The sequence below is a fragment of the Humulus lupulus genome, chromosome 9 (genome assembly GCF_963169125.1).
Source record: "Humulus lupulus chromosome 9, drHumLupu1.1, whole genome shotgun sequence".
Classification (NCBI taxonomy): Eukaryota; Viridiplantae; Streptophyta; class Magnoliopsida; order Rosales; family Cannabaceae; genus Humulus; species Humulus lupulus.
In genome coordinates this window covers 175,888,385-175,942,943 of record NC_084801.1, presented here as the reverse complement: position 1 = coordinate 175,942,943, position 54,559 = coordinate 175,888,385, and the positions used below count along the sequence as shown (strand labels likewise).

The 54,559-nt window shown below is 33.6% G+C and overlaps 3 protein-coding genes and 1 long non-coding RNA gene across 5 annotated transcripts; 2 read left to right on the top strand and 2 right to left on the bottom strand.

Moving 5' to 3' along the window:
- The first annotated feature begins 6,557 nt into the window (after positions 1 to 6,557).
- LOC133801246 (uncharacterized) lies at positions 6,558 to 9,244 on the top strand. Its single transcript, XR_009876792.1, has 3 exons — positions 6,558 to 6,741; positions 8,557 to 8,639; positions 8,715 to 9,244. It is a non-coding gene; the product is annotated as an uncharacterized LOC133801246 (long non-coding RNA).
- A 7,092-nt stretch (positions 9,245 to 16,336) lies between these two features.
- Positions 16,337 to 18,830, top strand: LOC133801244 (uncharacterized). Its single transcript, XM_062239418.1, has 2 exons — positions 16,337 to 17,336; positions 18,363 to 18,830. The coding sequence occupies exons 1-2, from the start codon at positions 16,870 to 16,872 to the stop codon at positions 18,601 to 18,603; spliced, it is 708 nt and encodes a 235-aa protein (XP_062095402.1). The 5' UTR covers positions 16,337 to 16,869; the 3' UTR covers positions 18,604 to 18,830.
- Positions 18,831 to 19,916: 1,086 nt separating this feature from the next.
- LOC133801242 (serine/threonine-protein kinase BSK6-like) lies at positions 19,917 to 23,733 on the bottom strand. Of its 2 annotated transcripts, XM_062239415.1 has the most exons (10): positions 23,326 to 23,723; positions 23,019 to 23,242; positions 22,770 to 22,905; positions 22,141 to 22,274; positions 21,939 to 22,044; positions 21,569 to 21,654; positions 21,257 to 21,445; positions 20,898 to 21,062; positions 20,487 to 20,600; positions 19,917 to 20,360 (listed from the first exon to the last, which is right to left on the bottom strand). In XM_062239415.1, the coding sequence occupies exons 1-10, from the start codon at positions 23,405 to 23,407 to the stop codon at positions 20,118 to 20,120; spliced, it is 1,479 nt and encodes a 492-aa protein (XP_062095399.1). In that variant the 5' UTR covers positions 23,408 to 23,723; the 3' UTR covers positions 19,917 to 20,117. The 2 variants fall into 2 exon arrangements, with proteins under 2 accessions (XP_062095399.1, XP_062095401.1); XM_062239417.1 differs by lacking the exons at positions 19,917 to 20,360; positions 20,487 to 20,600 and adding an exon at positions 20,609 to 20,731 and having other exon boundaries at positions 23,326 to 23,733.
- Positions 23,734 to 36,528: 12,795 nt separating this feature from the next.
- On the bottom strand, positions 36,529 to 37,500 carry LOC133800347 (uncharacterized). The gene has a single exon (XM_062238304.1). It carries the CDS (start codon positions 37,498 to 37,500, stop codon positions 36,529 to 36,531), a length of 972 nt encoding a protein of 323 aa, XP_062094288.1.
- Between the last annotated feature and the right edge of the window lie 17,059 nt (positions 37,501 to 54,559).

Genomic DNA, 54,559 nt, shown 5'->3' with positions numbered 1-54,559 from the left:
TGGTTGGCCCATCCTAGAAAGGATGTAGGCGTGTTGAAGGACCATAAGGGTCTGGATGCTTGGACAGATGTCGTTGAGCCTTTTAGTCTCCTAGAAAGGATCAGTAGGCTGAGACGGGATGAGACTTAGTTGTTCTTCTTCGTGGGAATACTGGACATCCTAGAGAGGGGACAAGTTATGGTTGCTTCGAATCAAAGTTCAGAGATGCTAGAAAGACAACAACCACGTGCAATTGTTGAGAGGTGCTACAAAAGAGTTGGAACTCATTGACATGAGACAAGGTTTGATCGAGAGGTCAAGGTTTTATGCTTGGTTCACTAGTTCAGGTTTGCCTGAGTGACAGTGTAAGTCGCGGGAGCGCTGTTGTTGAAAAGGGAACTTGTACGCAAGAGTGGGTGAGCATAATGGTGGCCGTCAGATGCTTGTCAGTCACGACAGAAGTCGAGAGTGGATAGCTTTGGGGAACTAGATAAAGATGAACATGGAATGCTTCAGTTGCTACTTGTGTGCCAAATGGCATCACAGGGAGACCAAGGTGGCCGTGGCCGCGATCGTCAGAGGGCAGTCGTACTTGGAGGTGTCTACATGTTATCTTGTTTCGCCCAAGAAGGGAGGCGCCGAGACAATTGAGTGGGACGGGTTGGCTCAAAGAGATGTTATCTTGTGTGAGCAACACTAAGGCATTGTAAGATATGCTATGTTGTGGAATATATGCATCATAGGCCAGCAGGGCTGAGTAGACCGCGCACAGTGGTCAGAATAGTACTAGAGTTTCGAGAGCGCTGGAGGGTTGCGTCAAGGAAACTTAGTACTGCAGGAAGGCTTAAGGAGGCAGAGATGGTGCTTGAGTTTAAATGTGGGCCGGAGGGCCTTGCTATTGGGACTTAGTGACCATAGAAGCCGAGAGAAGCTGCCCGGAGGGGCGAGATGCTAGTATAGAGCAGATGGATAGCTATGTGGACAGTGCGTGCATAAGGGAATCGACAATGGTGCTACACGAAGTAGTTGACTCGAGAGTCACATCCTACGGGGGGCACTTCTAGATTTGTTGTGTGCATGAAAACTTGCGGCGGTCAGACGTTCTTGCGTGTGGGCAAGTTGTCGAGGACGCCAACAGTTGAAGTGGGGGAGAGACCTTCACGGTTCAAACATCCAAATAGCATACCAATGTTCCATTACGAAAGCATCGAGATGAGTTATCATGGAGATCGTTAGTTGTTCAGAATGTAAAGTCAAGGAGACTCAGAGACGAAGACAGAGCCAGTTACTTAGGGTGAAATTCGTCAGGACTCAGGTACTAAGGTAACATCAGTGCAACGCTTGCCTAAGGTGAAAGTCAACAGGACTTAGGTACTAAGGCAACGTAGAGATTTCGAGAAGCGAAGAGTCATAATGGCCGAGACATTAGTTCAACATCATCTTCAAAGGTGATAAATGGAACGAGGGACCGCATGAGAGAAAGCGGTTAGCTTGCGAGCTATACCTTGAGAGGTACACCTCGAGAAGAGAAGTTATTCCCAAGTTGAAGTGGGGGAGCCCACTAATTCATATGTTCGAAGGGTCAGGGTTCTTGTTCAGTTTTGGTGTGTGAATCTAGAGAGAAACACAACAACAGATGGGTTGTACAGTTCGAAGACATGCATGACTGATGCGAGTAGGTCCGATGACCAATTGAAACTGCAGATAGACAGTATGCATGAGCGTAGGCTGAGACCAAGATTGGGCAGGTTTTGCAGCATGTTATGGGACATGCTTAGTGTTTTATGGGGACACGTGTTTATGGGAACACAAGCCGAATGATTCAGAGAACATATGCCGAAGGGAGATAGCGGATTGGGACAACTTCAGACCTCAAGGGTGAGGTAGAGTGCAGTCAAGTTGGTCAAGATTCAACATGTCGTCTAGAGTTAGGCAAGGTTGATTTGGGGGCAGAACTTGAGGCACAATGCTGAGAGTCAGCATGAGCACGAGCCAGAAGGCAGTGTAGTGGTTTCGAATGATGTCAGATCATTGCCCACGTTGTAGAAGCTCAGAGGAGCAGTGATGCTTATGGTCAGAAGTGGCCATTTTGCATTAAGCCTTGGGTATGCAGTAAGGCCGGAGGGCCAAAAGTCTGGGAGACTACTTCGCGAAGTTTGTGTGCAAGGATGCACTAGATATTGCATAAGGCTATAGTTGGCATGAGTGCCACGTTGAAGAGAGACATGCCTTCAATGGAAGGATGTTTCGTAGGTGCCGTTGTGTTTAACGCCCAAAATGTGACAACCACTAAGCGGTGGTTGTAGTATAATCGGGCGGTCGATCCACAAGGAGGTAACCTAAAATCAAAAGATTAGTAGAAAATAACACAAAAAGTTAGTAACAAGAAATAAATAAAATTGTAAATGGAAAGAGGTTTGAGATTTTGGTATTGTATTTTTTTTTTGATGAAATGATAAAGTGAGATAAATGTATGATGTAATTAAGAGTTTGAGAAATGGAAATGTTTCAAGAATCATCCATATGCTTGCTTAGTTACTTAGTTACTTGATTTACAAAAATACACAAGTAAATAGTTCACATCCCAACATTTACTTGGAAAATCTAACATTAAAGTCCATATTCTTTTATAACAAAAGTCCATTTGAGTTATAAAGTTCTTTACTTTGAAAGCACAAAGTTAATCTTATGAAAAATCTAAAAATGACAAAATACCCAAGGGCAATAATGCAATAGAAGATTAGACATAAAATTATGTATCAATATTACTTTTACTAATTAGAAGCACATAGAAAGAGCATGACTAATCCTATATACTATTAGCATAAGTAAATAAAGATAACAAAATAAAGATAGAGATGAAAGAACATAAATAACCCAAATATATTACATTAAGAACATAGTAAATCAAAGTAGCAAAATAACATCACTTGCATATGGAATCATCCCTAACCTTCCTAGGAAGATTAGGCCATTATGCTCATGATTCTCACAAAATTCTAAGAAGAAAATATGAGAAGAAAGTGAGTGGAAATTTTGCTATAGTTTCACTACTCTAAAAATTACATACCAAATGTGAAGAAAGTGTCCCTATTTATAGATGGGAAAAAGGACTAAAAAGAAATTAAACAACAAAATAGGGTTTACAAAATAAATCTGAAATATTAATAATAAAATATGATTTTGAAAAATCAAATCTTATTATTAATATTACCCTAGCTATTTTTGTGTATAGTCAAAATGCTCTTTTTCTAAAATACCACAAAAACATGATCTATAAAGCTCAAAATAGCAATTTACAAAACCCAATACCCACAAAATATGGCTGGTGACACAAGAGGGTTTTGACCCATTTTCAACCAATGAGAGAGTGCCACGTAGGCAGCCTTGGCTGAGGAATTAGGCTGCTTCAAATGGGCCTGGGAGCTTGCTGAAGGAGCTTCATGATGTGTTGGGCTTTGATATGCATTTGGGCATTTGGGCTTTCAAATGGATTTGGGCATTTGGGCTTTCAAATGGCCACGTTAACGTGGAAGGAAATATGCATATATATATATATGCATATGGATGGGTCAGTGCATATGGAAAGGAGGAGCTGGGAAGGCTGCATGCGTGAAGATTCTGCTGGAGCATTCGGACAGGTGGCGCGTGGAGAAGCCGCCAGGTGGCTGGCAGGCGGACGCGTGGCGAGCCTTGAGCGCGCCAAGTGGCGCTAGGAGAGGAAAAAGGTTGAGCTTGGGCCAACGGGCCTGGGCTTCTTCAGATTGGGCTATTTTCTCTTAAGAAAAATGTCACTTTCTATTCTCCATTTTTATTAGTGTCCAAATGCAATTTATTTCCTGAAAATTAAACATAAATTAAATTAAAATTAATATTTTCAATTATAAAATATATTACAATAAATTCATGAAAATATTAATTAAAACTTAATTTATTTTACACTTTAAAACTAATTAATTTGCATTTTTGAGCACTAATCACGTTGGGAACGGTTGGTTTGCGAACCTCACCCTGAGGGGTGCACCTTAATTTCCTCCTTGTCAATAAGAGAGTAGGCATTGGAAGATTGGCGGGAAAGCAACAATCAAAAGATGTGTTGGCTTTGGGGTCAGTGTTGCAAGGGCTGCTTGGCTGACTGGAGGGACATCGTGATGGACTCGGAGGAGTTCATGTATGCAAGGAGTATTCGAGTGCAGCGACACTACTTCATGGGAGGATTCTGAATAGCGACGGTGGCATGGGGTCCGTGATCGAGTCCAAGCGTGGACGTGGGAGATCATCACCAAGTTAGTGGTTCTACAGTAGTAGAGGGACTAGTGCAGACTCAAGATTCGGAAGAAGCATGGAGTGAGCTTAGGAGTCGAGGCAGGAAGATTGGCCAGCGGTCTGTCGATGAGGGCATCGACAATTGAAGTGTGGGAGAGTGTAACATGCCAGCCTTGATGGCATGTTACAAGCTAGGATGGCGCTCGGTCAGATGCGCACGCGAGGGTGCAGGCTGGTGAGCATGCTGATGCCTAGTTTGTACGGCAGTGGCATTTTCGTAAATATCTTCAATATTGCCCGGAAATGGACGGGACTTGGTAAGTTCCATATTGAAGGGTCAATGAACGCAATGGTATGATTGGATTTGGGAGATTCGGAGAATTGGCGAGCTGGAAGCCAAATATGTCTCCCAAGCGAAAATCATATATGTTCCTGGTAGAAGGCTAAAAGCTCAGAAGGCTCTTTGTAGGGGGAGCACCTGGTGTCAGCTCTCCACCACCCCCTGGCGCAGGTGCGTCAAGTGAGCTACTACTAGCTGGGAGGACTAGTAGGGCGGGCATATGAGGACCACGAGGGGACTCATATGTCTCCATGAGTAGGAGTACTCATGGACATTACCGGGCCGCCCCGGTAGTGCATCGAAGTTTGCTGCCAGAGGTTTAAGGGTACGGTTCCCTTGGCTTGCCGGGATGCCGCTTGCATGGAACGTGGCCCAAACCTTCGAGAGATGTCGTGGTGCTCCATGGCCACGAATCTCGACACGAGATGGCACGTGAAGTCATTCGTGGGACTTGTTAGCATGCAAGCATTAGAGGGTGCACTATGCTTGAGTAGGACAGAGGTCCAGTGTATGCTACTAGTCTGGCAGCCAGTCGCGAGGGCCTGCCAACATGCATGATGGTATGGTGCCTTGAGGATTGGACCATGGACGTATGGGAGTCCTTGGTCTGTGACGTGAGCTAATCAGATAGTATCGAATGGGGCATGATGAGAGGTGTTGGCACGTCAGCTTGGTGTTGGCTCTTGGCCACACATGCTACCTTGACTTGCGAATGTCTGGGTGAGCATCGGTGTTGGGATTTGCCTTGCCATAGTGAGAACCTATGGACAGTGTGAGTGTCTTGACTAGATAGCCTTGATGCACGATTGCACTCATAGATGCTTGAGAGCATGACTCAGCGAGAGTTGTTCAAGAGACGGAAGTGTGCAGAGGCACACGGTCGCGCGAAAAATGCGCCCATTGTTATTCAAATGGCTGGAAGGCTGACCTTGGCTCAGAGGAGTCAAGGTGCCGCACGGGCATTTCCGCTGTCAAAATGTCAGCCCGTGACACTTAGCACTAAGCAGCCACAAGTAAAAGCTCGCTCTTATCAAGTGTAGAATTTTTTTTTAAAAAAAAAGGAGACTATTAAAATAGAATTAAACAACAATTCATTCTAGAGGATATTTTATAAGAAAATGACATTTAAAGGTTCAATGAAGCTTGGTTATAGTGTCAATCATAAAATTAAATGAAAAATAGAAGGATTTTTATTTTTTTGGACCCTGTGTTTTTTCCTATTACCTGTTTGGTTCTTGTATTTTGACAAATTACTTTTTGGACCCTATATTTTATAAAATTGTTAAAATAGAACCCTAAACCCGATTTTGTTCAATGTTTTTTCAACTAAAATCACAAATAATTTACCAAACTAACAATTCAGAATAAAAATAAAATCATTCTGCTTAAAAACTGTGTGGTTATATTCAATTTTTTCTTCATCAAAATTGAGTTTAGGGTTCTATTTTAACCATTTTACAAAACATATGGTCCAAAACATAATTTTTCAAAACATAGGGTCTAAATAGGTAATAGGACAAAACACAGGGTCCAAAAATATATAATCCCAAAATAGAATAGGTAGGGTTTTGGTAATATTTTAAAGGGCTTATATTTTTTTAGACTTTGTATTTTTTTTCACTATCTGTTTGGACTTTATGTTTTAACAAATTATTTTTTGGATTTTGTGTTTTGTAAAATGGTACAAATAGATCGTTAAATCTAATTTTTGTCAAAATTTTTTGAGCTAAAATCATAAATAATATACCAATTTAATAATTCAGAAAAAGGTAATATTATTCTGCATAAAAAATGTATTGACATATTTAATTTTTTATTAATTAAAATTAAGTTTAAAAATCTATTTAAATCATTTTATAAAACACATAATTCAAAAATTAATTTATCAAAATACCAATTCCAAATAAACAATAAGAGAAAATACATTAATTAAAAAGTTATAAATGTGGAAAATGTGAGATTTTGGAAAATTAAAAAAAAAAAAAAAAAGAGTAGTACTGCTCCTACAATGAGGTTTATAAAGGGAAAGAGGATGGGTTTCAGACACTCCTCCACCGTCTTCTAGGTTGTCTGCTTGGCTGTCGTCATCCACCATCGTCCACCGCTGCTTGGCTGTCGTCACCCAACCTCTCGATCCTAGCTTCTTCGTCTTCTAGGTTTGTTTGATTTTTTTTAATCTCTCTTTCTCTTAATTCAATCAGATAACACCACTGCCATTAATCCTTTCACATTTGATTTCAGAGCTTTTACTTCTCTTTTGTTTGTGAAATGCTTTGCTATCCCATGCTTTCCATAAATTTCGATGTACTACTCATGTAGGCACTACACGCTCTTTCTTTTTCGATTAGATTGGTATCTAACATAACATGACTCTACAGTAATTCCTTATTAGAAGATACCCCTTCTTTTAATGGTCCTTGGAAGGACCTCTTGTGATGTTAATTTCAAAGCTGGTTTTGCAAACGATTTAAGAGAGTAAAACAAGGTAGTTAACTCTACCCTTTGGGATGATCTTTAGCACGATAGTCTGCTCTACAGTAGACAAAATAAGTTTTATAGGTTCTGTTTTGTGAACTTCACTACTACTGGATACAATTGCAGCATTATTATGAATTTGAAGATGAAAAGAGCGCAAAAGAGAAGTTCAATATGTGTTTTTTTCTAGCACACCGTACTGTATTTCTCTATTTGTTATTTGGAGTCTAACTTGTTTGGTATTGTTCTTAGTTTAGTGGTTTGTAATTGGCATGTGGTAAAATGAATAAAAATATGCATGTGTTATATGCAATAAGCTTTGAATATGATGGTTATCAAGTTGATGCCAACCAAAGTTGAGTAATTCTTTCTTGTTCTGTACTTCTTACCAATATACAAACCATTTCCCTTGACTCTCTTCATAATCACCAATTAAGCAGCTCTTTGTCACTCTAACAACTCAACCTTCGACCTTGTACCCGTAACCATTTGCTTCTAAGGTACCTTACCTTGTCTTATGCAGGACCCTTTGTACAACATCATGCATTTTGAGCCTCGTAGTACCAAACTAATTCCCATCACCTTACATGCCTTGTTTTTACCCAACAAAACCTGCTCTCCATCAACCATTCTCAATGTCTCAAACCAGTACCTATTTGGCATCATGTGGAAGTAACAATTAGAGAGTCTAAAATCCAATACTTTTCAATTCATGTTGCAGCCACGCAATGAACATCAACACTTTCCTAACCATCCTCAGCCACAGCCGCATCACCATTTTCTGCCTCCATACTGTTGCTTACTAGCTATAATTTTTTCGAGGGCAGAACCTCCTAATATTACATTGATCACAGGTGTATAACTTTATCCCTTTCTTTTTGATGTTGTCATTACTATTTCCTTTCTCAGACTTGGACTAAGACCTCCCTTCTCTTCCATTTCCATGTCTCTTCTATTTCCTCGGATCTTCCTCCAAAATACAAACTCTTGACTTATTTTCCATTTCTCACTTTAACTATTGTTGGAGTAATCTGTATTGTACTAAGTGAATGAGAATAGTCTATAGTGAGCTGAGAAAATCTTCTTGTATTGAAGTGGGATATCTGTGTACTATAGTGTGATTTTCTCTTTGAGACTGCTGTTGAAATTGAGGGTGTAATACTTTGATATAGTGGACTGACTAGGACTAGGGACCTTAAGTCTCAGCCTGGGACGTAGGACCTGTTTTGGATCGAACCAAGTAACTTCTCTCTAGTTCTTTTGCTGTTCTGTGCTGTGTTCTGGTTCTTGCATTGTTATTTAATCATATTGGTGGTGAAACACGGCAAAGAATTTCCTCACAATGCACTCTCTCTTACAATAATTATTAAAAGAATTCATTTATCATTTAAAAAGAACTAAAAAAAATTAACATTTATGTTACACAATTCACACTAGTGTAAGTACATATATTTGGAAACTATTTATGTTTGATTACCTTACATCAAAATATTCAGATTTTGGTTATTCAATCTTGATGGAGCTCCCCACACCACAAAGACCTCTACTGCCCTCACCTCAGCCTTTGTCTTCTACTAAGGTACCTGTTTTTCCCCTTTCACATATTTATATAAATAAATAATATAAGCTTATTACATATAACCATTTTTTTCAGATGGATGAGGTGAAAAAATTTTATGAGGAACAAAAGAAAGATTTATTGGCAGTAAACTCAGGGTTTGTGGGCACTCTGTGCAATGTTATAGTCCTCCAAATGGTTGTGTTTAGTGTGATTTCTATGGTTGTTCATAAGGGATGGGCCATTTCGTTGGAACTCCGGATGATTTTGGTAGCCTTTGATGTTGTATTGGCTGTAGGGTGTCTTCTGGTGATTGGTTCTAGCTTACGTGAAGTTTATACAACTTTGAATGCATATGCTGATATGCTTAAAAGGGTGAGTCCTTACATTAGTATTAGTAATAGTGATGAATGGCTACTTAAGTATCAAATTCCATTTCACATGTGTGTTATTATTTCATACTTCTTCCTCCGTTTCTTCTACTTGCTGGTACTGCTTTTTTTTAATTAGTTCAATTTAGTATTGGAACTTCAGACTTTGAACCTTAATTGGTTCTCTTTGATTTTGTAGACATTTACATCCTTTTATGTTAGAGGAGTAAAAGACATAGTAACTTTTTTTTTTTTTTTTTAAATTGTGTATTGTATATTTATTTATATAAAGAAGTGTGGGGGTGTTGATTAAAATAAACGCAGAGAAGAGATGGCCATAAATAATAAAATGTCATGCTAATTTCATTTCATATATATTCATGTTGTCAAATAAAAGGAATTGGTTGAGAAATTTGAGCTAAGTTTAATTAGTTCGGGACCGGGTTACATGATTTGAATTCGCGGGTTTTTCTTAATTAAAGGAGAAGGTTTAAATGCATGTCTCGGATCGACTCAACTTCAAGAATGAGAGACGATTTGAAGTTGCTCGATCAATTATTTTGGGAAACATGACGGTATTCATTGTAGTCGCATTAAATAAAATTTAAATAATTTAGAGTGTTGAAGTAGAGTTCTATACGATAATACATAAAAGTGTACTTGTAATTGTGGCCTATATATAATTATCCATACATTATATTAAAATAAAATTTTCTAATTTTAATTTTTATGTTGCTATGTATCAAATTTTATTTTTAAATGTCAACTTTCTTTTTCTTGTTCTTTTTCATAAGTACAAAACTTTCATTTTATAATATCATCTTTTACTATTATAATATCAGTGCCACCTTGCATATAAGTTTTAAAATAAAATTAAACAAATATAAGAACTAATAAGTATTAAGTGATTATACTAAATTAGTGATGTAGTACTAGTAGTAATGTATAATTCTCTTTTAAAGAAATCAAAGCAGTGCGAACACAAAATTAAAAGAACCTAATATCAAAATTAAAGAGGATCGCTTCAACAAAATAAATCTAATATTTTTTATATTTATAGTTGTGATCTCCTTAACAATCAAAAGACCTAGAGGAGTCAAGTTGCTTATAATAAAACTATATCTATAGGATTTTGGTGTCTAAGAGTTTAGCCACAGGTATTAATTATGAACTATTTTCCAAAAAATAATAATAACAAAAACTACATTAACTAAAAAAAAAATTAGTAAAAAGCTTTTTTGAGCTTGGAGAATTTGGCTATCAAATTGAGCACCATCTCGTACATATGGTTACACTCACAAGCGAAGCTAAAAAAATGTTACATCACATAATAATGTTAATATTATAAAAATTAGAGGTCATGTATATTGTTAATTAATAAGTTTTGTCAAAATAAATAGTTAGATATAAAAATTCAAACTTTCTAGATTTTAGTTTAAAGTGAGAAAGAGAAGTGAATAATAAAAAACAAAAATAAAAGAGAGGAAATATATATGTGTTTTTGTAAAGATTGAGAAATTACAACACTCAAAAGATAAAAAAATTAAAATAATTTATTATTATGTGTTTTTCATTCTCTTAATTTTTTTTCAATTTCTTATTAGTAAGTGATTCTAGAGTTCACGAGAGAGAGAGTTATTTTTTATTATTTGAAAATTACATACACGAGTCGAATACTTCCCAATAATTAATTTTACATGCTAACACATACCTGATATATATCCAAGCATAATATATATACTTGGATATATGTATTGTATTTTGAGATAATAATAAACATATCAGTGTATTACAAATTGAATGGTTATATGTTAATTACCCCTATTTGTAAGTTGAAGAAAAAAATAATACAAAAAAAAATCCAATAATTATCATTTTGTGAATATCATGGAGAAATTCAAGAGTTTATACATGCTTAGAACTTGTCTTTTGTTTCAATACTTGTTTGGACTTTGTGTTTTGAAAAATTCATTTTTGGATTCTGTGTTTTGTAAAATGATTCAAATAGACTCCTAAACCCAATATTGATGAAAACAATATTAAATATAACAACACAGTTGTTATGCAAAATGATTTTGTTTTTGTTAATCCTTATTGGCATTTTTATAGAAATATCTTTTTCTTAAAAGATAAAATTGGTTGAATTAGTTGTTTCCCTTTATTATAATTTTCGGAATTGTTTGGTTTCCTTTATTGATATTTTCGGAAAACCACTTTCCTTTTGTATGAATTTTGGACAATAATGTGCTTCCTTATTTAGCCTATATTGTCTCATTTTGTTTATAAAGGAAACAAAGTTTATTGCAAATATTCGGTACTTACCCAAAGTTGTTTTTGGATTATTTGCTGATATATTTTCGTGCAGCTCAAGGATTGCAATCAGGAAACTGGTTCTTAATGTCATTAATTATTGTTTCCTTTTTGAGCTTGTTTTGATCCGACACAGGTCTGAGCTGTCCCCACCGATATCGCATCTGTCGGATCAGGATCTTCTAAATAAGGCAACTCTTTGACAATCAAGAATATCTTCTGTGATTCTTGTCTTTATTAGAAGAATTCTTTCTCTGCCTTTGTGAGCACGAAAAAGACTCTATAAATAGGGCTCTAAAGGCAGTGAGAAAAGTGAACTCTTTGGTGCATTATTTGTGAGCATTATTGTAATATTTGTGAGAGTTCCTCTTTGTATTCAAGATCATAAGTATTCATGTGATCTTGTAGAATTATGTGTGTTTAGTTTTTAGTGGTGAGTTTATACCATGTTCATGAGTGAATACACATTGTAATTCGAACACAACGTTTATAGTCTTCGGGAGAAGATTTTTACAAGCCTTGCGTCGGGAGGATGCAAGCACTCGCTAGCCATTGAAGGGAGTTCAAGTGGTTGAGCGTTTCAATCAAGATCAGATTAGTGAAGAGAAGTACAACAAGTTGCGGCAAATCTCAAGAGGGAGTCTTGTTTTGTTTAAGTCAATGTTTTTGTACTTGTGATTCTTTATTAATTGGTTTTATTCTCTGGGCGTGGCCCCAAGGAGTAGGTTATCCGAAAGGGTTTCTGAACCTTGTAAAAATTCGCTGTGTTCTTTATTGTTTTGCACTGTCTTTTTATTGTGTTCAGTTTCTGTCGTGACAAGTTTGGTTTCTGTCCCGACAGAACTGTAATCTGTGTAAACAGTTAATTACCATTCCGCACTTTAATTAATTTACTTGGCTTAATTAATTTGGTAATTACTAAAAACGGAATTTCAGTTTTTATTTTAAATTATTAGTTTGATGAATTATTTATAATTTTAGCTCATAAAATTTTGACCAAAATCGAGTTTAGGGTTCTATTTGAATCATTTTACAAAATACAATATCCAAAAAATTATTTGTCAAAGTACAAGGTCCAAACAAGTAATTGAACAAAATATAAGTTCCAAAAAGATATAAACCCGAAATTCAAAGACAACTAGAGAACAAAAAGAAAGATAGAATATTATGAAAAGCAAAGTGAAAATTGAGAAAATGAACATGGAAAATAATTCAGTTGAGGTGTAGCAGCTACAGCTAGTCCATTGACAGAGGCCAAGGATATAAAAATATATGTATTTTTCTGTATGAATTCTAACACATCAGAGATGAGAATAAACGATCAAAAGTGCTTTGGTTCCACAACTTTGACGTGTGAAAGTGATTAAAAACGGCTTCTATACCTTTTTTGGAGTTGTTGGATGGCATTTCCTTATTATTTTTTAGTTTTTAATTTCTTAAGAAAAAACATAAATAGTATTTGAGTTGAGATATGACCCTACAGAAGAAAATACTTTAAAGCAGTAAAGAAAAGCAAAACAAGAATAAGATTCCATTTCCAATTGGAAACAATATCTCTGTATATGTGTGTGTACCTGTAACAGTTATATGTTGATCCCCTTGAGAACCGCAGTTGGAATGTGCTTTATTCAGTCACATATTTGATATGAGATTTTTTTTATACAACAACAAAAAAAAAAGCACTTTAATACATATATATATATATATATATAAATAGCTTTTAATTAAGAGCAAGAGCCAAAGAGACTTGTTAGGAGGAAAAAAGAAAGAAATGAAAATGGGTTACTCTATCATTGGTTTAAAAATTTGTAATAATAATAAGAGAAGAAAAAAAAATTTGTGTTTTGAGATATTTTTAGGATGAAGATTGGGTGAGATTTACATGGCCCACAATGATCACATGAACATATGATATATATGTATCCCAATCTCGAAATAATGTAATTATCTTTATTTCCAAGAAAATGTGTTTGTTTTATATATATATGTCCAGACCAATTTACATGATTAAGGCCTCTCCAATAGAAATAATATTTATTATTATTATTTTTAGGTAATTTCTTCATACATTATTTTATTTGAAAAAACATGAGATTTTTTTTTTTTTTTTTTTAACTTTTGTTTACTATTTTTTGAAACTATTTCATATTTTGGCTATGGCAATCAAATTGGGTTATTTTGCCTTGAAAGTAGCTATTTGGCTTTGATAAATTTATCTCAATTATCTTTCAAATGCTTCCATAATCTTCCATGACATTTACTAATAGGTTACTAGGAAATTGTTCATGAATTACTTGTGTGAGTATAATAATATTGTTTTTATTGGGTAAATTGTGAGATAATTTACAAGAATTAATATACCACTATTGAGCATGTGAATACACCACTTTTGAGCTTTGACTTTATATTGAGACACATACATAGCAACTTACAAAACAAAAAGGGTTGCCCCAACAATTGGGTTTGTTTCCCACTTGGTACGTAAAGCATAATATAAGTTCATAATAAATAAAAAAATCATGATCCACTAAAACATCGTTTCTTTTTCACAACTTAAAAAATTATTTAATAGTAATGTAACAACAAAATTTTACATATTTCTAAGACTTTTGTATGTGTAAAGAATAAAAACACTATTTCAATCTTTATATAATCATTATGGGAGTTTAATTAATAAGAAATTCCAAGATTTTGTTTTTTCTTAATTTTATACTTTTTTTTTTATAAAGGATATTTTCATTCACATTATTTAATTTGTATTATTATGATATGATTATGGCACGATAATATTTGAGAATTTCACAAAAATACATAAGATTTTAAAAAAAATAACAAAATTTGGAAAAAATTACAAAAATATGAAAGAGCATAATCGTAAATATTGAGTTAAATTTATATTATTGACATAAACATACTCCATTTAAATAAGGGTAAATACTATTTTGGTCTCTGTGTTTTACGAAAATTACTGATCGGATCTTGTATTTTGTTAAATAACAATTTAGACCCTGTGTTTTGTAAAATGGAACAAAATAGTACATTAAACCAAATTTTGGTCAAACTTTTTTTAGTAAGACAAAAATGTCCCTGGTTTTATAAATTAGTGAATTTAATAATCTCAAATAAAACATTATTGAATTAAAAATTAATAAAAAACTGATATAAAATTTAAAATTTTAAAAACATTATATCAATTTTTTTATTAATTTTTAATTCAATAATGTTTTATTTGAGATTATTAAATTCACTCATTTATAAAACTAGGGCCATTTTGATCATATTAAAAAAATTGATCAAAATCTGGTTCAAGGTACTATTTTGCTGCATTTTGCAAAACACAAAATCTAAATTATCATTTAATAAAATACAAAATCTGATTAGTAATTTTTGTAAAATATAGGGTCGAAAATAATATTTACCATTTATTTAAACATATTACATATCACACTTTAACCTCCTATTCAGAAATTATTTAACAATAAAATGTCACTTAAATTTATTTATTTTGTATCATTTTCAAATTATATTATTTTTGCCACATAGAAGAAAATCAGCCATACTTTTTACTAATTCAGTCTATTGTTATAGCCAAAATTATAATTATAGTGCAATGAACAACTAAGTTATGTATATCATCATTATATAGGAACTAAAATTATTTATTTTATCCTAGTGTAATATTAAGATATAAGTGCACTCATTAGGTAGGTTTAAACCAAATATGTAGGCATGTAAATGGGGCAGGTTTGCCCCACCCCGCTTCGCCCCGCAAACATTTTGCCCCGCCCTGTCCCGCCTCGATTAGTTTCTTGGGGCTAGGCTGGGCCCCATTTGCCCCATTTAACTTTTTTTTAAAAGAAACATTAAATTATAATTTTAGAATTTTCCCTAAACCTAAATATTTTTTTTATTGTAATCTTTATTTTTTACACTACGTATCAACTATAGCCTCATATATTATATTTTGTTTTCTTTATTTTACAATTTACAAAAATAAATACAAGAATAAATATGAATTATATAAAACATATTTTTTAATATTTATAATTCTTTCTAATCTATTTGTCTATTTAGAATTAAATATATTCTAAATCACATATAAAATGTCAATTTTATGTATTATGCATGTATATAAATAACATTAGAGAATTGGATTAGAGTATTAAAAAAAAAAAAAGTTTTCAGAGCGGGGCAAGGCCTCGCCCCGCCCCGCCCCACCTCACTGCCCCATTTTACCATGCCTACAAATATGAGAATGAATCACTCTTGAGTTTTGATCATAAATTGAGAATCTGAGATACATAGTAATGTTTTACCAAATATATATATATCATTATTTCAATGCTTTTTTAATATATATACATAAATCTTTATATAATCATTATGTAGACTTAATTTAGAAACTCAGATTTGGAGTTTTTTTTTCATACCTTTCGGTAACTTAATTTATTTATTTTCCCAAAATTATAATAAAAACATTAATACTTTTGTGTGGAACACGCAAAGGCACATTACAATATTACATAAGCTATCAGTGGTCCCTACTTTCAGTCAACTGTCCCTTGACTCAACACAATTTCATAATTTCGAAAACATAAATTAAATAAATAAATAAATAAAATATTGTAATACCTGAATTCAAGGACTATCCCCCTAAAATAAAAATAAATTCAAGGACTATACAGACAAAACTAGAGTGAGAAGCAGAAGATAATAGCTCTTCTGTTACTGATTATAGTATCGGTTAACTGAAAGAACCAAAAGACAAAAACAATTATTATTATCCAAAGTTATAATTTATTTTGACCTAATTACCCCTAACGTTTAAGGATACGTCTCTGCCTTATTTTTTAACAATCACAAGGACTAATTAGACATTTCTCATAAAAACAAAACCTTTTTGTCTTCTTCCTATAATATCCTATTTAATATAATTTTTTCACCTAAAAAAAGTACACACAAATTTTTTTGTTTTGATAAATTAACTATTTTTCTATGATAACTAAATAAAAGATTTTGGAATTGAGAATGGTAAGATTATGAGTGTACCTTTTAGTCAGTAAGCAAAACAGAGATCCTTCTTTCAACTAAGGCTTGTAACCAAATCTTTCTTCATTCATTTTAATTTTAATTTCTTTTTTATATATATATAATTATAATAAAAATTAAAAAATCCCACTTTTTTTCTTCTTCTTTGAAAGACTGAATTTTTATTTTTAAAACTTAACAAAGCATGAGTCTCTGTGTCGGAGACCATTGTTTACTCCCACATATACCACACACAACTCTCTCTGTTTTTCTTTTTCATTCTCTCATGCAATATATATAAATTTATATATATATGTAAACAATTTTCCTTTTTTTCTTCAATCCAAATCTCAAGTTTTTAGCCTCATCTTCGAACTAATCAACTTCTCGGTGGGAGAGAAGAACGTTAATGGAGTTGAGCAAAAAGGGTCACCTAATCCAATACCCATTTCTTTAAAACCTCTAATTCGATCAATTCTTTCTCTATTACAATCTTTTCGAGAGTTTTTAGCTTCTGGGTCTATGAAATTTCGCCTTAAAAAATGTCCCACGTTGATTTAGAACAAGGTAACCTCCACCTCCACCTCCACCACCACCACCAAAACCACCGCCGTTCAGTCACCGGAAGTGACGACGGCAGCCAATGCTTTTCCGACGCCGATGAAGGGTCTTGCTACTCCCAGTTCTACTCCACCACAGGTGGTTCGTACGACGAGTGCAGCTTCGGTTTCGTGTGCGACAGTGGTACTGATGTAGAAGACGGCGTCGTTTCGGATTCTCGGCGAGCCTCTTCGGTTTCGGATCGTTCGGTTCGGGTCGGAGGATCCGAAGTTGAAATCAAAGTGCATTTGAGTAAAGTAGAGAGAGATTGTAGAATTTGCCATCTGGGTTTGGAGAGTAATAGCCATGAATCTGGAGCTCCGATTGAATTGGGTTGTTCTTGTAAAGATGATTTAGCTGCTGTCCACAAGAACTGTGCTGAGGCTTGGTTCAAGATTAAGGGAAATAAGTGAGTTTTTTGCTCTTATTTTTGTAACATTAATTAATTTTATGTGTTGATCAAGTTAGTTTAGTTTAATAAATGATTGTTAAGTTTTCTTACTAAGTTATTGAATTGTCCATTTTGATTCATTTCACAAAAGTTGATAATATAATTGCATGATATAGAATAGAACGCTTATTTTACCTAGCTGTAGTTATAGTTAATTGCCATAATTTCTTTTTCTAAAATATAAATAAATATTGTAGGGTTTCCAAAAAACAAAAAGTAGAATACTCCGATTTTGTTCATATAGACAGAAAACTTTTGCTCAATAGAAGGAAAAAAGTAAAGAAGTTTACGTTAAAGATAAAATTGGAAGAATAAAAGATATCTTGGTCTTGTTTCTTAGTACATTTTCCTTTTTTCTTCTTTTCTCTTTAAGGTTTATCTATTTGCTTAGCACAAAATTATCCATTATGATACCTTAATCCCTCCCATGTGCATATTCATTATTTCATATTCAATGATTATGCTTAGTGCCTAAATAGATTAATTGTTGTGCTATGTTGTATTGCTTTTCCAACAAGATCATATATAGCTTGGAGTAGTAGTTACCATCACTCAAAATCATTGTCTTCCACTATGTTATCTTGTAGAGCAATTTTTGAGCTTAGACTTTATTATTATTATTGTGATCTCATAAGATAAGAGTACCCCCATGCCAATATCTTTTTATTGTCCAATTTCAAAACTTATTATGTCCAATGTTAGTGGCAAGCACTTGTGAAAAAGCCTACTAAAAGAACCCAATTTGGTCCTTGTTTTGTGGAGATTTGTACTATGGAAATTGGAGCTTTTTTTTTGCTATATGCTTATTATGAATTTTCACATGGAAGAGTTCTCAATTCTCATAGGACTTTTGATCTCTATAATGAATGCTTGCCAACTATATTTTGTTGTTAATGAAATCTTCATAAGCTTATAAGATCATAGACATAGTGCTGTTTTTGTACTATCTTTTTCATGTTTTTGATATCCATTACTTTTGTTCAGGACATGTGAGATTTGCCAATCCCTAGCACGCAACATCGCTGGAGCGACCGAGATTGAGTTAGCCGAGCAGGCTGCCAACGAATCCAATAGCGCCTCTGCAGCTTCTGCAGTAACAACAATGCCTGGATCAGAGTCTCGAGGCTTCTGGCACGGCCATCGCTTCCTGAATTTCCTTCTTGCTTGTATGGTTTTTGCATTCGTTGTATCATGGTTGTTCCACTTCAACGTGCCATCTTCATAAATTTCTGCATAAAAAAAGCTCTTCTCAAGTCTCAACTAAAGATCTCAAAAGAATCCAAAAAAAGTTGCATACAAGAAAAATTGGTAGGGATGATGAGGATGATTAATGAGCTAGTCTCAACTTAGATCTTTATATGCTACTCCATACCTGTAGAGTTTATTGTGTACCTATAAGGTTACTATCTTCTTATACGTTGATAGCCCAATGAAGCCTTTGTTTTTTATCAAGTTATTTTTCAAAATTGTTATGGTATTTATTTAACGTATAATTTAGTTCCACGTGTTATTTCATTTTTTCTTCTAAAAACGACATCACAGTAAAAATTAGGTTTTATATATTTTTAGACCATGAGTTTTGCTCATTACATGTTTGGACTTTGTGTTTTGACAAATTATTTTTTGGACCCTGTGTTTTCTAAAATAGTTCAAATAGACCCCTAAGCTCAATTTTGATCAAAGTTTTTTTGAGCTAAAATCACAAATAATTCATCAAACTAGCAACTCATAATAAAAATACAATCATTCTACCTGAGAACTGTGTTGTTATACTCAATTTTTTGTTTATCAAAATCAGGTTTAGAGGCCTATTTGAACTATTTTTCAAAATACAGAGTCTAAAAAATAATTTGTCAAAACACAGAGTTCAAACAGGTAACGAAGCAAAACAAGTGTCTAAAAAAATATAAACCCTAAAAATTATCTTCATGGTTTAAAAGTTAATGGGGGAGTATAGCCAACTGCTAAAATAAAATCATTTACATGAGCCAATGTTCCATCAATAACAATTAACATGTCAGTTCTAGAATATATTATACCTTGGAATTTACACTACTTTTTTTGTACAGTTGGTATATCATCCTCACTACTGTTTAACTACTGTAATAATTTAATAAACGATCGCCAAAAAAAAAAAGTTGCTCAACAACAGTGACACTCAAGAAAAGTAATCACCAATTGTGATGAAGGAATTATTTATCACCATAAATAGGATTCTAACACTGGTGATGGCCAAATTCTATCCATAATTTAATAAGACAAATTACAAATAGATTAGTTGAATAACCTATTGTTATTTTGACCTATTTTCTTTGTATTATATTGATTCGTAGATCTTGTGTGTTTTTAGATTCGATTATACTCCAAACAACCTCACAAATTTTGGATTTGTTGAGTCGAATATCTTTTACCATATGCACTTTTAGTATCTTAATCGAATATCGAACAGTAGAATAAAATTCTGGATTTACCCTTTGGTCCTTTTAATGCAAGAAAATATTCTCTATCCATATACACAAATCCCAGATGAGGAAAAGATTTTAGATACGAAAATTATCAAACCAACATTAATCTTCCAAGATAATCCTTTTAATATAGGCAGCAAAAAAGGGAGAAAACTTTGAAAAGCAAAATGATAACAAATAAAGAATAGATACATATAAACTAAACAATACTATGTATGTAGTCATTGAAAAATAAAAATAAAAAGAAAAAAACAGAAGAGACTATACACTTTATTCAATTTTTGTTCCTTTTGGATTCTAAGTTTGTCCCATCCTTGAGTGTTTCTTGTGCATCATTATCCATGCCGAGGCTGAAGAGACAAGCCGCTTGAAGATATAAAGCAGTAGGCCATTCAGGAGACACCACCTGGGCCTGCATTGCGTCCCCCAGCGCCTCTTGTGGCAATTCACTCATCAGATAAGATAGGCATCGCCTGGCGTACACAGTGGGTGATACCATGGTCCCGCTATCGATGAACTTCACCAAAAAACAAAAAGACAATAAGTTTTGCCCAACTACTTGAAATCAATCAATATGCGCTAATGGAATTCGTGGCCGCCAAAACAAGCATCTATAAAATTCAGTGTGGTACAATCGACTCACTTGTGTATAAGAATCAATGGCAGTTGCGAAGTCCTTGGCTCGAAAAGCGGTGTCTCCGTGCTTCTTGGAATTCAAGGTGTCTTGCATTTGATTTGTCCACATTTGGAATGAAAGCTGCAAAGCCAGGATAGTGAGTCTTAATTCTGTGCGCACTACTTAAAAGATCGATATATCGTTCTCTGAACTCAAACCTAACAATGCAAGCTTCCCATATGGAGTTTGTTTGACAACTTGTCATTTGACTTCTGTAAAGGGAATTTCATATAGATGCCAATTATCACTAATACGACAAGGATGGAAAGTAGCAAACTCTTATGCAAACCTCATCAAATGTGTGATCACACCAAAAAACGGTGACTTCTTTCATTATCAACAAAAATATAGTATCAAAACAAAGATAAAGTAGCAAACCTCATTGGCAATCCCCTCGTCATCCTTGTATCCATTCTTATCCAGAATTTCATGTATAGCGGTGAGATCCATTCTCACACAAGCTTCACCAAAAGGGGTTAACGACAATGGCTGCACTGAGGATGCAGTTTCATGTTCAATACCCATTAAAACATATGATGCAACCTGTCCAATTACCATGGAAAGAGAAATCGCAGTCATTTATAATTAACTTTCAGCAGTTAAGGCAGAGTAGTTTGCTTGATAAAATCCAACAATAACATCCTTTTTTTCAACGTAACAAGAACATGGAGAGGAATGAGGCTTATTTATGATACAGTGTACAACATAAAAAAGAAAGGATCAAGCAGAGTACACACCTCTGTTTCTTTCTGAAGAGACATGAGAGAAGTGACAAGAGACTTTGCATTTGGTCTCTCACGTGCCTCATACTGCAAACAGCGGGAAGCTAAACGCACAAGTTCAGTTCCATCATCATTTGAAAAATTACCCTCTAGAGCAGAATCCATCAGCATCAGAAAATTCTTGCCACGAATTAGATCAAGTGCCTGCAAACAATATAAACCGACAATGTTGATCCAACTTATTGTCCAGTTAAAACCAGAGATATGTGCTTATGAATTGATGTACATATATTTACTAGTAGTTGTAAGAATAAAGTGTAAACTCACATGACTAGGGGGTATATGTTTTCCACTCAGAAGATCCAGCAACAACGTTCCAAAGCTGTAAACCACACTCTCTTGTGTCACTCTACCTGTTAACAAAGAATTGAATCGTATCATGTATATATCATATTGTTACCAGACTAAATTCTCTCAGCTTCATAAAAAAATATTTTATACTCGTCAGCCAAAGATATTATGAGGAAAATAGTACAGCAATGCTTTTTCTGTAGTCATAATTGTACTTGGAATTTCCATTACTAAAGTCATGAAGAAATGGCTCTTCAGTTGCAAATATCTAACATAGTGACCCGTTCAATGATAATCCACATTAAAAGAATACATTATTTCTACTTATTCAAGCAAACACAAATACCAGTTCTCAGGTACTCCGGAGGAGTGAATGCTAAGTTTGTACTGTAACTCTTGCCGTCCCTGCTATTCTTCATGAGGCCAAAGCAGGATAGTCTGGGATTGCCATCCTGATCAGCGATCACAGTCAACCCAATACTAAATTATTTTTAACTAAAAAGTGTTAAATAAAAATAAAAACGATATATCAAAGAAACCAGTGTTACCTGATCAAATAAAACCCTGTAGGCATTGAGATCGTGATACAATGCACGTCCTTTGCTGCTACAGTACTCCAGAGCTTGTGCCAGATGCAAAGCCACCCTCAATCTCATGGCCCATTTCATTGGTTGAGCATCCCCTGTAACAGTTCAATCATAAGAAACAAACTATCCAAAAAAAAAAAAAAGCACAAAATCATTCTTAGCTAAATTCAATTCAATTGAGTCGTGAATGAACATTGGAGTTTTCTTTGAGAGAAGAAATATCAATTCTTAAGCACTGCTTTCCATCAATAGCACTTCCAAAATGATAAACAAGCAAGTACTTGGGCAATCAAGGCAATTAAATACCAATATTTGCCTTTTAAGTCCCATGAAAAACCTTTTAATGACAAAGATCTTGAATGAAACATCAATTTTATTCAGTCTTAATCATTTTGAACAAGTCAAACAACTACAATGCATTTTTCAGCCAAACAATAACCAAATACATCTTTACAGCTTCACTTTCAGTTATTTTCGCTCTATTTAATAAATTAAAAATTCTCAACACCCATAAAAAGGAAACGAAAAGGAAGTATGTACAAACATATACATATAAATATATATATATATAAAGAAATAAAGTAACTTACAGTGAAAAAGATGCTTAGCGAGAGTTTCATGGGGCATAAACTCGGCCACGAGCAACCTCTCATCTCCTTCGCAGCAACACCCAATCAGATTGGCTAATCGCTCACTTCTGAGACTCCCAACCGACCTAGCTTCTTCCTGTTTTCACATTTTTCACTCTTAATTATCAGAAAGAGTCAAACCAAAATGAGTAATCAAAACACACACCCATACACGTAAGAGAAATAAGAAAAGAGTGATTGACAACAGACGAGAAATTGGCGAGAATCAGGCCAAGCGAACTTATTGAATCGCTTAACGGCGATCCAACGGGTATTATTATCAAGGCTTCCTTTGTAAACAATGTTCGGAGCTTTCTCTCCATGCTCCGAAACTAAGTTATCAGACGAAAACCCATTGGTTGCAGCTTTGAGTTGCTCCAAGCTGAACTCACTGAAACTCGGCCACAAGTTCTGATCACTCTTTTCTCCATTCTCTGCAGCAATAGAGCCGGAGTCACAGAGCTTGTAAAAACCAAAAACCGAAAACAAAAACAAAACAAAAGCAAGAAAATGTTACCGTGTTCGGAAGATTCAAGCACGGAAGGTTTGAGGTGAGAGTGGAACCAGCAAAGAGAGAATTTAGAGCAACGAGCTCCCATTGAAGGAGAAGAGAGTGAGAGTGAAAGAGATCGGTCAAAGCCAAGGGAAGAAAAAAGTCAAAGAATCAAACGGCTCGCATTGGTGGTCAGATTAAGACTAGAGTCAAATGTTCTAGTTCTAGTTCTAGTTCTTGTTCGAACCAAACTATGGTCTCTCCCTCTCTTTCTCTCTCTATAACACCTTCAAGTTGTTTCGACCATTCTCATTCTCTCTCTAGATAGAAAAATATATAGATTTTTTTTTAAATAATAATATTATATTATTTAATTAAAAAAAAAAAAAGAATGAAGAATGAGTGTGAGTGAGTCGGTCACGTTTGATGTGTTTTTTCATTCACTTCACTTCTCTCACTCTCTTTTGTTGCAAAGGGGATAGCCTTTTTCCTCATTTCCTTTTCTACTTTCTGCATTTTCATCATTTCATTCTCCAGTCCTCACCTTTAATATATCATGTTAAACATATAGGAAATTTTTATCTTAGGTGAGCCCTACCCGAAGGATTTTTTTTGTATTTCCAATTCGTAAATAATTTTTAGTGTGATTTTTTATGACTGTATATATTATAATTATTTAGAGTATCTTATAAACTTTTAGAAAATTTTGAATTATTTACAGTGTCGAAAAAATTAGTTTAAAAATAGATTGTTGCACTCGTGACTAATTTTTTTATGCGCATGGAAAATAATATATTTGAACCTAGTTATTTGAAATTTTCTTAAAATTTACAGGATGCTCTAAATAGCTATAATATACACGATTATAAAAAAATCGTACCAAAAATTATTCACGGATCGAAAATATAAAAGATCCCTACCGATAATTATTTACCGTGTCGAAAAAACTAATTTAAAAATAGGTTGTTGTACTCGCGACTAATTTTTTTATGTGCATGGAAAATAATATATTTGAACCTAGTTATTCGAAATTTTTTTAAAATTTACAGGATGCTTTAAATAACTATAATATACATGATCATAAAAAAATCGTACAAAAAATTATTCACGGATCGAAAATATAAAAGATCCCTACCGATGGGTTTTTTTTTTAAGCTCCTACCATAGAATACTCCATGTATATATATTGTATATATTCGTATTTTATTTCATTATTAAGAGTTCAATTTTAATGTGATAAGTTTACTTATATCATCAAAAATATCATAAAATTATCAAAAATCACAAATATAAAAAAAAAATACTACTCTACACTGATTTAATTAGATTATTTTTATTCATTTTTAGTAATTTCATTATAATAAATTGACATGAAATTTCTAGGCTTTATATTCAAATTCAAATGCAAGAAGTTCATTCTATAAATATGTGGCTTTTCATGTACGAATTATGCATTCCATTCATTCTAAAATGGTGTCCAAATGTCCCTAGGCTTAGTACATAGAGAAAAATCATCAAGTGGTCTAAGTCTTCTTGATCCTTTTAATAGTGTTAAGTTCACGTAAAAATTGTGTGTGATATTGAATTTATTTTATTTTCTCTTATTTATTGTTAGTTGTATTCGTACAAATAAATTATTTTCCCAAAAGTTTGTATTTGACCAAATCTTGGGTCAGCAATTGAATAATATAAATAAGTTAGAAAATATTTATATGTACATTTCTCTTTAAGTTTGGAATTATTGGACATAAGATAACGGAGTTCTCGCAAAAGAAGCAAAGAGTAATTTTAATTGCAGATAGCTACCAAATTATTTTGGGGAGTGACCAAAGTATTAGAGCACTCACAACAACTTCTCTTCTCTATTTTTTAAAATACATATTCAAAACCCTACTTATTTTATTTTACATCAAATTTTTACAAAATACCATACACCAATTTTTCTATTTATTTCTCTACATCATTTAAATATTATATTTTATTCATTTCAACTATTTTCTCTAATATTCAATGGCCTCACATTTTTTAATATGTACAATCTACTCATATATAATCCATATAATTATTAAAATATGTTTTGATGTATTTATAGTATTCATGCAGAGGATTACAGTACATTCCCGTAAAAGATATAGATGATAAATGACTTGTTGGAGCACTCTTTTACCACATATTCTTTATATTTTATAGATTTTGATAGTTTACAACTTTTGCTGTGACTGCTCTTAGAGCATTCCTAGTAGCCTCTTTAAAATGCTCTCCTCTTTATTTTAGAGAATATAAATGTAAAAAAAAAAATATATAGTAAAATGACCCTACATCAGATAATGTATTTTAGAGAACAATACAGAGAATGCAATAGTGTGTATTGTATATGTATTAAAAAATATATTATTTAAATGATATAGAGACAAAATAGAGAAAGTGATATACGTTATAATGTAAACGTTTGATGTAAAATAAATAAAGTGAGAATTTTATGACGTATTTTGAAAGATAGAGAATACTAGTTGTTAGAGCACTCACAGCAGAATTTTTGCTCTATCATTCAAAATATATCACTAAATCCTAATTTTTTTTATTTTACAGCAAATTTTTACATTATATCATACAACAACTTTTTTATCTTTTATTTACATCATTTTAATATTATATCTTTAGATATTTTTATTAATTAAATAATAATAAAAATGTTAATTAATTTGGAAAGAGAAATGTATAAAAACATTAAAAAAATATTTAAAGATGCTTTAAACTTTGCACTAAATGTAGAGAAAGGGCGATGTAAAAGAAAGAAGGGGTTTGTTTAAACATTTGTTGGAAGCATTTTTAGTCCTTAATTCTTCAAATTTTGAAGAAAATGCCATTTTAAAGTATCTATTGGGGTTCCCTTAGAGCATTCCCAGCAGTATTTATATTCTATTTTTTAAAATATATCAGTAAAATTTCACTTTTTTTATTTTATATTCAATTTTTACGTTCCATCATATATCAACTTTTTTATATTATTTTTTACATAATTTAAATATTTTTATTAATTAAAACAATAAAAAAGAATAAAAAAAAAACTAATAAATCTGGAGAGAAAAGTGAATAAAAAAATAGAATAAATGTTTAAAGGAGCTTTTCTAAAAAAAAAATCTATAAATATAGAAAAAGAAATACAAAATATAAAGGAGCTCCAAAATGAAGCATTAGTTTAAATGAGCTATTGAAGGGTGATTTTGACAACTTTCTTTATAACTATAGAGTATTCTTCCTTTTAAAAGAGTTGTTGGAATGCTCATGGCCTTAGAACACTCATAACCGAATCTCTACTCTATCATTCAAAATACATCACGACCAAAATCATATTTTCTTCATTTTACATCAAATTTTTACATTATATCATACAACAACTTTTCTATATTTTTTTTACATCATTTTAATATAATATCAAAAAATATTTTTATTAATTAAAATAATAAAAAGAATAGATAAAAAAATATTAATTAATTTCGAGAGAGAAAGAAGAAAAAGTGTATAAATATTAAAAAAAATATATAAGGAAATTATATTTTATATGAGATTTTTAATAGAGTGAGCAATAATATGATTTTTTTAAAAAAAATGTTAATTTATGGCTTTTTTTTAAGAATTTTCACTTTTATGAGTTTATTTTCTTATATTTTTATATAAAAGTTGGTTTACCAGTTACCATAAGAGGGGTGACGGGTTACTCATATTAAATATGAAAAAAAAAACATCAAATTTGAAAAAAGAAGAGGAAGAACACTTCATTAAAAAAAAATAGCTATAATTTTAGTAAGATAGGTAACCATTTATCCCTGTGTTGGTTGATGTGTTTTGGTTTAAATTTAGCGTCCATATTTTAGTTAGTTACTAATTGTGTTTTTCATATTTTAATTTTAAATTTAATAAAATTTCTTATACAAATTAAGAAAAGTACAATTCTCATATTTTTGCACATTAATGGCATAAAAGTCCTATTTTTTAAAAATTCCCAAAAAATATTTAAAGATACTTTAAACTTTTCTCTACATGTAGAGAAGGGATGATGTAAAATGAAGATGGGTTTAAAGTATTTGTTGAAAGTATTTTTGGTACTTAATTCTTTAAATTTTGAAGAAAACGTCAATTTAAAGCTTCTATTGGGAGTCCCTATGAAGTAATGGGGGAGTGATCGTCGAAAAGAAAATTAATACAATAATATTATAATAAGATGGTGAAATCCATTTGAATAATATATTAAAATCATTAACTATTTCAATAGATAATTGCATATATACATTTATATGGATATATATGAGTGTTGTTATAAAATATTTCGAAGTGTCCAATACGATACTATTTTATGTATAGTTTAATTAATTAGATGTCCATTACATTAAATTATAATACATATAAAATATCATCTCATGATGTTAAACACTTTAAAATACCTTATAACATTAACCTAAATATTTTAACAAACTTTAATAGATATAAATGGACAATTGCCCCTATTTAGATGTTTCTTTAGTCCTCCAGTCTTAAATATAAGATTTAAGATTCTACCTGTTGTCTAGCTCAATGCTCTTTATCTTGTCTAAAAAAAATTCAAATTTTAGCAGAAAAATGGAACTAGGCTCGTGAAGAAGAAAAACTTGAATTTATAGTGGTAAAAACAATAAGAATAAATAATTTTAAAAAAATTAAAAGAATATTATTCAATACATATTACTAAATATATATGTTCTTCTAGTAATTTATTTAAATAAACTGATGTGTATTGAATGAGTTCCTTTTGGAGAGATTATTTTAATTATTTAAAGAGTAGATTAATATAATACTATGGTTTTATATATTTTTGGATCCTGTTTTTTTTCTTATTACTTGTTTTAGACTCTGTGTTTTTATAAATTACTTTTTGGATCCTATATTTTGTAAAATGGTTAAAATAGAATTCTAAACCCGATTTTGGTCAATGTTTTCTCAACTAAAATCACAAATAATTTACTAAACTAACAATTCAGAACAAAAATAAAACAATTCTGCTTAAAAACTGTGTTGTTATATTTAATTTTTTCTTTATCAAAATTGAGTTTAAGGTTCTACTTTAACCATTTTACAAAACATAGAGTCTTAAAAATAATTTGTCAAAATACAATGTCCAAACAAATAATGGGAACAAATACATGGTCAAAAAAAGTATAAACCCTACTTTATAATAATCCGTTGTTATTTATGTTATAATGTGGATTTCATTCCCATACCTAACATTTTGTGATTAAATTATAGAATACATTTGTCAAATTAATATATGTTTTTGTACGTTTAAGTAAGAAGAAACTCTCCAGCAACAATCTCAAAAAGTCAAGCGTATGAACAAAAAAACAAAATACGTACTCAAATAAAATCAAAACAGAGTATCATTAAAAATTCATAGAAGTTGAACCAATAAATAAACTATATTAGAACTAGTTTCATATTACAATATATATTATGATAATTAAACACAATAATCTTATAAAAATATATAAAAAAAAATGTACACCACTTAACACTAGTGATTTTAAGTTGGAACCTATTCCCTATCCTGTACTCAAAATACATTTTTGGAGTCTATTTACTCACAAATTAAGTCAATCTCTATTTCGGTTTGCCTTATTCACATTTGATGAAATAATACATTATTTTCTTCTTCAACACAACGGATCTGTAATTTATATAAATATATATATATATATAAAAAAAAAAATAGGTATAACCAAATAAATATGTGCATCTATAATTGAATGAGTTAAACAATATGTTTCAACTTTTATTTATTTATTTATCAAAAATATACTTATTTTCATCTGGTATCTTATATTTTAAGAAATAAAACATATAATTAGTACCTTATGTTCTTGTAATTCCAAATTGTACATACTTTGGTATACATTGTGATTCAATGCGGTCATAGGTATATTCTCATGAATAATATAGTATAATTCTACACCAATTTTTAAAATAAATGGTAACCTAATAACCAATATCAATAACATAGAGTATTAAAATATGTACGATTTCAAATTAAAGATTATTCATCACATTGTCCAGACCATATGGTATCAAAATTGTATTTTGTTAAAATACAATGTATTTATTTTACATATTTATGAGCACCAACAAAAACGTTAATAAATGTACTCGATCGTGTTGAACTGGTCTTTGCTACTATTTAATACTTTTCTTTTTATTTTTTCCTTTAAAAATAAAGCCAGCGACTAAATTATCTAAAGTAAAGTAGTGAACCACAACGGTTGAGTATTGTGTGTAAAATTAATTACTTTTCCATGTAATGACCACGTTGAATAATAAGTCTTATATGTAATTGATATTCATTATTCCTTTAATGTAGTGAGCTTTACGTTAGAAAAACTCATCATCGATCAATTTCTTTTTTTATTGTTCTAATAATTAATTGTGTGGTGAGAATTGAGAATTGATGTAATTAATTGCAAGGCTCAACTCAATTAAGCATTTTAATTAGAGAATTGCTAAGGTGTATTACTAATGTCAAACACCACAAGGAGGTGGCATACTGTTATTAGTGCAATTCTATATCGGGTCTCACTTATTTGAATTTAATAAATATTATAAAGTATCGTTAATTATAATCATGCAATGTCACCTCTTATGTAGTGTTAAACACCTTAAGGTACCAAATAACAGTACTTTTTTAATTAAGATTAAGATTAAGATTTTGAAGGAGAGTGCATGGTCAAACAATAATATTAGAGACGAGTGCGTGATGAGTAGACGAGAGCTAGTTTAAAATTAAAGTGGGTTAGTTATATAAATGTGTGTTTTGGTTGGATTAGTAAAAGTCAAACAAATAATCTACGACCACAAAGAAATGTCCCATTTGTTAATTCCTTCATTCTGATTAGAGTTGGATTCGGTAAAGTCGCATTGAAACTTTACTTAATTAATAACAAGGCCGTGCATGCATGCAGTCTCTTTCATCCTATCAAAAAAACTAAATAAATGTCATTGACGAAGAAGACTGATGACTTTGTATTTGCTTATATCTCAATAATATTATATTTTAATTTATTTAATTATTTATAATTTTTAAATAAATATTATTATAGCATATCTTAAAAATATTATATTTTAATTTTTTTAATTAATTATTTTATTTGATTTAAATTTAAGTGTTTACAAGATACAGTTAAATATAAAAATATTTTGTTAAACTTAATATTAAAAAAAATAAAAAAACATTAAAACTAATAATTTTTGTTATCTACACACTTATTATATGTAGAAGAGATTTATATTAATTCATACGTATATATAAATATATATAACAAATAATAATAATTATAATTAGTCCACTAACAACAAAATTCAATTATCTATCACTACAAGAAACAACAAGCGTTTCAAGGACAACGGGTGTCTAAAGACTCCTTAGTCAACCATAATCGGGGACGGACCTAGTTGGGTCCGTGTGGGGCTTGGCTCCCACTCAAAAAAAAAAAAAAAAATTGTATTTTATTAATTTATTAATTTTTTTACAAATTATTAACAAAAAACTCTGTAAATATATTTTTTAACACTTAAGCCCTTATAAAATACATAATTTAGTTTTACAAATAACTATAAATTTTATTTGAAGTAGACAATTAAATTTTTTATGTTTATTATAATATCAGTTAATACATATAATTTATATTTTAAGCTAGAAAAAAAATCATACTCTCCCTAATATATATATAAATAGAAATATTTTATATTTATAAATAAGTGTGTGTCTAGTATTATTTTATAATTATATATATATATATATATTTTTTGCTATTAAATCTTCATTACGGTGTCATTTTAGATGTCATTGTTTGATACTTTTGTTGTAGCATGCACACATAAATAATGATTGATAGCTAAAGAAAGTTTCATATATATTATCACAGTGCGAAAGAAAATCCTAAACCCATAATACATATGCATGTGGAAAAATTTTGGTTGTCTAATAACTAATCAAAATTAATCATTTTTTGTAATGATTTTTGTTTTACTCTATATAGGCTTTTTGGATGTTTTATTTATGCAATGTAGAAATAATTATAAATATAAATATATATAATTTTATTAATTACTATATGGAAAGTCATGAATAATACATACATCGTGATAGTTTTGGGTTGAATGCCTTAAATTTTGCAAACTCTCTCTTGTCTCGTTTCCTATCAAAGCTGATATTTGTTTAGTTTTATTTATATAGAATTTATTAATTATTTTTATTAAATTTATATGATTGTCATATAAATTATAAATAAATAAATAATATTATATATAAAATAATAAAATAAGCATATTAAAAGAAAAATTAAACCAAAATATTAATTGTTTATAGTTTTTTTAAATATGTTAACATTTTTTAATATAAATGGTAATTTTTTTAATAAAAATTAAGATTATGTATTGTATATTATTGTTATAATAATATTTTATAATATTTAAATTTATATTAATATAAGTATTACATATCTAGTTTTGTATTAAATATTATTATAATATTTAAATTCGTATTAAATAATTAGTAAAAGATTAGGATTATATTTTAGTATCATAATAATATTTTATAATATTTGAATTTATATTAATATAATTATTAAATATTTAGTCTTATATTAAATATTATTATAATAATAATATTTTATAATATTTCAACTTATATTAATATAATTATTAAAAATGTAGTCTTATATTAAATATTATTATAATAATGATATTTTATAATATTTAAATTTATATTAATATAATTATTAAATATATACTCTTATATTAAATATTATTATAATAATGATATATTATAATATTTGAATTTATATTAATATAATTAATAATTATCTTTTTTTTTTTTTTTTGAAATAAAAGTAACTCTTCATTAAAAGGTAAAATCATCCATTACAATGGAAAACACCTCAGAGACATCATAGTCCTGAAGTGTACGACCTAGAGAGAAACAAGACCCCCTAGCTAAGCAATGGGTAGCTTTGTTTGCAGATCGTTTAATAAAACATAACTCAACATTACAAGAATTTAAAATAAGACTTCTACAGTCGTCGACTAAATGACCAAACTCAGAAGGCATTGAAGCTCTGCTCTTGACCGCTTGAACACACAGAATACTGTCAGTTTCCAACACCACACTTGGCCAAGAATGTTGGTTTATCCAACTAAGTGCCTCCTTGATTCCAATAATCTCTGCGATTTCAGGTCTCACGCGCCCAACATGGCCCGTAGTAAAGGCCTCCACTAGCCTACCGTCTCGCCCTCTAGCCAAGCACCCCATACCAAAACGACCCTCCTGCTCAAAGATTGCTCCATCCACGTTAACCTTAACTTGATCATTCACAGGTGCAGTCCAATGCTCATTGTCTTCACTGCTAATATTAACAGAGATGAAAGCTTGACCCTTTCTTGCTTGAGCAAACAAATATTGATCTAAGGTTGTCCGAGCGGAAGAAACAATAGCCACAGCATTTGTGTTCTTCTGGTTCCAAAGTGCTTCGTTTCGGGCTCGCCATATCGCCCATACCACCATTGAGGCTTCCTCTACCTGTTGAGTACTAACCCGATCTACTAATGCTCTCATCCAAACCCCAAACTCGACCTCATACCAGCTCCCAATATCCACCATTGATCTATTCCAGCAAGCCCTTGCAAAAGTACATCCAACTAACACATGAAAAGTGGTCTCGAGATGATTTTCACAAAGCGGGCAAAGTGGTTCAACTGGAACATGTCTTTTCTGTAGTTGGACCCGAGTGGGTAAGCAGCCTGAAGTAGCACGCCAAACAAAATTCCTAACTTTTGGGGGTATACCCAATTTCCAAATCTTTCTCCAGAAACCAGTTGAGTTATTCGTAGACCAATCTTCCTTGTTAATTTGAAGTGCACGATATGCACTTTTCACAGTGTACATACCTGAAGGCTCATGTCTCCAAGACCACGCATCATGGTCCAGAGTTGTACTCAACTGAAGTGAAAAAATTAGCTCCTGATCCCTTGCCTCAAACAGATCCTGAATCACATCTTCATCCCAACATCTTGAGCCAGTTGTCAACAAACTACTTACGGTTCTTCCCACTAAAGTCGAGTGTATCGACATGACATATGGATTGTCCGCATCAGGAAGCCAAGGGTCTAGTAATATGTTGGTCGACGCCCCTGCCCCCACACTTCTTCTGATCCCCTCGCGGATTAGAGGTTGTGCCTCTTTAATGCTGAGCCATACAAAGCTTGGGTTGTCCCCCAAGGATGCGGTCAAGAAGTTACCTTTGGGATAATATCTAGCCTTGAAAATACGACCAACTAGGGAATCCGGTTGAGAAATAAGTCACCATCCTTGCTTTCCAAGTAGAGCCAAGTTAAAGTCCCTCAAACTTCAAAAACCCAACCCTCCCACATGTTTATGACGACACATGCGAGACCATCCCATCCAACTAATGCCTTTGCGTTGAGCGGAATCAGACTTCCACCAGAATTTTGTCATGAGGCACTCCATCTCTTTGCACGTCTCCAAGGGGAGTAAGAAAACACTCATAGCATAATTAGGGAGTGACTGAGCAACTGTCTTCAAAAGTACTTCTTTCCCTGCTCGAGATAACATCCTACCTTCCCATCCTAGTATTCGCTTCCTTATCTTCTCTTTTAGGAAACCCAAGATTGCCGTCTTCTTCCTACCCATAGTATTAGGCAGCCCCAGATATGTACTGTTTGCGTCAGCTTCCGAAATTCCCATAATACCTCGAATCCTCTCTTTCATCCCTTCCTCTGTATTCGAACTGTAGAAGACAGACAATTTATTCCGATTAATTTTCTGGCCAGAAGCTTGCTCATAGATTTGTAACAATTGCACCACATTAGTTGCCTCCGCTTCAGATGCTTGACAATAGATGTAGCTATCATCTGGGAATAGCATATGAGAAATCAGAGGAGCACCACGTGCTACTTTGCAGCCCCTCAACCTTCCATTAGCTTCATATGTTTTCAATAATGCTGACAACCCCTCAGCACAAATAATGAAAAGGTAAGGTGAAAGTGGATCCCCTTGCTTTATCCCTCTAGCCGGGGTGATCGGTCCCATTTCTCTACCCCCATGAACAATGTTATAAGACACCAAGTTCACACATTTCATTACCAACCCAATCCAACGACCATCAAAGCCCATCCTCTCCAACACCGCTCGAAGATAGCCCCACTCCATTCTATCATAGGCTTTACTCATATCCATCTTAATCTCCATATAACCTTTCTTTCTTTTCTTCTTCCTTTTCAAATAATGCATCACCTCAAAAGACACCAATATGTTATCAAAGATAAGTCTACCTTTCAGAAATGCACTTTGATTTTCTGAAATAACACCAGGTAGGATAACCTTTAGTCTATTAGCAAGAACCTTTGACACCACCTTGTATAGAACATTGCACAGTGAAATTGGTCGTAAATCCCCCATGGTAATGGGATTTTTTTTCTTTGGTATCAAGACAATATTTGTGTCGGTCAATCCCACAGGAAAGGTACCTGAATGGAAAAATGCTATAACCTGTTCTACCACATCGTTACCGACTACATCCCAGCATTTCTGATAGAAACCCAGTGTCATACCATCGGGGCCCAGAACCTTATCAGGATGCATTTGAAAGAGAGCCTGTCGTACCTCCTCCTCAGTAATCGGTTTTAGTAGTTCCAAATTCTGATCAACTGTAACACATGGCTGTACACAGCTAGTAACATCAAAAAAATCGGTCTGAGCAGAAGAGAAAAGATTCTGAAAATAATTCACCATAGCCTCCGAAAGCCCATGATCCCAGTCCACCCAAACCCCATCGTCGCCCTGCAGTTGATGTATGGTATTATTTTTCCAACGAGCCGTGGCAGAAGCATGAAAATATCTACTATTCTGATCCCCTGCTTGTAACCACAGTTGCTTAGATCGTTGCCTCCAGAAAACTTCCCTTTGTACATAGACTTCACACAAATTTTTCTTGGCTTCCTTGAACTTACTTATCGAATCAGGATCCCGACCCGTCATCCAATGTTTGATGTCCTTCTTATATCCCTTGATTTTGCCTGCGAAGTTACCAGTATAATCCTTTCCCCAGTCCATCAATGCCATACCACAGTAACGAATTTTCTCTTGAATATTACCCTCCCTACAAACTTCCCAGCTATCACGAATAATCTGAGTACACATAGGCTCCCTTAACCAAGAATTTTCAAACTTGAACTTTTTTAGAGAATGGGTAACTGGTGCAAAATTAAACTCCAATAGAATGGGACAATGATCAGATGTTGAGAAGTCTAAGTTAAATAATTTTGCATACAAGAAAAGATTAAACCAACTCTGAGATACCAATGCACAATCCAATCGAACTTTAATCCACTCTGAAGACCCCCTGCCACGTTCCCATGTGTATGGATATCCAGTAAGATCCAAATCTATCAGCCCACAGTCGGTCAATGCTTGATTAAAACCATTAATTAACCATTCGGGGTAAGGATTTCCACCCCTTTTATCCTCCTGGACCACCACGTTATTTACATCACCCATTATACACCATGGTAGGGATGATGCAGAAGCTAAGGTTCTCAATAAGTCCCAAGTTTGTCGTCGATTACCCCGACTGGGTTCCCCATATAGCCCAGTAAATCGCCACTCCGCCTTCCCAGCTATTGAAATTTGTACATCAATATGAGATGTCGAATAACTCAGTAATCGAGCTTCCTCTTCATGTCTCCACAATAGAGCCAATCCGCCACTATGCCCTTGTACCTCCACCACAAAAAGTCCTTCAAATCCCAAAGTCGTACGTACCCTCTCCAATCGATCCTTTTTGCTTAACGTTTCACTTAAAAAGATGAAATCGGGTTTCTTTTGGATGGTTAAATCCTTTAGGAATTGAAGAGTCCATGGGTTCCCAAGCCCATGGCAATTCCAAGCCAAAATACTCATAATGAGCGGTGGGCCTGGGATCCAGGACCCACCATCAAATCGTTTCTTGGACCATCTAGGTTTCCTTGCTCCATATGCCCCTCCATGAGAACCAAGCCTTCATCCACCAGCCCATAAGGCCCATCTGCAAAGCCCAAGTCAGTCCGCCTTCTTTTCAAATCAAAGACAGTCAATACCCCATTCGAACTTGGATCTTCGCCAGAATCATGTGTCTTAACTGCATCCATATTCTACGGAGAGTTATCTTCCCCATAACTCCTCTCCTGTCCATTTTTTCCTAAATTGGAGCTACTCAATATTGCAATCCCTGATTTTCCGCCCACGATTGCAGCCGAAGAAAGAGGGTCAATGATCTCTGTTTGCCCAACCTCCGGCGACCCCTCGAAACCGCCCTCTCGCGGAGCAGATCCTCCCATGAACGGCCTCAACCACTTCGTGTCGATTTGGTGATTCCGACGCCTAGGTAGAGCTCTCATCCATGCTCCGTACGGTTTCACCTCTTGTTCGGCCGGGATATCAAATAGTTTAGGACAGAACCTCTCGGAATGACCCAACAATCCACATATGAAGCAGAAGGTAGGTATATGTTCATACTTGAAGTTAACCCAGAACAGCTCACCTCCCTCCATTCTCATCTTCATTCTGCGTTGTAATGGTTTGTCCACAACAATACTCACTCTCACCCGCAAATATGACCGCCACATCCCGTCAAAGTTCTTGGGGTCAGATTCCATAAAAGTCCCAATGACATTCCCCGCATCCTTGACCACTCGCTGTGAAAAAAATCCTGGTCGAAGGTCATGTAATTGAACCCATATGTCGATCCGATTTAGCGGGACTAGCTTAGGATCCTCCCCCTGTTTTAAACGTGCCATCACCAGTAGAGAATTATTGAACATCCATGGGCTCCTGTCAATAACTCTCTGGATGTCCAATTCATGATAGAACTGAAATAAATAACGATTTGAGTCTAACTCCTTGGCGAACATACCCCTCCCTGGCTGCCATAGGGAAGCGATCATGTGTTGCATAGCATCAAAGTCAATAGATCTTGTAGTAAGAAACTTCCCAACCAAACAGAATCGATCATCAAGAGTGGTTTCTGTCGCGAGAGCATTTCCATAGACCAGTCCAATTTCCTCCTCCTCCTCCTCTAACTGGATATTCGAATATTGTTGAGTGAGATTATGGATAGTATCCATAGGTGAGAACAGAGAGTATCGATAAAAGAACCACCCAATCAGCCAACTTCCCCAAGCAATCTCAACACGAGAATCAGCCGAAACCGCAAACAACCAACAAAACGAGCACCCAATCAGTCGAGTACAACAAGCAAAACCAAAACAAGCAACTTAACAACACATGTTAGAAGACAAGACTAGTTGCTTTCCCTTTAAAAACTTACCATAATAATTATCTATTTTTAGTTAGTTTTAAAGTTATATTTCATTAAAATTAATAAAAAAAAACGTTAAAACTTATCTACCCATTTTTTATATAAAGAGATATATATATTTATATATATGTTTTTTTAAGTTCTAGGAAAAATAACCATTGTTAAATATTTCATGCATGCATGGTGTGGTGTGGTGATACGTACTTTAATATTATAATTATTTATTAAATATCACAACTGTGTTTTTACATCGTTTTTTTTTTCTATAAACTTTATTTATTATTAGATTGTGATATAATTCAATTTTCTTATATAAATATATATTATATCCATATGATAACATCTCAACAAGATGTCATTGTTCATTAAGATGACCACATAAAGATAAAACTTGAAAAGTATTGAAGATAATGACTGCCATGAATCCCTCTAGTTGGATAAACATATTGTTAGAATAGTTGGTCTACATTAAACATCAACAAAGCTTGCGTTTTTTCTCATAATCTTGTCTACGATTCTGTCATTAAGTCTAGATTTATTTTTTGTATTTTTAAATTTGTTGACAATTGTACAAACTCTATAAATAAGTCATGTTATCTCATTTGTTAGGGTGTAATGAGAAAATATTTCATTTGTAAAGAATATGAGTGATTTTAAAGAGAGAAAGAAAGAGAGCTTGAGAGAGAAACACTTGGGTTTTGAGAGAAAGATTTCTTTGTACATGGTCAAGTGTACTTGAGAGATTTCTTCGAATCAACCATTGGGATTATGATTTTTCAATTGTCGGACTCAATCATTAGAATGATTGATAAAGAAGACACTTCATCCAAGATTTGGAAGAAATTAGATGAGTTATTTATGCAAAAGACTCTCACCAACAAAATCTTTCTCAAGGAAATAATATTTGGATTTAAGATGAGCAATAACAAGAGTTTGGAGCAGAATTTGGACGAGTTCCCAATGATGAATATTGAGTTGGATAACTCAGGAAAATGAGAAGCTTTGAGAGATGAAAACTAAGTGTTATCCCCATAATTTCAGTTTGATGACGTGGCAATCAGAAGTGACAAATGGTAATGCATGGTCAGTAAAATGGCTCATTAATAGTTAATAAATGTGTTGGCTGTTCGGAGTTGTGAATAAGTGATCTGACCGATCTGATAGAATTTATGTCCAACCGGTGAAGATTTTTGACTAACCAGTCACCTGTCTTGGCCGACCAGTTAAGTGTATGGCTGACCAGTTAGGTGTTTGGCCGACCAGTGAAGTATTTGGTCGACCGGTGGAGTGCATGGCCGACCGGTGGAGTGCATGGCCGACCAGTTAGGTGTTTGGCCGACCGGTGGAGTGCATGACCGACCAGTGAAGTATTTGGCCGACCGGTGGAGTGCATGGCCGGCCGACCGGTGGAGTGCATGGCCGACCAGTGAGGTGTTTGGCCGACCGGTGTTTTGCTAGACCAGAGATGTATCATGCTAGACCAGAGGTTTGCTAGAGGAGTGCTTTGCCTATACCGACCAGAGGTGTGCTTTGCTGACGAGAGGTGCTTGCCTATGTCCTTAGTAACAGCTTTAACCCGAATAATTCTCAACTGTCGCAGGAATCTCTCAGATATCCCAGAATAATAGCTATATTATTGTTATTTAAATTTATTTATATTTTTATTAATTAAATTTTGTTGGAAGAACCAATGACCCGGTCAAAGGGAATATTTGATGTACGATCCATGGTCGACCAGTGAGGTGTTTGGCCGACCGGTGGAGTGCATGGCCGACCGGTGAAGTATTTGGCTGACCGGTGGAGTGCATGGCCGACCGGTAAAGTGTTTTGCTAGAACAGAGATGTGTCATGCTAGACCAGAGGTGTGCTAGAGGAGTGCTTTGCCTATACCGACCAGAGGTGTGCTAGAGGTGTGCTTTGCCGACGAGAGGTGCTTGCCTATGTCCTTAGTAACAGCTTCAACCCGAATAATTCTCAACTGCCGCGGGAATCTCTCAGATATCCCAGAATAATAGCTATATTGTTGTTATTTAAATTTATTTATATTTTTATTAATTAAAGTCGGTTGGAAGAACCAATGACCCGGTCAAAGGGAATATCTGATGTACGATCCATGAGCCTATAAATAAATGGCTCATGGAATCATTTGGAGGATCTGATCTTTTTAGACTGAGAAAAACTCTCTAGTTTAGAGACTTTGGGACTGATACTTGGGGTATTCTTTGGGCATTTTCTAAGAAAGTTTAGAGAGAGAAACTATGTATTTTTCTGCTTATACTTAAGAAACTCAGTTGGCTCAAGTTCATCTAATCTTAAGTGTAGGATATATATCACAACTCCAAGTGGATTAGGCTATTACCAATAAATTGGGGCTGAACCACTATAAAATTATCAGTGTCGTATTTTTCTCTTGAAGGTTCATTGTAGTTTTGACGTCTACTCGTCGTTGGCCAAAATCGTGGTCAACACCAAGCAATTATCATTTTAAATTATCTGCTTGAATCGTTTAAGGATGTAAAAAGTGCTATCAAGTATGGTCATACATCAATTACTTTAGAAGAAGTAATTTCAACATTGAAATCAAAGGAATTGGAGTTAAAATTAGAGAAATCGTCTTCATCAAGCCTTGGAGAAAGCTACTATGCATGGGGTCGATCACCACACAAAAACTCAAATGGTTATCATGGTAAAAGGCACAGCAAGAGCAGAGGTAAATCTAGTTTCAAGGTTCCAAAAAATTTAAGGGTGTGCTTTCATTGAAGCAAGGTTGGTCATAAGAAGAGAGATTGTTATCTCTGGCTCAGAAAACAAAAAAATAGGAGTTCCGTCTATGAAAACGTTGGATCCAACTACGAGGGAAAATCAGAACATACAGATTTAGCAAATATTGGAGAAGCTTGCAATGATGTTGAAGTTTTAATTGTCGCAACTGGAGAAAACGAAAAAGATTGGATCTTGGACTCTGGGTGTTCATACCATATGACTTTCAATAAGGAATGACTTAAAGATTTCAGAGAGTTGAATGGTGGTAAGGTTATTATGGGGAATAATCAATCTTGTCGAGTAACTGGAATAGGCTCAATCAACATCAAAATGTTTGATGGTGTCATTCGAACATTGAAGAATGTCAGGTATGTTCCTAATCTGTCTAGAAATTTGGTTTCACCAAGCATGCTTGATGATGCAGATTATACAGTAAAAATAGGTTGTGGAGCCATGAAGAATTGTAGAGGTTTTATGGTAGTTCTTAAGGGAATCAAGAAGGACTCTCTATACTACCTAATTATTGAAACAATAACTGGCAACAACACTTTAGTTGAGGCACCAAAAGATCAAAAGGCAATCCTATGGCATATGAGGCTTGGTCACATAAGTGATAAAGGCTTGCAAGTGTTAAAGCAACAAAGCTTACTTGGAAATGATAAGGTGAGCAAGGTAGATTTTTGTGAGAATTGTGTCTTGGGCAAACATTACAGATTGGCTTTCAAAGTTGGGCAATTCAATTCAAGGGGCATACTTGAATACCTGAATGCAGACTTATGAGGTCCAGAAAAGACTCCAACAATTAGACGTAACAATTACTGTAATGCCCTGGATAGCCAAGACCGCTACACTGTGTACATATAAAGGTGCAAGACTTGCTAATCAAGTCATTAACTTAAAAACGTGTCACTAAACATGTATGAGCTAGGGCTAAAAAGGTTTTGGTCTCAAAAGTTTCATTTAAATAATTAAACTGTTATATACATAGGATCCCAAAAGAAACAGAGTTAAAAGTAGGTTTACAGACTTCCAAAAGTACTCTCGCGTCCCTGCCTAAACCTCAACCATGGCGGCTGAGCAGCTAGCCATGTACATTCCGCTCGCAGAGCTCTCCTGATCATGGTTGGTCAAATTTGCCCTTGCCTTTACCTGCACCACGTAGCACCCATGAGCCAAGGCCCAGCAAGAAAACATGTGCAACACAAACAACAGAAACAGTTAACAAACTCACTAAGCATGAATTCTCATTATATAATCCACATTGATCATTCATCATAAATACAGAATCATGGACGCAAACAAACACTTATAACATTCATATCACATAATAATCAGGGCCGACAACTTAGGCCGCACCCTCTGTTTACCCCACTGACTCCGGTCCGCTTAAATCGAGCTCAGTGCATATTAAGCTGTCCTTGGCTACCAGTGGCCAAGCCGCGCCCTGTGCGCTAGTGTAACCCTTGGCACCCTTAGGCCGTTGGTTCACGAATTAGCTTGCATGGCATACTACCATCTTTTCAAGCATACTCAATAGGGAACCCTTAGTCTCGTCACAAATATTCAACCAGGTGCAGTTTTCTTACCTTTGATCTTTGCAGTTATCGCTTACGAGCAACACTCCTCAAGCACGATCCGTTCCCGAGCCTAAGCTTTTATCACCTAGTCACAACCAAAGTATAGGGTTCCGTTAATATTCAAATTAGGGTTTCCGGTTATAAACCTAACTTCCGGGAATCCGAATCCCACCAAGCACAATGGTGAAATTGATCCCGAGCATTCTAGACCACATTCCCATGCCTAAACTCCCCAAAAGTTCAAGTGCACAACTAAGGGCTGCGGCCTTTGAAGCTTAGTCGCGGCCCTAGCCTCAAAACAAAGCCAAGGACTTGCCTGGAAGGAGACACGCGCCGCGGCCCTTGCCTTGGGCACTGCGGCGCTCACCTTTGGCCGAGCCCTCCTGGCTCTTCTTCATCCTAGGGCCGCAGCGCTCTAGAACAGAGCCGCGGCCCTTCCCTTCGTGCCCAGAAAACCCACCATTTCCAACATCTAAACCTCACCTTAAGCCATCCCAAAACTCCCCAATTCAAAACCAATTAATCCCACCACCTTTAGAATGACTTAAACAACATAATTCAACAGAAATACAACCCAAAAACCTACTAAAATCTCATTTCCAATTTCTGAAACTCAAGAACCTCAAACACCTAAACCAACCATTCAAACTCAAATTAAAACCTCTAAATCACAAATTGAGACTTACCTCTTCTGCTGAACCACTTCACCAAGCCAAATCCAAGCTAATTCCCAAGCTCTCCTCCTTAATTCTGCCCTTAAACATCAAAACCATATTTACCTCAAAACTCAACCAAAACCCAGAATTTCTAACCACAGAAAAGGAAATTCAGTGCTTACCTTAGTCCTGATTAGGTTCCTGATTAATTCCTGAGTTAAGCCTCTAAATCATTCCTTCAATCCACCAAGCTTCAGCTGAATTCCAGCAAATTCCCTTAAGATTTCAGTGTTTCTTTTTCCTTTGTGGTTTTTCACCTAGTTTTCCTTGAGCGAGTAGAGAACAAGCTAAGAAATAAAGTCGGTTTATTTCTTTCTATGGGTTTCCTTAAGTTTGTCTTATTCATTAAGTTAATCCCAAGGCTCGGGGTGCTGGAAACGTCCCCGAGGGCAAAACGGTAAAATCCCCCAATATTCCCGCCTAGACTTTCTAACCTCAAATATATCTCCATATATTTATTTCCATAACCTGATAGTCCAACTAGCTACCCAATAACTAGAATACCCCTAACTTATCCAAAGTAAACTGTTAAGCCCTGTTGTGACTTTTTTCCCCGCTAACTAGCCCTAGGATCGCCTTGAGTCGTGCTCTGTAGACCTACCCACATAATAATGTGGTTCTCACAATTACCATATACACATATCACATTAAAGCCAATATAATCACACAAGCATTATTAACCATATAATTATGCATTCAAGTCAATAAAGTCATGCAAACCACATTTAACCTAGTAATGCCCTCCTGGCACACTAATCAATGCCCTTAAACCTCATTAGCGAATTTGGGGTCATTACAATTACTTTATTTCTATTGTAGATGATTTTTCTAGAAAAGTATGTGTGCATTTATTGAAACATAAAAATGATGCATTTGAGGCTTTTAAAAATTGGAAAATTCTTATGGAAAATCAAACAAATAGGAAGATTAAAATATTGAGGACTGATAATGGATTAGAATTTTGCAATGATATATTTGATTCATTGTAAAGAAAATGGTATTCAAAGACATAAGACAGTGAGATTAACACCTCAACAATATGGGGTGGCTGAGAGAATGAACCAAACACTTCTTGAAAAAACTATATGTATGATGATTAGTTCAAGTATACCCAAGGGATTTTGGGGGGAAACTATATTGACAACTGCATATCTAGTAAATATATATCCTAATACAACTATAGAGTTTAAGACACCTGAAGAAAAATGGTCCAATAGACCACCGAACTTTTCACACTTATAAGTATTTGGGTGTGATGCTTATGTATATCAAAGAGAGGGTAAATTAGATCCTAGAGCAGTTAAGTGTGTATTTTTGGGTTATCCACAGGGAACTAAATGTTACAAATTATGAGTTAAAGAGAACAAATGTTACAAACGTATAATCAGTCGTGATGTTATATTTAAAGAAGATTGTTTTCCTTGTTTATCTCAAACTAACATTCATGCAGGTCAAGAACAAAATAGTACTAACAATGCAGGTATAATAGAAACTTTAGTTCAAGTGGAAACAAGAGCACCCAACACAAATAAGGTGGAAGAAACTAAGATTCAAACGCCAACTCGAACTCCTGCAGAAATGCAAGCATAACAAAGTGTAGATGCATATGAAATATAAGCAGATCCGACTACATCATGTCAGCTTGCAAGAGACAGATTCGGGAGAGAACTAAAACTAGTACAGAAGCTTACACTCATATCTTGGGATGACATGATAGCCTATGCACTAATGTCAACTCTTGAGTTAGAAAATTTAGAGCCCAGCTCATATGAAGAGGTAGTAAGAAATTCATATTCAAAATATTGGATTGATGCTATGAATGAGGAAATGAGGTCTTTGTACAAGAAGGGTACTTGGACACTAGTTAATAGACCCAAAGACAAGAATGTAGTAGCATGTAGATGGTTATTCAAAGTAAAAGATGGTATGAATGATCAAAAGCCAGTGAGATACAAAGGAAGGTTGGTTGCTAAGGGCTTCACTCAAAAGGAATGAGTGGATTTTACAATGATTTTCTCACCAGTTATTAAATATAAAACTATAAGAATCATGTTATCCTTGGTTGCCTAGTTCAATCTGGAACTCGACTAGATGGATGTAAAAACTGTATTTTTACATGGTGACTTAGAAGAGACTATTTACTTGGAGCAACCAATTGGGTTTGAGATGTTCAAAGGCCAAGATAAAGTTTATTTGCTCATGAGATCGTTGTATGGCCTCAAGCAATTACCTCAGCAGTGGTATAAATGTTTTGATGGGTTCATGATAAAGCATAGTTTTCAAACTAGGCTCGTGAACAGTTTTCTCATCTTTGTGTGAAAAATAACATGTTTGAACCTAGTTTTTAGTACTGTAAATTATTCAAAATTTCCTGAAAATTTACAGGATGCTCTAAATAACTACAATATACACGGTCTTAAAAACAAAAATCGCGCCGAAAATTATTCACGAGCTGGGAAACACAAAAGGTATGCACTTGCACCATAGAATTATCCTCTATATATATCTCTTCTATATAAAAAGTGTGTAGATAATGGAAATTCTTGGTTTTAATGGTTTGTTTTGTTAATATTCTAAATATTTAACGGAATATACCTTTAAAACTAATTAAAAATAGATATTTATTAATTATATTAATATAAATTCAAATATTATAAAATATCATTATTATAATATTTAATATAAGACTACATATATAATAATTATATTAATATAAATTCAAATTCAAATGCTATAAAATCTCATTATTATAATAATATTTAATAATTATATTAATATAAGTTTAAATGTTATAAAATATTATATGATAATAATATATAGTCCTAATTTTTTATTAATTATATTAATATGAATACAAATATTATAGAATATTATTTAGTACAAGACTATATATTTAATACTAATATTAACATAACTATAAATATTATAAAATATCATTATAATAATAATAATATATAATACATAATCTTAATTTTTATAAAAAAAATATCATTTATGTTTAAAAAGATTATCATATTATATATATTTTTAAAAATTATAAACAATATTTTGTGTAATTTTTATTTAATATGTTTATGTCATTCTTTTTGTTACACCAAAATTTCGAGGATGAAAAAATGAGTCTCGAAATGTAGGCTCATTGTTAGAGAATAGAATCTCACATGGAAAGTATCTGGGATCATCATACCATTTATAAGAGTATGAGTTACTCCACTCATCACCAATTACACATACTCTTATAAATGGTATGATGATCCCAGATACTTTTCATGTGGGATTCTATTATCTAACACTCATAAAGCGTAAGCTCAAAAATGACAGGCATTGGCTAAACACTTGTATGAATAAGCATAATTCCTGACACGTTGTTGTTAGCTATCGAGCACAAGTTTAAAAGGTTCGAGCTTAAGCTTCAAGCTCGAAAGAAACAATCTTCTCCGACACGTATGGATTCGAGTCTTAGTTGCAAGCTCGAAGAGATTGGTCCCCGAAGATTGAGTTCGATGAAACCACCAGCTGAGGAAGGGCTGACTGGAATAGTGAGCTCGAAGTATATTGATCGATATCGAAAGTGCCTTAACCTTGCATGCGAGGTCAGCAACGCGTTTTGCACGCAACAACTGTTAGGAGATTCCTATTCCTTAGGGATTTGTTGTTATCTGATAATTAAATCTCAATTATCATGAGATATTATATATTTAATGTATTTAATTACATTTATTTCAGATTTGAATAATCGATTGTAACTTCTCTGAATTAGTGGAAGATATTCTCTTAACCAGGCCTATAAATAACCTGGTATTTTTTATTTGTAGATAAGATCTGGTACTGAGAATACTCTGTTGAATTGCTTTGAGAAAGCTTTGAGAGAGTATTACAAATAAATAATATTGACTCGTAGACTAGGCAGATTTTAACTTTTGAACCACGTAAAAATCATACTGTTATTTTCTTATTTTTCTGAATCTTTATTTAGTGTTCTTCAGATTTAAGTTGACGAAAAACGACGTCAACACTTTCATATATAATATTGTTTATTTATTTGAAATTTATATGACAATAATAGAATTCAATAAAAATAATTAACAAATTTTATACATAAAACTAAGCAAACATGCATTACACGTTGCTTGTATCTAGTATATATATATATATATATATCTTATATATAAAAAATGTGTAGATAACGGAAATTCTTGGTTGTAATGGTTTTTTTTTTTTTAATTTTAATAGAATATTCTAAATATTTAACGGAATATACTTTTACATTTAATTAACTATAAATATTAATTAATTATATTAATATAAATTCAAATATTACAAAATATAATTATTCTAATAATATTTAATATAAAATTACATATTTAATAATTATATTAATATAAATTCATATTCAAATGTTATAAAAAATTATTATTATAATAATATAAAATACAAGACTATATATTTAATACTTATATTAATATAAATTCAAATTTTATTAAATATTGTTTTGATAATAATATATAATATATAATCCTAATTTTTAACAAATTGTATTAATATGAATTCAAATATTATTATAATAATATTTAATACAATATTAGATATTTAATACTTATTTTAATATAAATTTAAATATTATAAAATATAATTATAACAATAATATATAATACATAATCTTAATTTTTATAAAAAAAATATATCATTTATATATAAGAGGTCATCATATTATATATATTTAAAATCATAAATAATGTTTTAGTTTAATTTTTCTTTTATTATATTTATGTCATTTTTTTATGTATAATATTGTTTGTTTATTTGACAATGAAACAAATTTAATAAAAATAATTAATAAATTCTATAAATAAAATTAAACAAACGTGCATTGCACGTTATTTGTATCTAGTTTACTAGGTAGAAGCAACGTGCAATACTGCTTTGCTTAGTGACAATAATTTTAATAAAAATGGGTTCACTATTTTTTTTTAAATATATATCTAATAGAATGAATTATTGTTCTATAGTATATATAAATATTTATATCAATAATCTCTACATATATGATATCTAACTGTAACGCCATGGATAACCCAAACCATTACACTTTGTGTTTAAGATAGTGCAAGACTTGCTAATCAAGTTGTTTGAACATAAATGTGTTTCTAAAGTCAACTGACTTGCTAGGGTTAAAATATTTTGATCGTAAAATGATTGACTATCATTAAAATAAGAGTTTGGTACATGGGATCCCAAAAGTAATGTTTACATGGTCGTTACAACTCTAAAAAATAGATACAATAATAGCCAGCCTAAGTGGCAAAATACAATTTTTGGCTCTAGTCAGTGTAAAACTCTCGGTCGTGGTGGTCGAGCAGCTGCAATGTACACACCACCCCCAAAGCATTCCAACTCATGGCTGGTCCAATTTTCTTTTGCCTTTACTTGCACCACGTAACACCCATGAACCAAGGCTCATCATGAAAACCAAATTCAACAAGCATAGATAACAACAGAATGTGCATAATAAACTTTAGATTATTATATTTTAATATAATATTTGATTGATTAAATAAGTGTTACAAAAAATGATTATTTAATCTAGTGGAAAATCTTATATTATTTCATATAATATAATGTTAGATTAAATAATGTGACAAAATGTGATTTGTCACACAAATGTGATTTATCACACCTTGTAACATATTATTGAGAGTCACAAAATTAGACACATGTGTGTGCCCAAATGTGACATATTTTGGAGTTACAAAATCAGTTACAAATTTGTAACTCCCAAATATTACCTAATAATGTGTATATTATATGTTACACATTTGAGATTGGATTTCACAAAGCCATGATGAAATATGGCTATTGGAGACATGTTTTTAACTCCCACTAGGTGTTTGGAGGTTACAAAATCATGTGGGAAAGGATTTGGGACGTTTTGGAAAAATGACTTTTTTGTGCTGAAAATGGCCTGTGGCCGCGACCTGGGGGACAGAAGCCAGTGGCCGCGGCCACTAAGGCTGACAGCCTATATGGTTTTTCAATTTTTTCCAAATTGAACGGTTCTAACATCCCAAATAACTCCCAAATCTCCATTTTAATTTCATAAACATCCAATTAAACATTGGTAACAGTCATGGGGGTTGGTGGAATTTGAAATTCAAAGGGGTATCTCAAACTCTATAAATAGGAGCCTAATGTTCATTTGTAAGACACACCATTTTCCATCCACAAAGCACTTGGCTGGAAAACACACCATAGAGGCTTGATAATTCCAGAGAGCTATTACCTATAGAGATCCCTTAGTGCTTAAAAAATAGGGGGAAATAAGCTTTTGGAAAAAGGTTTTGAACCTTGTTCAAGTTGGTGATCCCCACTACTCTACACTTTGGTTGTGTGAGAGTTTGTGTTTTCCATTGATCTTTTCATTCTGTTGTTCTTCTTGTATTATTAGTGTATTGAGTTTGTAATCCTTTTCTCTTATTCATATTTACATATTTATTGGTGTCTTTTGTTTTAGGGTTTTAGTTCTTATAATTCTCTTCCTTCTCTTATTTCTATTTACTTGTATTTCGAGTAATTGAGTAGTAATATTTATTTAATCAATTACCTTGTCTATTTTATTCTTTGCATAGAGTTGTATTTTGGTTTTTTCCATATTTCCATTGAGCAATAACATATATTCTATAACATAGATCAACTAGGTCAACCAACAACAGAGTACAAGCAATAAATCAGGCAACAGTAAACATATTCTTCCAAACATATAATTCAATCTTAATACAAACATTTAGGTGTCGATGCCCTTAGGCTGAGCCCTCTGGTTATTTAGCTGATCCCGGCTCGCTTAGACCGGGCTGCGTTCAGTACGCTTAATGTCAGCCACGCCTCCCTTAGTCCAGATTTTCATATTAAACATAGCATACATATAAGTTACGAAGTACTTAATCGAAGGCAGTACATACTAACCAGCCTATTCAGATATTCCAATCACGACACATTTATGATCTCACATATATTTATTTACAAGGGATCTCAGCCCCAATCATAATTTGGGTACAGTTTTCTTACCTCGAGTCTTGAGTGGAGGATATGGAGCGATCCCGAGCATGATCCTCAATCCCGAGGCTTAACGATAACCCTAGTCACAAGCAACAATGGATAACTATCAAAATCTAATCCAATTAAATGCTTTGGAATCAAACGCTAGCCTCCGGGGCCTCGAATTCTACTAAACTGCGTAGTAGAATTTGTCTCGAGTGCTTAGGTTTAAGTCCCCGAGCCTAAAACCTATCTTGGCTATGGCTGCCTAGGCGGGTCGCGTCCTGACCCTAAGGGTTGCGACACGCCCCAAGTCAGAGGCGCAAACCTCTTGTCCCAGGGGGAGGCAGGCCGCGGCGCTCCCATAAGTCAGCAAGCCCCCCAGGACTCATGTGGGCTGCGGCGCCCATGAACTGGGTTGCAGTGCGCCCCCATGAACCTAGAAATCCATGGGTTTTTTGCATTTTTCCCCAACCCAAAGCCTCACAATTCAACCTTAAATATATACCCAAGCTAAAACTAAGTCCAGAATTCCCCATACTAGCTCATAAACAACACACATACATCCCAAAACACTAGTTCAATCTTCCTTAAATGCCAAATTCAGAACCCCCTCAATTGTCCCTCAACATGATCAAAATCAACTAGAAATTCAACAGCTTAGAACCTGAAATCTTACCTCAGTTAGTAGATTTAATCCTCAGCTATTGCTTGACTATTCCTAGCTTAATTTCTCAGACTTCCCTGCTAAATCCCCAGGCTTTTCCTTCAAAAATCTCCTTCACCTTCAAAGCACAAGAAAATGAGAGAGAGGGAAAGAACGTGCAAAAGACAGAGAGAGTGTTTGAGAAATTTTTGATGGTTCTTGTTATTTCCTAGAATCTCATCTGAGTATATTTCTTAACCAAAAGACCAAAATACCCCTTATATTAACTCAACCTCTTTTATTGCCCATAAGGGCAATATGGTCATTTTCCCCGTTTCCCGCTAATTCCTCGAGTCATCCTACAAATTTCCAATCAATCCCGACATACCCAACTAATTACCAAATACTTACCCGTTACTCGATAAATCCCCAAATATTCTCGAAGTTCCCCAAAATACCCCTAGACTCACCCTAAGCCGGGTATTAAACCCCGCTGTAACTATTCCGCTAATCCGCTCACTAGGATCACCTCGAGCCGAATACTGCAAATATATCCACATAATAATGTGGTGTCACTCATTTAACACATATAATCACATATATTCCATCAACAGACCAAAATTACAAATATGCCCTTATAAACAAGAACGGGCCCACATGCATATTTTAATACTCATATTCATTCATTTATATTCATATTATCATATAAATCAATCATGCTACATAGTCACGCATTTAATCAATTAATCACACATATATCCAATTATGCCCTCCCGACATGCTAATCAAAATATTAAACCTTATTAGCATTTGTGGGACGTTACAAAAACACAACATTGATATAGATATATATATATATATATATTTACATGACATATATATATAAATTACAATAATATTTAAAAATAAATTAATAATAGAAATATAATAAGAATAGAAAAAGTCATAATGTAGACAATAATATACATTCATTAACTATTTTTAGTTTCTAATGTATCTCGCAATGTCCTTTAGTGAATTTGATGAAGAAAAAGAACTTCAATTACTTGATAAAAAATAAACTATCACACAAATTTATAAGATAAAAAAATGATATGTATGTCTTTATTATTTTTAAATAAATATGGTTTAATTATTTAAATTATCATAAAATATCTTAAAAATATCTTATTTTAATTAATTAATTAATTAATTTTTGTTTGAGTTTGAGTTTATGTTTGTTCTAGTTTTTTAATTTGACTGTGACAACAAGAGATTATACATTATATGTTTAATATAATATTAATATTATACGTGGATTTTAAATTTAAGATTGTCACTAATTGACAGTAGATTATATTATATTATTCTAATACGGGAAGTTTAAGTTTAATTAAATTTTATTTAAGTTATAAAACGTATGATTTTATTATTTTTAAATAATTATCATTGTAAAATATTTCAAAAAATATTTTATTTTAATTTGTTTAATTAATTATTTATTTATTTAATTTTATCTAAGTTTAAATCATGTTTACAATCTATCGTTAAATATTAGAATATTCTATTAAATATAAAAATATTCTGTTAAAGCTAATGGAAAAAAAATAAAAAAATAGTTAAAACCAAGGTGCTCCTTGAATTTATCGTAATGACAAAGCATCTTTGAATTTTTTCTTAACAATTAAATATTAACTCTGCACGGTTATATATATATATTTATATATATGAGAATTTTTCTATAGGGGCTTCATTTTAAGCCTTACCGGTAGGGCTCTCAGTGTTCTCAACCTATGAACAGTTTTCGGCGCGATTTTTTTTATGACCGTGTATATTGTAGCTATTTAGAGCATCCTGCAGATTTTCAGAAAATTTCGAATAGTTTACAGTACCGAAAACTAGGTTCAAACATGTTGTTACAGGCGTGACTAATTTTTTTTATGCGCGTGGAAAACAACATGTTTGAACCTAGTTTTCGGTACTGTAAATTATTCAGAATTTTCTGAAAATTGCAGGATGCTCTAAATAGCTACAATATACACGGTCATAAAAGAGTCGCGCCGAAAACTATTCACGGGTCGAGAAACACTAAGAGTCCTACCAGTAGGGCTTAAAGTGAAGCCCCTATAGAATAATCGTCCTATATATATATATATATGATAAATTGTTAATATTTTTTGTCTTGAATTTGTCATAAATTTATAATATATTTTTTACATTTTTCATTAATTAGGAAACATACTGTTGACTGTGTTTTTAGCCAACGACGTGAGAACTTCAATAACGACAAACCTTCAAGAGAATTTAAACGACACAGACAGTTTAATCAAGAAAAGTAAATAACACACAAGATTTTATTGTGGTTCAGCCCCGTTCAGTCGGTAATAGCTTAATCCACTTAGAGATTTTATTACTTTATCTACACTCAAGATCAGATGAACCAGTGTCAACTGAGTTTCTTCAGTGTAAATTTTCAGGAATACAAAAAGGGGTTCTCTCTCAAGGAAAATGCACTTTCTCTCTCTAGTTTTCAGACCAAATCTCAAATTGCCCAAAAGTCCTTTTCTGATCCCATTCACCCTCTATTTATAGGCTTGGGATCCTAAACTGATATCCCCCTAGGATCGGGATATTCTATTATTTATATTATATTTAAATTACACAAAATATTCAAAATACAACAGATTCCTCAATTTGAGTGAGGAATGAGAGATTCCCGCGATGCCCAGACCGATTCTTGCTGAAACCGTTTCTGGGAATTTGACGTAGTCTGATCCATTTGTTTGATGAATATCGTCTTCTGGTCGGACATATGCATGCTGGACACCTACATACAGTCCGAACACATGTTCTGGCTCTCCTCGGACCATGGTCCGAACACATGCATTGGGGCTCCTCGGACTAGGGTCCGAGCCACATCTTTTGGCCCTCCTCGGACTAAGGTCCGAGCCACATCTTAGGGGTACTCCTCGGACCAAGGTCCGAGCCACACCTTGGCTCTCCTCGGACCAAGGTCCGAGCACACCTCTTGTGGCCTCTCCTCGGACTAGGGTCCGAGCCAATCATTTGGGTCATCTCCTCGGACTAGGGTCCGAGCCAATCACTTGTGGCCTCTCCTCGGACTAGGGTCCGAGCCAATCACTTGGGGCATCTCCTCGGACTTGGGTCCAAGCCAACCATTTGGGGCATCTCCTCGAACTAGGGTCCGAGCCAACCATTTGGGGCATCTCCTCGGGTGCATTTGGCTTGGTTATGACATCTCTCAATCAGTCCAAACTCTTCACTGGTGCATTGGGCTTGAAACGCCCCAACCTCCAGGGACCGTTACGGTGTGCCTTGTAAACAGTGCTAAACTCGCTAATCGAGTCATTTGGCCAAATCGTGTAACTAAGTATGATTAGCGGTTTAGGGTTTAAAAACTTTGGTTAGGATGTAACGTTTCACTAGAACATTTAATATATACATTGGGATCCCGAAAATATAATTTCAGAGTTTGTTACAGAAAATATTTACAACAGGCCGTTCTAAGCGGCAAAACAGGGTTCAACCCTAGTTCCACTTTAAACCTCGCCCGTGGCGGACGAGCAGCTGCATATGTACACGTCATCACCTAAGCTCTCCAACTCAAGGATGGTCTAGCTTCCTCTTGCCTTTACCTGCACCACGTAGCACCCGTGAGCCATAGCCCAGCAAGAAAACATAACACTTTATAAACATTATCAAATGATTATCATTATAATCACACTTAGCGTAAAGCTTTCAAACCAATGAGTGAACATCACATGATTCAAGAGGGAGAGTGGCTGCTAGGTAAGCCACTAGCCTCCAAGTTCTTATTTCATTCATCGACCCTCGAGGTTGGTCTAGCATTAATGCTCCTTGAGTCATTCAATGCTGATGGTCGATTAGATCTAATCTCCGTTGGCTTGCATGAATCACGCTAAGACCGTTCTGACTAATCAGTCAGCGCTATGTGACCAGTGTCCAGTATCACTGCCGAACTTGACTAGTAAGTCACAGCTTCACAGCTGATACTAACACCTTTGCCAATTCTGACTAACGAGTCAGTGCAACGTGACCAGTGCCCAGTACCACTGCCGAACCTGACTAGTGAGTCACAGCTTCACAGTTGATGTTATATTATTTTATAAT

Bases quoted from the DNA above. Each gene is read 5' to 3' on its own strand.
- LOC133801244 (XM_062239418.1), top strand. From the start codon at position 16,870: ATGTCCCACGTTGATTTAGAACAAGGTAACCTCCACCTCCACCTCCAC. The intron at 17,337-18,362 runs GTGAGTTTTTTG...ACTTTTGTTCAG, and splicing joins TTCAAGATTAAGGGAAATAA to GACATGTGAGATTTGCCAAT.
- LOC133801242 (XM_062239415.1), bottom strand. From the start codon at position 23,407: ATGGGAGCTCGTTGCTCTAAATTCTCTCTTTGCTGGTTCCACTCTCAC. The intron at 23,243-23,325 runs GTAACATTTTCT...CTATTGCTGCAG, and splicing joins GCTTGAATCTTCCGAACACG to AGAATGGAGAAAAGAGTGAT. The intron at 20,601-20,897 runs GTTTGCTACTTT...CTGGCTTTGCAG, and splicing joins ACGAGGGGATTGCCAATGAG to CTTTCATTCCAAATGTGGAC.
- LOC133800347 (XM_062238304.1), bottom strand. From the start codon at position 37,500: ATGGATACTATCCATAATCTCACTCAACAATATTCGAATATCCAGTTA.